At 35.7% G+C, this 72,089-nt stretch overlaps 2 protein-coding genes across 2 annotated transcripts; one reads left to right on the top strand and one right to left on the bottom strand.

The window, feature by feature from the left end:
- The first annotated feature begins 26,750 nt into the window (after positions 1 to 26,750).
- On the top strand, positions 26,751 to 27,409 carry LOC120277979. The gene has a single exon (XM_039284853.1). The coding sequence runs from the start codon at positions 27,001 to 27,003 to the stop codon at positions 27,226 to 27,228; it is 228 nt and encodes a 75-aa protein (XP_039140787.1). The 5' UTR covers positions 26,751 to 27,000; the 3' UTR covers positions 27,229 to 27,409.
- Positions 27,410 to 36,055: 8,646 nt separating this feature from the next.
- On the bottom strand, positions 36,056 to 65,730 carry LOC120277452 (anaphase-promoting complex subunit 5). Its single transcript, XM_039284306.1, has 20 exons — positions 65,392 to 65,730; positions 64,332 to 64,491; positions 64,125 to 64,246; positions 60,698 to 60,950; positions 59,694 to 59,865; positions 59,535 to 59,613; positions 59,336 to 59,421; positions 56,195 to 56,327; positions 56,061 to 56,093; positions 53,216 to 53,470; positions 52,111 to 52,188; positions 51,737 to 52,011; positions 51,514 to 51,573; positions 51,320 to 51,387; positions 48,296 to 48,401; positions 48,050 to 48,191; positions 36,917 to 37,015; positions 36,549 to 36,813; positions 36,392 to 36,459; positions 36,056 to 36,306 (listed from the first exon to the last, which is right to left on the bottom strand). The coding sequence occupies exons 1-20, from the start codon at positions 65,623 to 65,625 to the stop codon at positions 36,154 to 36,156; spliced, it is 2,841 nt and encodes a 946-aa protein (XP_039140240.1). The 5' UTR covers positions 65,626 to 65,730; the 3' UTR covers positions 36,056 to 36,153.
- Between the last annotated feature and the right edge of the window lie 6,359 nt (positions 65,731 to 72,089).

The following is a 72,089-nucleotide window of genomic DNA, read 5'->3' as shown; positions in this document are numbered from 1 at the left end:
CACGTGCCACATGCCAACAATTCGGATCAAGCGAAAAAGATCACCGTTTCTGCAGAGACTTTGAGAATTTACCGTTTATGAATAGTTATACATGTAAAGATAATGTTAAGCGGAGATGGGAAGTATTAAAGCGGATATGACAATTATTAAACATATTAGTAAAATATTTAAACGGATAATAGCAAATAGTTAAACATTATTTAAAAATATACAAATAGATAACCATAAAGCGAGGAAGAACTTTACAACGAAATGAACTCGTCAGTAATTCTTGTTCTTCTAGTCGTAATACAACTTTACAACCATAAAGCGAGAAGGCGACAATGGCACATGCTCGCCTCGACAATAAAAATCGACTACGACTCATTTGAAGATGAAGTGCACTTGACCCAGATCCGATGGAAATCAATTTCATTTTTACGTTCAGAAACCGATTTATATATTTCGGGTATGATAATGAGGAGAACAACAAGATGTAATGCAACTCCTTGGCATTGTCTATCGAAACCAAGCGAAAAGCCCTTGAAAAGGTTGAACATGATGTGATTTGGCGCTTTCCTTTCCCACCATTTTCGAGGGGCCAAAAATGGGATTTCACAACATGGACCCATTTGAAGTGAGCGGTAGGGGGTAAAAGGGAAGTTAAACACTAACGGAAGGGTCAGTCCGTGGTGTGTAAAAGTAGGAGGGGGTTTTTGGGAAGTTTTGAAAATTACGAGGGGTGAACAGTAATTTTCCCTTATTTAAATTAAGTAAAGATATTTTTGTCTTAAAAAATATTCAACCCTCCAAAACCCTCCGATTTGGAGGGATGAAAAATATTCAGCAAGTCCATGCAAACATGTGATGAAGCCACCATGTTCTTGTTGCTTCTGCCATCCTCTTGCTCAGCCCTCGCCTTGCTGTGGGAGCCAATAACAATCCCTTTTCTTCGCCCCATTTTTCTTAGAGAGCGTCAGGATTCTGGAATCCAAAACCTTCAAACCTGTTGCGAAGCACCTTGTAATCGCAGCAGCAGCAAAGGCTTCTTATCATCTTTCCCGAACTCTTCCAAGTAATATTCTGGCTTTTTGATTTGAGCTTTAAATGTTGTTGCTGTTATCAATATTTGGTAGGAATGCTATCCTTGATGCTTGAGAGCTCTAATTCGTATATTAATTAGTTAATGAGCCTAGTTGTAGTTTTGACACTTGTTTACCTTTCATTTCATGACCTCGTTCCTTGGAAGCATGTATTCGTTTAAACCACAACTTAGATGTGATTATCTTTCTAACCTCCTTTGCTGCTTGTTGATTTTTATTCCTATTATTATTCTTCAGTTTGATGGTGTTTGAAGACTCACACATGTTGCCTTATGGTTTGTTGTATGCCTAAGTTAGATCATAGGCATGCTTAATTTAAGATTAATACCTTGGTGCGAAGATAACTTCCAGCCTTCACGCTTTCCATGGCTACTGTCACAGTCCTCCCGATCGCGCCAACGATCACCGTGTGGCTCTCGGTATCACCCTGCCGACGCGCTCCAGATTGCCGGTAGCGCCTGCTTGTCAGCCCAAGGGTGCCGATGCCCATTGGTAGTCAGTCTGGCACTCGGCCGTTCCTCTAGGTAAAGACACTCGATAGCGCCCACGCGCCTCGCGTCATGCTGGCCCAAAGCTGGCTAAGAGCTCCCGCTCCGCCCCCCAATCTGCTGACCGACAGTACAAGCCCATATCGACCGTACCGCAGATACTAACGCTGATCTGGCTCCTTTGGCCCATACTTAGCCAAATATCTATGATCAATTGATCATCCCGGTCCCTTGGTCGCGATCCCATCACCAAGCGCATCACGCCTGCGCGTTGCCTAGCGAGCCTCGCATGTCGCGACGACCATGCTCACGCGCACCCTCGCTCGGCACCCTCGGCGGGGATTCTTGATCATATTCGGCCGCAACCCGCATATTGGCCACCGGACGACTAACGTCTTGTTCGGACTTGGATTTTGACCTATCTTGGCTTTATCGGTCATCCTCCCTCGGCATAAAACCGTCCTCCGCCGAGCGCATAAGGTAAAACCCTTAAAGCTACCAAGGTTAACATGATGTGTCTCTATTTTGATTATTAGCCTTATATCTAAATTGTGTCATGTTTTATCTTTTTAAGTATGGCTTTCTTGTGTGGCTTTCTAAGAGTATTAGTAATTATTGTAATCAAGTGCTTGTGCATGAGCATGGGTTGAGCTACATATAGAATTGTGGGGTCAAATGACCCCACAAAAATTTTAAAAATATTTATCATATATATATATATATATATATTTGGAAAAATTGTTAATGTGCCCCCATTACATTAAACAATTAGGGGTCAATATGTAATATTGAAAAATTTATTTATAAAAAACATGTGAGTTATTATATAAATATAAAAAATTTAAAAGCACATGTATTTTAAGGTTTTTTTTAAAATATTGCAAATTTTTTATTTAATTACTGAAATAGGTAAATAAAAAAAAAATACATATTTAGGTAAAACGGTACTCTAATTACCGTTTCTTGTGTGTTTAAATGGAAAACGGTAACATGGTTACCGTTTTCAATGTTTTTACACTGAAAACGGTAATCATGTTACCGTTTTCAGTTTATTATTATTATTATTATTTTTTATTAAGTACGTAGGGTTTCTTAATTTTGCTATATGCTTCAAGGTGGTGGCCATGGCTGATGAAGGAGAAGAGAAGGCTCATGTTAATCATCATCATCATCAGATGGTTTTATGTAATGAACATATGGCTCAAGAAATGTCTATAATGGTGTCAACTTCAAGTCATGTTGTTGCTAGACAAAGAGCATGGACTTCTTCTTCTTCATCATCTTTTACTTCTGTTGGACTTAAGAGAGTTAGAGAAGAAGAGTAATCAAAAGAGATGGCTTTTAGATATCAGATAGCTTTCATCGAGTTTGGGACTTGTCTTGGTGAACCTTCTTCTTCTTCTTCTTTTTCTCCAACCCTACGTACTTAATAAAAAAAAAATAATAAAAAAAAAAACTAAAAACGGTAACATGGTTACCGTTTTCAGTGTAAAAACATTGAAAAAGGTAACCATGTTACCATTTTCCATTTAAACACACAAGAAACGGTAATTAGAGTACCGTTTTACCTAAATATGTAATTTTTTTAAAATTTATCTATTTCAGTAATTAAATAAAAAATTTGCAATATTTTTTTTAAAAAAAACGTATTTTAAGACCTATAGTTTTGTTTGTGTTTTTTTTTTTTTATAATAACTTTAGAAATTGTAAAACTAAAATCACTTTTTATCATCTTCATTTTCAATATTTTTTAGCTATTTTTTAATATTTTGTCTAATATGATGAAAACACCATCAGAACCTTTAGTCTTTTTTAAAAAAAAAATTAAGAAAATTAAACTCTTAAGAAAGCAATGTTTTTTCCTCTTCATCTTTCAAGGTACATTAAAGAATTTGATTAAGTTCTAAAGATCAGTTTCAATTTTCAATTATTTGAAAAAAATTTTTAAATATAAATTTTTAAAGAAATTTCTTATGTTTTATTATGTTATTTGAATTTTTATTTTTTTTAACTATAATTGTATATGTATATATGATTTTTTTTTTATTATAGGTAAAAAAATTATATTTATATGTTGACCCACATAATAAATTAGCTGGCTCTGTCACTGTGCATGAGTGGTCAGAATCTTTTCATCCACATATGCACACCAAACATATTAGCCTGTTGTCACTTGTCCGGTAAAGTGCATGCTTGTAATCTTTTAATTGTGTAGTTATTATGTGTTTTAGATGTTTAAATTGTTTACTGTATTAGTGCTCACTTGAGTTAATGAGTTTAGTATGGGTTTAATTAGTGATTTTTAAGAGTTAGTGTTTTGCTAATTTTATTTAAGTTGAGAACTTATAAGACCTTCCCAGAAGGCCAAGTTTTAGTGTTGGGTGGAGTTTTAGAGCTCAAAGATTTTCAGATAAATAATCTATTGTATTTTAACGTATGCTTTTTAAATATTAATGTCATGTTGGATTGAGGTCTTAGAGGGAAAGTAAAGGAAAGAGAGGGCTACAAAGGGTCAAAACGAGCCCTCTCCTTGTTTAGATATATATATATATTTTAATTTAATAGAGGGAAAAAAAGGGTTAACTCTGACTTTCCAAATCCTCCAAAATCTCAGCCCCTAGATTTGAGGTGCCAGGGGAGTGAAAACCTTCTAAAAATTTTATTATTTAAAAAAAAACTAAATACTCTTATTTTTTTTTTAATTAGTTACATGACATAACTTTATAATGTTCTTCTTCCACTTTTTTCAATATAATTTTATTGTAATAAAGAGTTCATATGGCACCAATTATCTTGTATAAAATGTAAAAGTTTTACACCTTATTTTCAACTCTTGATTCGATCCTTAATGTTAATTCCACATATCTTGCATCAATTTAATGTTGTGTTTTTGATTTTCTCTCTCTCTAATTATTGATGTAGATCACACATCTATACTGATAATGCATGTGTTTACATAGAAATAAGTAATTTTTTAATTTAATAATAAGGGTATAATTAGTAAGTCATCTTATTATATATCTTTTTTTTCTTTTCAATTCTTTAATCAAACGAGGTTTATCAAACAACTCTCATTTTCTTTCTCTCCATAAAATTTGACTATCCAAGATTCCAAATAAGTGTTTAACTATTCTTTTCCTTTCCCTTCCCTTTCTTTACTTTACTTTTTTACTTTTGGATTTAAACATTATGTAAAATTCTAGTTTTACTTACTCTTTTATTTATTTATTTTGTATTTTGTGTATTTTTCTGATGCTGAAAATTAAATATTAATTCATTTACTTCTAGCTTTGAGTCATTTATATTATTTAAATTATTTTTGATATATATTTTTTTGTCTATCTATTTATAAATATTTGAATTATAAATCTTGTAATGTGAGGAGCTTTGCATTATTGTTGTTTTAAATTTTGACTTGAAATTTTGAGGATATGTATAGTTTTGAATTTTACCTTTAAAGTTATCTAGTTGTGATTATTATTAGTCTCCCGATGAGCTATGCACAACCTTGCCAATGGGGGATCAAACATTGACTTATTGACAAGAATTTCTGAAAAATGAGATTATAGTTTCACACTGGGCCATCAGTGAATTAATAATGGCTTCGTTTATTCAATGTCGTGTCACCGATGATAAATAAATGACCTATGTTATTTAGTCTTGGGTTACCAAAGTTAAATAAATGACCTATGGTATTCTAGCTCGGGTCACCGAGAATAAATAAATTACTTCTGACATATGGAGTGAATTTGGAGATATATACCCTTATTTGGAAATTTGTTGCATTTTACATTACATTTTGAAACTTAGTATTTCTCTGGTTACAATATTTTTGATTAATGGTTTTACTTTAGAACTATATCTATGATGCGTTATTTGATTCTTCATTATATTTAAGTTTCATAAAATATATGTTTGGGTTATGATTATTCTCGATATTTAAAATTAAGTTTTGCAAATTTTGTTGATTCCAAGTTTGTTTTTTCTTTGGACTACTTACTGGGTTGTCAAGTTTATAAAGTTGTTTAAAATCCTTTTCATATCAATGGTAGTAGATTGACATGTTGATTAGCAGGTTGTTAGCAGTTCGTGTTCCCTTAGTGTCATAGTTGGATTATTATTGTATTTGATTGTTTTGAACCCTAAATCCTGTATTTGGACATTGATGTACTTTTTCCTATGTTGTATCCTTAAAGTTTGTGTCCGTGTTTATGTGAGTTTGTTATATCTTTCTACTTAAGACAGATTCCAAGGACTTACAGGCTCACCAAGTTCTGGCCTTGTCAGTTTGTGGTCATTTGTTCACGCATCAAGTTTGGCTTACCGGGGTCTGGGATGTCATAAATTTTCAAACTTCTATGTACGTCATTGCATGTTTCACACACTTCCTTAGAACCTTTGACTTGGTGAAGATTCTTTCTCTTATTTAATAATGATTGTAATTATCGGTTGATGGAGGTGCATATGAGGAATTTGCACTCACTTGTCTATGTTTTCATGGGATATTAAAAATTTGTTCATAAACCTTTCATTTTTGATGTTGTAGTTGTCATCATGACAAGCTTTTGCAGAAAGGCACCGACAACAATTTAGATAAGATTGAGTAGCGCTTTTGGGGAGCTAATTGAGGAGCAGCGCTTTTGGGGTCTTTAATCACCTACATTGTGAGTGCGTTACATGATTGTATAATTCTATCGGAATATTATTTGAATATCCGAATCGCTTAACTTAAAGTATTTAATGCTTTTATTATATTGAATCGATACTTTGATCGATTTGGAAAGGAATTTCTATGATATTGATTTAGATAAGAAGCTCTTGATATTTGAATGAAAATGTTTATGAATATGCTTGTATATTAGAGTTAAAATGATTTATGAAACTTTGTATACCTATTAACATGCTTTTGGCATCGACATTTGTGAAAATGGCTTTCACACCTGTTATAGAGATGTGGTCTTGGATCTGGACTTATGATGTGATATGCATGAATTGTATTATTTGGACACCTACAGATCTTGAACATATCCACAGAAGTGGTGGGCTACGGTCCTAATATTCTTGACAGGGTGGTTTTGTCGGTGACTAGGGCTTTAGTCCAAACCAATGGCAGTGAGGGGGAACACTCATGACCAGCCTGTGTAGGGGGTGTGAGAGGTTCCATTTATGTTCTCTCTTTCGGAAGATGCCTATAAGCCCAAAGAAATATTTCATCGAGAACCCAGGGTCACCACACGACGTCCCAGTGGGTCAACATTAGGGGAATGAGTACCTTGATGGCTCTGAACTTAGTTGCGGTCACGGCTAGAGTTTAGAGAGGTTTTCTAGACCACTGATCATTTGATTGAGTTCTAAACTTTGTATTTGAGAAATTTGTGTTTTTATGCAAATGGAATCTTTGTAATGTGATATATGTGGGATCGAAAATACGCGCCCTTGCGTCGTGTTGGTTAAGAGACACCAGGCGATATATCAAATCACAAATGTTATTTTATTTTATTTATTTTTGTCTTTGTAGGCTCTTCCATTCCTAATAGAGGCAAGCCTCCATTATTAATTACCCCAGACTGAAATCTTAGGAACCTCCGATTAAGGGCTTGAGTACAAGTAAAGGCAAGAAAATGTGCGAATTATAAATTTTGTTATTTATTATATATGTATATATATATATATATATATATATATATATATATATATTCATTACATCATTTATATGTCAACATATAATTATATATATATATATATATATCATATCATATATCGCTACCACTGCCTGTGTCTTGTCACCGAGTTACATGCCTCATTGCCACTTTGAGATAAAGATCAATTTGTCATTGTCTCGAGATGAACATTTTTTTTTTTTGCCGGAAAATCCTTCATGGGATAAGATGGGTGATGATTGCCATTGCTATTTATTGATTCTGCTGGTATTTGAGAAGAAGAAAATAGTTGAAGTTGAGAGAAAGGATAAGTGTGTGTGGGCTCCTTTCTTTCCACCCGGCCTTTAATTAAGATTATGACCGGTTGGAAAGCATGGATCACAAATCAAAATTTAATTTTTTTTATATTTCAGATGATTATGGGTTCATGACTCCTATTAGGGGCAAGCCCCTAATATTAATTACCCCAGACAATGTCATGGGAACCTCCGATTAAGAAACAAGTGCGAATGAGAAGTAACTAAGTAAACATAATAATTTTTTTTGGTCAAAATATCAAAATGGTCCCTCTATTTTGAGTTTTCGGCCCTTTTAGTCCCTCTAATATAAAATCCGCCTTTTTAGTCCTCGTATTTTCACATTTCTATCTTTTTGGTCCCTCTAATTGACAGATCTGCCCTTTTGGTCCTTCCAGCTGATGAATTAGAGTGACTAAAAAGGATGAAAATATGTAAATATAAGGACCAAAAGGGCAGATTTTACAACTAAGGACAAAAATGTGCAAATATGAGGACTAAAAGGGCGAAAAACGCAAAATAGAGGGACCATTTTGATATTTATACCATTTTTTTAATATTCAATTTCAAAGATGCATGCGAATACATGATCATAAACAAGAATACAAAAGTAAGAGAGCTATTCTCTAAGAGAGCTTAACAAGAGATATTTTTAGAAAGAACTATTTCTATCATGCTCTTCAAAATTTTTTTTTAGCTGGCGCTCTTAGCTCCTATACTGAAAGTATGTCAGAAGATCCTTTTAGCTTTATGGATGTAGCTCTCCTCAATTTCTTTTTTTATGTGGGTTTGTGTCTTGACACATAGCTTAGTCCAAGTTGCGTCCACTCTACATTTACAAGTTACCTACTTGGTCACATTTGCTTCTTTTATCGCTGTAGACTTTGGCTCTTTGCGCTTGTAAAATCTCCAGCCCCTTGACTTGTGAAACTCCTCAAGCCTTTGACTTCTTGATGTCTTGAAACTTTAGAGTTGCATTTGTCGTTTATATGATATTAAGATCTTGACTCTTCGATGATTTTGAGCCTTGACCATTGGATTTTTTTTTTTTTTAAAGTCGTGACCTTTAACATGGTTAGGTCATTAACTTGATAATTTTGACTTACTTGTAAAATGGATCTCAAACTCATTTCTTTTGAAAGAGACCTCATAAGGGGTTTCAATAAATTTTTGTCAACTTAACTTTTTCAATGAATGTTGACGAGAGACATTTTTTCTCTTTTTCTTCTCTTTGTGAAAATTTTCATTCATTCATTTTTTATTCAGCATCATTTTTTAATAAAACTTTCATTTTTTTTATCCTTCCTTTCATTTCAAGAAAAGATTTTTTTTTTTTACTCCAACGAGAGTCAACTCTTCTATTTTTTTTAATGAGTGTTGATAAGAGATATTTTTGTAAACTTTTCATTTTTTTTCACATCAAAGAATTTTTTTTTTCATTTTTTCTTTTCATTTCACTTTTTTTTTTTTTTTTTTACTCCAATCAGTGTCAAAAGACCTCAAAGTGAGTTTGAAGAGAGGGTTTGATTTCTTTTATGAAAAATTTATCTTTACCCCAAGAGTGTCAAGACTTCAAGGTGGAATTAGAGAAATTATGAAAAATTTCTCGTTAACCCAAGAAAGTCAAGACTTCAAGGTGGAATGAGAGAAATTTATAGAAAATTCCTCGTTACCCCAAGAAAGTCATGACTTCAAGATGGAATGAGAGAAATTTCATAGAAAATTTCTCGTTAACCCGAGAAAGTCAAGACTTCAAGATGGAATGAGAGAAATTTCATAAAAAAATTTCTCGTTACCTCAAGAAAGTCAAACTTCAAGGTGGAATGAGAGAAATTTCATAGAAATTCTCGTTATCCCAAGAAAGTCAAGCTTCATGGTGGAATGAGAGAAATTTCATAGAATCGTTACCCCAAGAAAGTCAAAACTTTAAGGTGGAATGAGAGAAATTTCATAGAAATTCTCGTTACCCCAAGAAAGTCAAGCTTCATGGTGGAATGAGAGAAATTTCATAGGAGGCCTTGCAAAAAAAAAGTAAAATTACCAAAATACCCCCACTCAAATTCATCCTTTACTTTTTTTTTCATTTTTATTCTTCTTTTTTTTTTTAACCCATCCTTTCATTTTCCCATATTTTCCTTTCTTCTCTTATTTTACTCACCCTTCCATATCCTTTTTTCATTATTTTTTCTTCATTTTTTTCATTTTCCCCCCTCATTCTTTCTTTTTTTTTTGTCCTTCATTTCTTCATTCATTTTTTTTCATCTCCTTTTTTTTACTCATCCTTCATTTTTTAGCAACATCTGCATCACCTCACACTACACAGGGATCGGTGGCAGGCACGACCTTGATTATTCAATCATTCGCTTGTAGTCTTTCTCCTGGTTCCGGAATTACTCCAACTTTTCTTTATCGATCATGTCCGGGTCTGTCTCCAGCGCCTAACCATGCTACCGTCCAGTTGAGATGAGCGTGCCAGTGATCAGGATGGGAACTGATCACCCTCCCCATACATTTCAATATTTCTTTGATACCTCCCGTACTTTCTCAGCGGAGCGATGGTCACCAACACCAAACAAAGCATTGCCAATATGTTTCAGATCTCTATAACGAGTTGGGCAAAAGATGGCAGCTTAACGGTAATGCTTTACTGCACTGATTAGTAATCCATTGCTCTCCATTACTATGCCCAAGTTGGCATGAATTTGGAGAAGCAATGGTGACCATTGGAGAGCATCAGCCTCAGCGGCTTCCGATGTAGTGGAATAGGATCGACGAACCTCAGAGGTGCGGCCAAGAGACCACAAGGCGCTGCCTTTGCAGAGAGACAGAACTCCGACGAGCGAATGAAGCTGTGGATGGTTTTAGGTAAGAGCTTGTGGTCGTAGAGAATTCAGCCAATGGCCATATGGCCGTTGAAGGCTTCATCGGTGGTCGGAGGAAATAGACGATCTTCTGTCCATAAAGGTAGATGACAAAGGTGCAGAATAGTATGCTAATCACCCATCAACAGCAATGTCTTCAGTCTGAATCTTCTCAGGATGCATCACAACCTTGCTGCTTTCAATACCGGGCCGCAGACGTCCCCGTAGATGTCATAGGTCTTCTTGGAGTCATAATACCCTCCTGATCACAGCATCATGGAAAGAGAAACAACCCCCTCTTCTTTTTAAACTTTATCTTTTTTTTTTTTTTTTTTTTTTTTTGGATTGAAGAATTTTTTTTTTTGAGAGCTTGAAATTCCTAAAGACGAATGAGACGGCAACGACGACGGTGGCTGCTAGGATATGAATTAGATCACCGATTGAACCTCGCCGTATCTTGTTATCAATCCGTGTCCCAGCGATGCCTCCTTTCTCTTCTTCTCTCCTCTATATTTCACTGACTTTTTTTTTATATTCTATGCGCGCCTCTGCGAAGTTGAAAGGGAGAGAGAGAGCACGAATTCTCTCCAAATGGGGAAGAGAGCGAGCACGAGATAAAGAAGAACACGAAAGAGAGAAGAAAAGAACGGATGCTAAGCTTGTATCATGGTTGCATGCACGTGCATGGGCTTTTTTCTTTAAATGCATGGAAAGCAATTACATATATATATTTTTTAGAGAAAAAGATTCATGATAATGCATGTACATGCATGCATAAAAAAAGAAATTATATATATTCTTTTAGAAAGAGAAAGGAATGTGCACGTACGGGCATCTATTGCTCTTTAAATGCATGAAAATTATATATATATATATATATATATATATATATATATGCATATATTCTTCTTTAAATGCACACAGCATGTGCAAAAACGCATGCAAGGATTACACAATAATGGATCTTTTTAAAGAAACATAGTACCTCTCTCTCTTTTTTTTTTTTGCTATCTGAATCCGATCGTTTCCTTTTGTTTTGTTTGTCTAGCGTTCCTCGTCTTCTTCTTCTCTCTATCTTCTTCTCTTCTTCTCTTCCCCTCCCTTTTCTCTCTTTTTCTGTCTCTCCCCTTGTCCCCCTTTTTTTGTTCCAAAAAATCCTCAACACCCGAAGAATCTCCAACTCCCGGGAGAGATTTTTTTTTAAAAAAAATTTGAATTCAAAATTTCCGATCCCTATCCATAATCTCCTTTTTTATATATTTATTATTATTTTATTTATTTTATTTTATTTTTTTGAATTTCCCTCCCTTTTTTATTATTATTCATATGTATTTTTTTTAAATTTCAAACGAAAATATATACATATATATACATGCATATATATCTTCAAATATATATATATATATATATTCTCTTTCCTCTTCTTTTTCTTTATATCATTATTACTTTTTCATTTACACCCCTACTTTTATTTGGAATAGGATAATGCTCCTTGTCTCCTTTTTTTTTTTATTTGAAGTAGGAGAATATGATTCATTACTATGATTTTTATTTATCTCCCTTTTTTTGTTTGATATTAATTCGAAGTACAATGCTAATTTCCTAATGGGATTAGGAATGAAAATTTTCTATATAAACAGTGTGTTAAGTTGTGAAGCTTATTTAAATGTTTTAGGTGCAGTCTGTTTGTTTAATTGCAACTATAATGAAGGGGTAAGAATGTAATATGGCATGTACTTAAAGAGAGAGAATTGATGGACGGTGGATATGAGGAGCATTTGTGTAATTGATATAAATTTGAAGCAATATAGTGAATGGTTTAGGTCAAGGAAATAGGATTGGATGGCTAGAATTTCATCATCAAGCAGAAATAGTATAAGTTCGAGGCAACATATAAGATGGATGGTTCTGATTTGGTAATCAGGAGATAAGATTGGAGGGCCATGATTTCATCATCAAGAAGAAATAGTTTAAGTTGGAGGCAACATGAATGATTCAGATGTTTGTATGATTGGAAGGCCGTGATCTCATCATCAAGCAAAAATAGCTTAAGTTCGAGGCAACTTAAGATGAATGGTATAGATTGATCATCATTTGATTGAAGTAAGTTCGAGGCAATCAACCCACATCCATTCCATACAACTTATATATTTATTCATTTATTATTATTATTATTATTTAAGTCATATCTTCACGTTGGTGACCAAGGTAACCTTCAACTCTGCAAGCCCATACAGTACGTCATGAACTCTCGATCGATCTTAATTAGCACCTCCCATGGATATTTTCCATAATGTCGATGTTACTGAATTATACTCCTCCTTCTCATTAGATGTTGGAGCTCTTAATAGTGCATGATGAGTTGTTTTTGGTCACCGGAGATGGGTGTTATTGTTGGAGTTCTCAATGGTAAAATGCGTCTCCAGGTGAACGATTTCTTGTTCGATTGTTGAGTTATGAAGCTCTGAGTACAAGAGCAGAGCTCTACGATTTCCTGTTGTTTCTCCTTAAATTCCACAGGCCGACGAGAAGAAGACTCCACATCAATGCTCACATCTTTTTGTTGTTTTCAACTTCAATGTCTTCATCGCTGCTTGTTCTCTTGCCTTAGACTATTTTTTAATTTGAGCTATCTTCTTCATTCCTGCCCCTTGAAACATGATAGGGTTTAACGAGATTATCTATAGTTTTCCTCAGATGCAGGAGTTGTTGCTTCAATGCATTAGTTTTGTTGAGGTATGAAGCTCTGAGTACAAGAGCAGAGCTCTACGATTTCCTGTTGTTTCTCCTTAAATTCCACAGGCCGACCAGAAGAAGACTCCACATCAATGCTCACATCTTTTCGTTGTTTTCAACTTCAATGTCTTCATTCGCTGCTTGTTCTCTTTCCTTAGACTATTTTTTAATTTGAGCTATCTTCTTCATTCCTGCCCCTTGAAACATGATAGGGCTTAACAAGATTATCAATAGTTTTCCTCAGATGCAGGAGTTGTTGCTTCAATGCATTAGTTGGTGAACTTTAATTTAGAGGTCTTGATCTTAAGCCCATGTATTCTTGGCCCAGAGTTAGGGATTGCTTGCTTTGTAGTCTTCCAATTACCAAGAAATAAGTTCCTTTGTAGTTGTTTTGTCCATCTTCAATAGTTTAGCTTATTCAACTCTTCAGTTTTCAATTCTGTTGAAGCCTGATCATCTGTTGAAATCTTGAAGCAATTTGTTGGGTTGTGACTGAGCAAAGTTTGGTTATTGACTGAGCTCCTTAGCATCTTTATATAATCCTTCTCCTTTAATCGGGACAAGAGCATTTCTCTTGCACATGTAGTAGAGGGAAGAGAAAAATGGAAACCTTCTCTTTCTTTTTTTCTTTCTTTCAATTTTCGAATTTCTTCTCTCCTTCTCATCCTCCTCCTCATCTAGAAAGTTGTCTGGCATCGGACTGGACTTTATTAGGCCTTCATCTTGTTTTTTTATTATATATATTTTTTTATTCGATCGGGAATTGAAGTGGAGATTTGCTTGCCATCTTCTCCTTCAGAGCTATCCTTACCTTCAGGCCTCGTAACCTCTAGCACCGTGGGATCGGGAGGAGGGCTCCAATGGTAGCGTACCAGTCTTCTCATACTCCTCCTTAGGCTTCACAACCTCATGGATCAGCAATGTCGTGTAACAACAATTATCAATAATGAGATTTGGGGCACCACAGCAACCCCAGAGAAGGCATTGCTTTAGCGCACCACTAGTACTCTTGTAGAATTTCATCCTTCCAAGTGAACACAGCAGCCGAATCACTGGCAATGGCCGAGGCAGCATGGTCTTGTGTGGAGAAAATGTTGCAAGATCACCATCCGACCTCGACGGTGAGGGCAGTAAAGGTTTTGATGAGGGTGGCAGTCTGTAAAATCACATGGAGGGAGTCACCGATATAGACTCCAGCAAAGGGTTTTGGTGGGTCGACATGGTAGGGCATGAGACCCGGTATCTATATCTCGGAAAACTTGATCTCGAGTCGGCTGAAGTTGGTATGAGATATATCCTTGACCTTAAACTAGCAACCAGGGACCTTCTTCTCATTGAGCAGCACCATAGTTGGAACTTGAGGAAGGGGAGGAGCCAGAATGGAGAGTGTTGAAAGCGGAGTATTAAACGACAACCAGCAACAGCGACAGCGATGTAGAGCGGCTTCAATATATATATATATATATTTTGGTGACAATGATGAGTGCTAAAACCTCCGTCTTCAACTCCTCTTTGGGCTTCTTGATCTCTTCCATTTTCACGAGCTCCTTAGCATAAGCGGCAGCAGTCGGTGGGCATCAACATCAAGCGACGATGGCAACACCAGCGACAATGTCAGGCAGCGGAAATAAATTTTTTTTATTTATATATATCTATATGTAAGTATGGAAGGAGAGGAACACCTTCGTCTTTTCCTTTTCGTTCTTCTTCGCCTTTGTCCTCTTCGTCTTCTTTTTGTCTTTCTTCTTCTATCTTGCTCTCGCTCTTTCTTCCTTCGCCTTCGTCTTCTTTTCTCCCTTTTTAAAGATTTTCGCAAGGCGGTTGCGCGGTTGCCGATGGTGAAGCGATGCGTCGGTTATGAGGCAACGTGGAGCGGTTACGCATGAGCAGTTTGTAAATGCATGACAGCCACGACAAATTTTATTTATTTATACTCATATATATTACACATTGATTGATCGTGGGGCGACCTTGCCCCAAGTCCCCACATTTTTTATGTATTTTATTTTATTATTATTATTATTTTTTATTTTTTTATTTTTTTTATTTTATCTTCATCTGATTTATATATTATTTTATTTGATTTTTTTTTATTATGTTTATCTGATTTGGATTTTTTTTATTGTTATATTTATATTTATATATATTTATTGTTGCATTTATATTTATTTTACTTTTATCATCTTTATCTGATTTTTTTATATTATCTTTGTCTTATTTTTATTTGTATTATAAATTTTTTATATTACCTTTTAATTTAATTATATATATATCTCATTATTATTATTATTATCATTATTATTATATACTATATATATATATATATTTAATTTGCCTCATGATTTGTATTAATCGCTGATCTTGAGATTTAGATCGCTTCGAGATCGGTGTTATAGGTTGGTCTTGAAATTTGGATTGCCTCGAGATCGGTGCTCTTAGCTGATCCAGAGATTTGAGTATTTTTTTTAGATCGCCTTGTCTTGGTTGATCTGGAGATTTAAATATTTAGATCGTCTTGAAATATATGTTCTTAGCTGATCCTTGGATTTGAACATTTAGATCGCCTTGAGATCGGTGCTCTCGGCTAATATGAGATTTGAGTATTTTAGACTGCCTCAAAATCGGTGCTCTGGCATGGTCTTGAGATTTGTGTATTTTGGATATTTTGGATCGCCTTGAGATCGGTGCTCTCTGCTGATCCTGAGATTTGAGTATTTTAGACCGTCTTGAGATCGGTGCTCCTGACTAGTCCTGAGATTTGTGTATTTTGGATATTTTGGATCGCCTTCAGATCGGTGCTCTAGGCTGATCCTGAGATTTGAGTATTTTACATTGCCTCGAGATCGGTGCTCTTGGCTGATCCTGAGATTGTGCATTTTAGACCATCTTGAGATCGGTGCTCTCGACTGGTCTTGAGATTTGTGTATTTCAGACCGCCTTGAGATCGGTGCTTTTGGCTGGTCTTGAGATTTGGATATTTTGAATATTTTGTCTAAATTAGGAGATACATTTAATTTATTTATTATTATTATTTTTTATATAAACAATATATTGTTTATTCTTTAGAAAAGTGGTTTGATGAAGTGTTTTATGTATTAATGTTTTCAAAAGTCATATTATGCTAGTCATGATTCATATACGTATATGTGTTGTTACTTGTGTAAATGTTGAAATGTTTCAAGATTATATATTTTATTGCAAAAGCTTGGTTATTGAAAATTCAAATAGTTTGATTTCATATTCTTTTAGAATTGTGCTAACTTATTCACTGAGTGATTTTGGTTACTCACCCTCTCCCTCCTTTCCAAACTTTAACATTTAGTGGCATTGGGGCAGGATGGAGTGCTAAGCATCCTCCTATCTATCTTTCCTATGTTTCTACTTGAACATGTTGCATTGTATAAGGACATGGATACACTAGTGTGCTTGACACTCTATATTCATAATTTGTATGCTTGTCTATTTTTTTTGAAAATCTTGGTTGTAATTGTGACGAGCATATCTCCTTGAACTCTATTATCATGTTATGGTAATGTCGCTTCCTTTATGTTATCTTTGTGTTCCATATTTTGTACATTTTGAACTTATGAATTGTGTTCAGTACTATTTCGTCCTAGGTGTTTGTTAGCCTTATGGTGACTCGAGGGTTGTGTGGCGTGGGTGTCCCTTCTTAGGTTATCACGTGCCGGTCCCACGGGACGAGGTGTGACAGCTATAAGAACTACCAACATATCCTTCACCTAACCCTAATCCATTACCCTAGGTATTTTCCCCACAAGGTCCACTCTAAACCAGCACAAGATTCCAAAATAAAAAAAATATTCATGACCAAACACAGTACAGTAACATTCTCTATCATGAGATAAAGATGAGCAAAATAGCAAGCTTTGAACATCATACTCTCCCAAATAGCAATCAAGGTATGCAATTGAAGTTAACCCAATTCTGCATGCTTGCAAACGTACAAGTAGAGACACCATACAAGACATGGATCAAGAAAATGACTAGATCTTATCTAATGAACTATTGCCAATATCACCCTAAACATAAGAGATCTAACCGATGAAAGTATTCACAAGATCGTAGACTATACACACCTGTGATCCCTCTCCTTGGGAGCAGCTCATGGAGAAAAATCCAATGCTTTGAACAAAGAAACTCCTTTTCTCTCCATTGCAAACAAGATCAAGATACTAGAGAAAATGTGGGACGTGCTATAGATGCTTTCTTCATGTAGCATGGCTGGGATTTCAAATAAAACAAGCTAAGATTTGGAAACAGTTTAACAAAATGATAAGGATGAGAGGTAACTTGTTATTACTATTTTTAAATTGGTGGAGTCCACACACCTCTCAAATAAATCAATATATGAACAAGAAATCCAGTAAGTAGTATAAGGTGATGATTGGAGTTGATTTCTTGGCCAAAGAGGTCCAACTTGCAGACCAGCTATTTACTTAATTTGTAGGTGAAACATTTGCAGTCTTGCATTTTTATTTTGTTATCTTTGCCTTGTTAGTTGCTTGATGGATGCATCGGTGTAACATAAAATTAAAGCTGATGTAAATTTATTTTTTCAATATTTTGGATTCATGCCTTGCTCATTTGGATTTGTATGTTTACTTGTGTTTATTTCAATGCTATAATGTTCTTGTCTTTTGTTTGCACACATTTAAGATCATTAAATACAAGCCATTTTTGTTCATAGAGATTGTCTTAGTATCAACTATACTATGAGCTTTGGCATTTCTGTCATGTATAGTTGATCTTGAAGATAATTATTTTAAAGAATAAATTGAGAAATTCAGGAATGATGTTATTAACATAAATGCAGATTCCGTGTTGTGTTTTTAGGTGGTGGATGCCTACATACCTTCCTGTTTCAAGACAGTTCAGAGAGTAGCGCCCTACACAAAATATTTTGCAAGCTTCTGGAATGATCAAGATAAGCATCATTCTTATTTATATAGTTAATTAGCTGATTCCATTTAATAGATTATTCTCCTGTAGTCATAGTAAACTCATATAATAGAATTAATAGATCATTTTCCTATATATTCTTGTAATTGACATCTAGTTGTAGTAGGGCTATACTGTTAAATATTTCAATTTTGCAAATAGAATTTATTACTTGTTGTATGAGGTGTTACACTAGACATTGGACTTATTGGGTTTGATCAATGATGGAAGGTGGGATGCCTACATGCCTGAAAAGCTAGTTTTGAGTAAGAAGAGGAAGAGAAGAAAGGGGAGAAGAGAAGGGAAGAGAGAGGAGTGGAGAAGAGAAAGGAAAGATGAGGAATAGGAGAATAATTATATTCCTTATCGTGGTCCCTTTAATTTATTGAAAGCAACATGCATTTTGTAACAGTTTGCCACATGAACATAAAATTCCACGTGAACATAAGACTCCATTCATAAGCAAGATAAGACTCTATACTAATTGCTTAACATAAGATTTCATTAAATGGAGATTACCACTAACCCCTTTATGTGACAAAGTTCATGTACTTCACAGTTCGTGTCGACCTTCTATCGGTGCGCTTGCTCTTACAAATTCTGGCCATGTCGTTCACCACATTGCCATGCAATACATCAATCAACCATGATGAGGTTAGCAAAACAATTTTTTCTGTGAGATAATATGAGAGAAGTGTATCTTCATTAGGGTAAAGAAACCCATATAAATATACAAGAGTGGTGTATATTTAGAGTATATACATATAGAGTATACACAATGCATGTACATATGATAAGTGCTTGTGTATTAGTAATACGAAATATTCTTTTCTTACAATGAGCATTACTTTTCTCATATTTTATCACTCATACATGTGTATTTGTGTTACTTTTGTGCATGTAGGGTTGTAGAGACAAGTGTGGAAGAAAGAAGCCAAAGTAGATTGTGAATACACTTTGTTGAAGAAATCTTGGAGTGAACAAACGTGAAGACACAAGTTGTGCTCAAAGACATATAAGTGTGTACCAACCTTCGTTGTGCTCGAGTGAAGATGTAAATTGGAGGGGCACAAAGGCAGTTACGCTTATGTGTTCTGACTTGTGCAATGTTAGTAAGATTGTCGTCAAATGTGATTTTATTGAAGATGCAACTCGATCTACCGCATGGATGTGTGCCCATTCATGTGGCCTCGATGAAAAGTGTGAATGCGGGAGTATTTTGGCGGAGTACTGTAGTAAATTACTGTAACAGCTACTGTTTACAGGCCGCTGAAAAATCAATTCCTGTAGATTCACACGGGCAAATGGAAATTCCACACGCCCGTGTGGATGCCCGATTCCAGCCTATTTAAAGCCGCGACTTCAGCCCGTTTTGGAATCTTTTGCCCTATCTTTTTCTCATCTTTTCTCCATCTTTAGGGGTGTTCACGGGTAGGATTTGGAGAGACTTTGGCAATGGTTTTGGAGTGGTTCTACGGCCTTCAACACCGCGTTCCTTCAGAATATAGTTATTAGGGAAGCTTTTGTCGGCATCAATTCGGCGAGGTGTGCCCTAGGCTTAATGAGGGAACCCTTGGAGAAGACAAAGATGCCCCACAAGACCATCGATATGGACTACAAGGGGGTTTTACTTATGGTTTGCATGCTTTTACTTTCGATTTCATTATTGATTGTATCTTGCTCCATAGAGAGCTAAACCCCTAGTGGGTACTTGGACTTGTAAACCCTAGGATGATATTATTTCTTTGACCTTTCTATTTTGTTTCTTTAATTGATGTCTTTAATTGAGTTCTAATCTTGAATGCTTGTTGAATGGGTTTTCCCTTAGAGTGACACTAGGGTTGAGAGCCTACATTCGTAATCCTTGTGAGTGAGTGACACACCATGAGGGTTAGACAAAGCAAGATTGGAGAGGGTCGAAAGTGTGAGTTGAGAGGTAGCGGAATGTCCCCTTTCCCCTCCAGTGTGATTTATCCTACCTCCACGTTCCAAGAGTTTTTTGCGGTCACAATAGAGTAAAGTGCTAAGAGACGAACTCCGCTGGGGTTTAGTTGCGCAAGTAATAGAGTGAAGCATTGAAGTAATCCTTAGTATCTGGAGCTTAATTGTGACTAGGGGTCTTTTGCCTGGAGCAAAGGGTTAGATCTATGTTAGGGAATAGGGTTTATCACTTGGAGTCCCTAGAGCTTTAAGCAACTTTGCACAGTGTGAGGTGTTGAGACTAAGCGATTTCTCTACCGGGGTATAGTGTAGGGTTAGTCACTATTGACCTTAGGTTTGGGACCGTGTATTTTAGGATTTCCACAACTCATTAAGTATCAGTCAGGAGACATAATAGTTGGGTTTGCACTTGAAGCAATAGTCCTAGGGGGAGTAATGTCCTAGTGCCCCACTTTCTATCGATTGACTTTCCTCTCATTTTTTTATAGTGTCTCCCTTTCTTGTTCTTTTTATTTATTTTCATATTGATATTGTTCACACCACTATCGATCCATTTTCACTTTAGTTAAATAGCAGTCCTTGTGTTTCTGATCACTATCCCTTGTGGATATGACAACCCACTCACTAGGGTATTATTACTTCGGCAAACCCGTGCACTTGCGGAACATACGCATTGGCATTTGTCAACATATATATATACTATCATTCTAACACACCCCCTCAAACTCATGGTGGGTCATGAACTGAGAGTTTGGTAAGCAAAAATTGAAAGTAAGAAATAGTATAAGCCTTTATGTAGAGATCAAAAACTATTGTAAAAAGGGAATATAGGGAAGAAGAATACTGCCAGTAAGGTAATGATGATGAACAAAGTGAAGTGTAACCTCATGATGCTTGGTATGCTCATGAAACACAGGGTTAGCGACAATTTTGATGGCACTTTGGTTATCACCATAGATGGGAGTAGGAGTAGAGACTGGACACCAAATTCTATCAAAAACTGAAGCAACCAAAGAACCTCTTTGGCAATAGATGACACAGTGCCATACTCAACTTCAGCAGTAGAAAGAGTAACTGTAGATTATTATTTCTTGTTTTTCCAAGAGATAAGTGAATCACCTAGGAAAGTACAGACACCAGTAGTGGATCATCGATCATTAGAATCACTTACCCAATTACCATCAAAATAGGCGTGAAGCTCAAGAGATGACGTGGCAGAGAAAAAGAGAGATCAAGTGATAGTGCCACGTAGGTAATGTAGAACTCGTAGAAGTGCAGCATAATGAGTAGAGTAGGGTGCACTAACAAAATGGCTAAGAACATGAACAATATGCGTAATAGCTGGCCGAGTAATGGCAAATAAACAAGAGCAGCGACAAGTGCTTGATAAGAGTGCGATCAGGCAACAGTTCACCATCAAAAGATGAGAGTCAGTGATAAAGCTCAATAAGAGTAGACATAGTAGGAAGGTATGTGAAACAGGCTCAATGAAGGATATCAGAAATATACTTATGCTAGGACACCAAGTAGCCATTATGAGAATAAGCGACCTCAAGATCCAGGAAGTAATAAAGAGGACCAAGTCTTTCATCTAAAACTCAGTGTTTAATCATCATTTTAGAGAAAGAATAGTATCAGCATCATTGTCAGAAATGATCATATCATCGATATAATGAAGAAGAATGGTAAGACCAAGCGGAGTCTGATGAGTGAACATAGTGTAATCATGAGAACTCTCGGTAAACCAATATCAAGAATTACAGTGGGAAATCGCTCAAACTAGGCGTGAGGAGCCTATTTGAGCCCAAAAATAGCCCGATGAAGATGACAGACATGCCGAGAAGGATGAGAGAGACCAGGATGGGGAGTCATGTAAATGTCCTAAAAAAGATCCCCATGTAAGAAAGCATTGGTCACATCTAACTAATGAAGGGACTAGCTATAATAATGAAAAGAAAAAAAAACAGTGGTCAACTTGGCCACAGAAGCAAATGTCTCATCATAGTCAATGCCATACTCCTGAGTGAAACTGCAAGCAACAAGGTGTCTTATGGCACTCAATGCTTCCATCAGCTCGATCTTGACCCGGTAGATCCACCGACAGCTGATAGAAGAAATATCGGACGGAAGGGAAACAAGTTCTCATGTATAAATGTGTTGAAGAGCATCAAGTTCTTCTGTTATAGCATACTGCCAATGGGGATGCCTCACAGCCTCACGATAAGATTGCAGGTCGAAATGATAGTGAAAAGTAGCAAGAAAGGCCTGTAAATCAAGGAAGTAGGTACAGAAAAGAGAAAGTGCATACGGGCAGAAGGATGATGAATACGATTTGGGTAATAATGGGAGACAACAGGAGAATCTTCATGAGAAAGTGAGCCAGTTGGGAGAGGAGTCAAATCACTAGAACCATCAATGCACTCAAAAGATAGGAATGGAAGAACATAAGAAATGTTATAGGAGACTTTAGGAGAAGGTAGAGAATTGTCAGTGATGGTGGAACCAGGAAAAACTATTGAAGAGAGAGGAGATAACACACTAGAGGAAGATTGAAGAAAGGTAAGATTTGGAGAAGATGGAGAAAAATAAGGTGTGTTTTCAAGAAAGGTAACGTAACGAGAAATACGAAGATTGTGATATAGAGGATTATAATAGCAATAACCCTTGTGTTAAGAGCGATATCCTAGAAAAATACACATGGCAGAATGGGGAGAGAGTTTGCTCCGCTCAATAATGGGCAAAAGGATGAAACAAGTACAACCAAAGATATGAAGATAACCATAAGAGGGAGATTAAGAGTAAAGACGCTCAAAAGAAGTGATGTCAGAAAAAGTGAAAAAAGGAGTTCTATTGATGAGATAGACGAAAGTAAGAATAGGCTCACCCCAGAATGTTTGAGGGACAGAAGAAGTAAAGAGAAGTGCACGAGCAGTGTCCAGGATGTAACGATGCTTGTACTCAGCAATACCATTTTGAGTAGGTGTGTCAGCACATGATTACTAAGAAATAGTGTCGTGGGCTGATAGTAACATTAGAAAAGATGTAGAAAGATACTTGTGTGCCCAGTCAGAGCAAAATACCTTAATGTGTTTACTGAATTGAGTATATACTATTTTTGCAAATTGAGAATAAATGAAAAAGACCTCATATCAATAATCCATCATGGAAAGCCAAGTATATCGCGAGAAGGCATCAATAAAGCATATATAGTAGAAGAAACCACCAAGAGATGAGGGTGGGGTAGGGCCCCAAACATCGGAGTGAACAAGATCAATAGTAGATTCTAAAAGAGATTCACGTGATGAGAAGGGAAGAGCTGTGTGTTTAGCTAGCTTCAACCCAATACAAGGATGTAAAGAAGAAAAAGAAGATGAAACAGAAACAAGACTACTTGAAATTGTAAAGATTTTTAGGCGAGCACTAGATAAGTGACCAAGGCGACTGTACCAATGATCGAGAGAATACACAGAGACAGCAATGTCAAATGACTGAAGAGTGGAAGGATAAAGATGGCCTAAGTGATAAAGTCCTCCAACTCTACAATCGATCTCAATCCTGTGGCTTGTAAGATGGTCATGCACAGAACAATCAGAAGAAGAAAAGGTAACTGTGAGACTATGATCAGTGAGCTGGCTAACAGAGAGAAAATTTAGAGCTAAGCTAGGAACATGATGGACATCAGGAATGTCAAAGGAAGTGGACTGAAGATGACCACACTGCGTGACAAGATAAAGGCTACCATCAGTAGTGCGAACACTAGAGAAGGAGTGAGGAGTAGAAATAGAAACTAGGCTAGAGGCATCTGTAGTCATATGATGAGTGGCAGCGGAATCTAAAATCTAGGAGGAGGAAGACATAACAGAAGCAACAGACATAGGAGAGGAAGTACTAGAGTGCATAACACGTTACATGGCATGAATCTACTTGGTAAGCTAAGCACCTTGAGAGAGTAGATTAACAAAGGAAGAAGGAGCTAAAGCTGTAACAGAAGTGGCATCAGGGGATGAAGAGATGGCAGAAGAATGAGATGGAGAGAGGCTGCTGCTGCGGCTTCTACTGCCTTTGCTGAAGCTTAGGATACTGACTCTTCACATGTCCAGAACGCTTATAGTAACGGCACATGATAGAAGATCCTGGAGAAAGGGATAGCGAAGTAGAAGCTGATAGCACAAAAGAGATGGAAGATATCTGAGAGGAGTGTGGAGAGGTCACAGCAAAGACTGTATCAGTAGAGAGAAGTCAGAAGAGAGTACGCTTAGCCAAGTCTCCTAAGTAATGGTACTACAAACAACATCATCAAATGAAGGAAGAGGGTCCTGATTGAGTAACTAACTGTGAACAACCTCAAAGTCAGGATGAAGACGCATCAAGAACTCAAAAGTGCGTTGTATTTGGTGAAACTAAGTGTGAATTTTGCAACATTTGCATGTCAAGCAGGTAGATGGCTCCAAAGAATCAATCTGCCTCCACAGAGAACGCAACTCGGTGGCAAACTCTCTGATGGAGTGCTCACGTTGTTGTACGTGAGTAATATTTTACAAAATGATATACTATTGAGCAGGGCTAGAATACTCAAACATATGACTCAAGTGTTCCCACATCGCACAAGCAGTATGAAGATGTCTAATCTCCATACAAATGACCTCATAAGACTGACAAATAAGTGTCATGGTATGATGATCAGCGAGAGTCCATGATGGGTTAGGCTCAGAAGGCTGGGAAGAAGTACCATCAACATGTCAAGCAGTTCCAAGCCAAGTAAGATAATACAAATGATAGTAAACCATTCTTTGTAATTGGAGTCATTGAGTTTGACGTCCATAGGAGCAAGGAAATTTGGAGAAGATGAAGATGAGGTCATTTTATAAGAATTTTTATTGCTCAGTGTATAAAATATGCCAAATTTTGTGGTGCCAAAAAGCATGTTGATTATGAGAGTGGGTTTATAGCCCAATACCTTTATTTGCTGGTTAAGTGCATATAAACTAAACAATTAATTTCCGGTGGTGTGTGTCCTTACATGTGACTTGTTAATTTTGTATATATATATATGAAATTGATTAGTTTATACATATGATTTTTACACCTGTTCCTGATTTAATTTATAAATTTTAATTGAATTAGATGTATCATTAATAAACCTAGCCAAAAAGCAGTAAATAAGAGAAAAAATAAAATAAAAACTTATTCATCATTATGGAAATATATATATATATAGGAAAAAGATCATCTAGGTAAGTCCCTAGATTTAAAATCTAGGGACGTTTTAAATCTTAGCCGTTGGATCATCATCCAATGGTTGATTGTCTATATAGACAATGTACACTTTTTTACTGTTCATGATCACTGTACAACACTGTAGAACGTGGTTTCTACTGTTCATAAAGATAAGAGCCGTTAGATTACCATCCGATGGCTATTATGGACATCCCTAGATTTGAAATCTAGGGACGTCCCTAGATGATGGGTCCTCATATATATATATATATATATATATATATATATTCAGTAATTCTCTTTTAATTTTCAAAACAAATCAATACAATATAATTCATTCAATATCTTTATTCATACAAACATACAAGCAAAAATAAAATAGAAAAGGATTCGTGCTTGCATAACCCTTCAAAATGAGAAATTGCTTATATACCAATATAAAAATAATATTTGTTTATATATTTGTATAAGTTATTGTTATTTGTTTGTATACCTTTTAATTTATTTATTCATACAAACACCCAGGCAGAAGTAAAATTAAAAGCAGTTTTTTTTATTTGCATGTCCCTCCAAAAATGAGAGTTGCCTATACACCCTTATAAAAATAATATTTGTTTATATACTCCTATAAATTATAATCATTTGCTTATATATCCCTTGTATCCATTTTTTCCTTTTTTTAAAGAGCCCTTGTATCAAAAGTTAACTAGAAGATTTAAATATATATATATATATATATTTCCTCTCCTCTCTATTTATTTTTAAAAATGAAAAAAAAAAATTCACGTATATTTAGTGAAATTGCAATTTGATTTTCAATAATAAGATATATAAACAAGTAAAATATATTTTTTTAAGGACATGAAGACAAATATGATTTTAATCAATCCACTGATAGCCAGGTGGTATTGACACAAGCAACCATGGGTAAGGTCCAGAATTGATCTTTATGTAAAAATAATATATCCACACTGTAGTAGTACTGTTTATCACTATTTCAAACCCATCTCTATGATAGTGTTTAAATAGGTTTAAGAGATCTCTTGTGGCTATGAGAAGTGTTGTATCCATCTCTTCTAGAGTTGCATGACAAGGGAGTTATTAACTCGATTTAGTTTTAAAAATCTTCTAATCATGTATTGGTAAAACTTTCATTGCTTTCTATAACACCTGACTGAATTAATGAATTTTTAAGTGATTGATAAGCCACTGTAATAGATGTACCACCACTGTACATACATGTCCCTTAACAACCCCTTAATGAAGCAACATTTCTTATCTTTGTTAAAAAAAAACCAAAAATAAAATTAGAACATATAAAAATGATTTTTGATGAGAATATTATCAATTATGCTATTTATAGATGTATCCAGCCAATTCTCAAGCCATAAAAAAAAAACCAATAGAAATGAATTCTGACCGTTGTCCAACGGTCGAATTGGAAGACCTTTCATTTATTGCATATAAAACTTGTTCCTATAAGAAACATCACCATCCCATCTTTCTTCTCTCATTCTCTTCAGTTCTTCTCCATTATATTTCTTTTCCACTCGTTAAATCCCCAATTTTGCTTTTCAAAACTCTCTCTCTCTCTCTCTCTCTCTCTCTCTCTCTAGATATATATATCTTTTTTCTCATAAACTTGAGAACTTTCTTTGATTGGCTTTGTGATTATATAAATTCTATTTGCATACAAAAAGAAGTGAGTTTGTGATTATATAAATTCTATTTGCATACAAAAAGAAGTGAGTGAAAGGAAAATGGGTTTTGTTGTGGTGATATCTTTGCCACTGATCATCTTTGCAATCATACTTGGTTTTGGATGCTACTTCCTCGGAAGAGCCAAAGGCCGGCAAGACATGCGCACCGGCGTCGGCGCTCAGGTTTACGGCTCTCCAACGCCGCCGCAGGGGATCACCGGACCGGAACCTCACTCTTCTTCTACTGTCACTCAAATTCATACCAAGGAAGGTCCTGATAATGTTTGAGGCATCAACAAGAGTATTCACAATAATGTTCTTAGAGCTCTTTGTTATCTAATGTATCCAGCTGAGCTTGTGATTATTCTGTTTGTGTGATAATATTGATATTTGAGTTTGTAAATTTTCATAATTTTATTATTGTTTAATATTGTTTGTGATAAATATAAATTTTATAATTTGGGTTCAATTATTGGAAATTTGATTGCAAAGTTTATTTTTATTAAAATAAATAATAAATCACTTGAGGGGAAGAAGAACCAAAAATTCAGGTTGATTGCAAAGTTTGGAATGCTTAGATTTTAAGTTAAAGCAAAAGGTTCTCTGTGTCTTCATTGTTCCAGAAGTTTTTAGGCTGTTGGAGTCTTCTTCTTTATAAAATATAATTCTTTTCTAACATACTACTAAATGGAGTAAATTTTTTGGGAGGTACCCAAACTTTGACCTTGTATCTTTTCGGTATCCCAACTTTGATTTAAATCAAAACGGTTACCAAGCTATGATTCTCTTTCACCGGCAGGCCACCCAAACAATTCCGGCCCAAATGTGCTGATGTGGAGGCCGGTTTTTACACACTCAGCCTTTGAAATCCAAGTGTCTGCCACGTCAATCTACCACATTAGACCACATCACCCAAATTGCCAGTTCAGCACAAATTAAATCTAAATGCTTTTCTCTATTTCTCTTCCTCTTCGTCATTGTCACAGAGATAGGGTGAGAAGAGTGGCCGGAGATGGTGGACAACCACGACAAGGGAAAGAGCGACGCGCTAGCGTTGTCACTGTTATGTAGGGTGAGCAAGGTTGCGATCTCCTTCCTGATGAGCAAGAGTGGTCGCAACAAGATGGATTTGTCCTTAAAGTCACCGACGAGGGATTGCTGGCAGAGGAGACAAAGGGATTAGTTGGTGGATTTGTTATTTGTTCATTATGTTGTTTTTGGTGCCTTGAGGGATTATATTTTTGTATTTATTGTGTAATTTTTGATGATGGGTTTGCGGGGATGTGCATCAAGGATTATTTGTTCGATTGTTGATGTTGTAGATGTGGTTGTTGTCTTGCGAGTTTTTTCTTTTTTCGGCTATATTATCTTGATGTTTAGAGTTTGTGAAACATCTGCAGTTCTACTTTGATTAAATTGAAACACTCAAATTGGAGTTTCACAAAGTATTGAATTTAAATCAATACATCTATTGAATGTTATCTGGTAAAGCAATGAGTCAAATTTTGTGAAAGATGCTCCATATATATATTTAATGGAGTGAAACTGCAAAAGCAATGAGACACTTAGTGAAACTGCAAACTCAGTGGAAAAAAGATGGTTCATAAAACATGTGTAAAAATTGCAAAAAGGAAGTTTATATAATCTGCAGAGAGTGTATTACTAAGATAAACAAGTGAAACTTCCCTTTTTGCAAAAGTAGAATTGCAAAAAGGAAGTTTATATAATCTGAGTTTATATAATGCGTAGATGTGGTTGTTGTCTTGCGAGTTTTTTCTTTTTTTGGCTATATTATCTTGATGTTTAGAGTTTGTGAAACATCTGCGAGTTCTACTTTGATTAAATTGAAACACTCAAATTGGAGTTTCACAAAGTATTGAATTTAAATCAATACATCTATTGAATGTTTTTCCGGTAAAAGCAATGAGTAAAATTTTGTGAAAGATGCTCCACATATATATTTAATGGAGTGAAAGCGCAAAAAGCAATGAGACACTTAGTGAAACTGCAAACTCAGTGGAAAAAAGATGGTTCATAAAACCTGTGTAAAAATTGCAAAAAGGAAGTTTATATACCCAACTTTGTTGAAATTGATACTACAATCACTACTTCACTAGAATTTCTGTAAGTTAATACACTGATGGTCAATGCGTTACAAAAATAGGCACTGGATGTTAGTGCTTTACAAAAAGACAGTGTCATGTATACATAGGCATTGCATGACAATGCTTTACAAAAAATGATGACATTGAAATTTCATCTTGAAGTTATACTTCAGGAAACAAAAAAAAATAAAAATAAAAGGAGTCGCAAGCTTCTATGTTACTCAAAGGCCTTTCTTGTAAACATCTGATGCACCAGCAGGGGTTGCAGCTCCTGGTGGCACCCAAACTTTCCTCTTTTTGTCAGCATTACCTGGTCTTTTGCCATCCCTGTATTTCACTTGAGACTTCCCCACAGGAACATTGCCTGGTCCAGTGGATGATGATTTCGCAGGATTTGTAATAGCAATGAAAGTCTAAAATACAAGTAAATTCAGTCATTTTGTTTTGCTTATCTAACATAATTGAAGACCTTTGACTACACAAGTGAATTCAATATGTGTTATGATTATCCAACAGAATTTTGTTAAAGGGAATGATGCAATCACTAAAAATTTATTAGTATCAATCCTCACCTGCTGAGATGACATCCTTAAGTCATTTGACTGAGAGAAATTCATATCACTTTGTTCAGGAATGGTCTGTATATTTTGGTAAGGAAAGAAGTCAGAATAAGTTATTGACATGAACAGCCTAAACTAAAAATCAGAATGTGTGAAGTAAATACCTGTGCCACCTGATGGTGTGATGGTTGTTTGTTTGCTGCAGTCCCTTCAACAAGTGGGTAGAGTGCTGGGCTACCTTTGTTTCCCTAGTAGGCATGAGCATATAATTAAATTAAATTCACCATGAACTATTACCAGACATATATAGCTAACACCAAAAACCAAATGTGCATACCTTCTGCATTCCATGGAATCTTTTGTTATGCCCCACTGCACCACATATGCCACATCTCATCTTCACCCCTTTTTTGCTTACCTTTCCATTGTTGAACCCACTAGTTTCACCCAGATCTTTCCTCCTCGTCCTGGTTTTCCTGCCCTTCCTATTGTTTACTGCCTGTGGTGGGATGATTGGACCTTGGTCACTCTTAGGCCATGAATCTCTATCGTGGGTGGGACTCAAGATGTGACTATATGTTTCCATGAAAGTGCTTACTAAATAACATGAGTCAAGGTAATTTTCGGGCTTTTCCTTATTATAGTACATGGCTGACACTGAATGGCTACAAGGGATACCACTAAGCTGCCATTTCCTGCAGGAGCATGTGCATTCAATCTTATTCACAACAAATTGTCCATCTGGGCCTACCACTTGGTATTTATCTCCACCTGACCATGTAGTGCTGTAGAACCAGCTTAATTCTTTGGATTTCTCAAGTTTCTTTACAATTCTGGGGCAGTGTAGGGTTGTCACTTTTTGCATTGCATCTCTCATTTTCTGAATTCTCTTCATCAATTGTGTCCTCATTGTCTCATTCATTGTTATAATTCCCTTGGTCCTAGCTTCTAAGATGCAACTATTAAAAACTTCACACAAGTTGTTCAACAGAATATCACATTTGAACCTACTCTGGAATTGTGATCTACTCCAATGCTTTGCTTCAATTTTTTCCATGTACTCAAATGCTCCCAAATTCATTTGTTTTAGACCCTCTAGTGCTCTGTTAAATGCAGAGGTGTAAGTTGCCCTAGCACATGACCAAAGCTGGTCCTTAAGTGCTTTGCCTCTAAATGTCTTCTTGAAGTTGGTGTGGATGTGCCTAACACAATATCTATGCTCACACATAGGAAATAATTCAGCTATTGCAGGTATCAACCCCTATTGTTTGGCCAAGATAAGTGATGTAAGGTCATTCAATCACCCACATACAGGACAACAATGGGAAAAAATAAAAATAAAAAATCAGAAGATGCAAACACACATATAGAACAAGTTAAATGTAGTTGTAGTGAAAAAAAAAATAAGACACTTCAAGCACACATAACAAGTTAAATATGCACAGAAGGGCAGAGCATCCATAAAAAAAAAAGAACTTGGAAACAGAACTTGCAAGTTTTTGAGATACATTTAAATAGAAACAAAACCACAAGATACAACATGACATATATAACAAGTTAGAAATCAGAACTTGCAAACACACATGTAGATAAGACAAAGCATCAATTCCATAGAAGATTGAGAGTTTTTGAGATACCTTTAAATAAAAAAATAAAAAAAACACAAGATCTGATGGATAAGACAAAGCATACATATATATCTAAAACCAGGACAAAGCATACATATATATCTAAAACCAGGACAAAGCATATATATCTTAAACCAAAACCAGGACAAAGCATATATATCTTAAAACAAAACCAGGACAAAGCATATATATCTTAAACCAAAACCAGGACAAAGCATATATATCTTAAAACAAAACCAGGACAAAGCATATATATCTTAAACCAAAACCAGGGACAAAAGCATCCAATTCTCCATATATATAGTTTAAAAATCATTAAATTGCAAGTTGACATATAAAAAGAATTTACCTTTTGCCTATCAGTCATGAAGGCCCATTGGTGGTAGTTATTGATCATGAGGTCTTGAGCAAGAATTTGTAGAAACCATGTCCAATTTTTCCTTGTTCTCCTTGTCGACAACTGACCCATGCAATGGGTAGATGCGATCATTTGCATCTATCCCAGCTCGGCAGACAATAGCTGCCCCCATACAAACCTTTTAGGAAGCATCCATCCAATGACACCAATTTCCCCGCAACTTTGATAAGAAACACCGCTCTCAAAGGAGCTAGGCGGGACATACATACTTTCAAAGACCTCTTCATTGCATTTAATTATTCTCGTTGATCCACGGGTGTGTCCTCACTAATTCCACTGTAGTCATACAACACTGGCCATTTGTGATTCCTCATCACCATCTATGATCCTTACATCATTTTTAGAAAACATGGTAGAAGTTTAGATTTAGTTCATCCGACTTGTATGCGAAATATAAAAATTACTACAATTTCGATTTAGAGCACCTTTGAGCAATACACTTGGCTCAGTAGGGCTTTCAATCGGTCGATGTCTACTTCTTGATTAGTTTTCACGACTGCACAATGCCGACAGACTCTCCAAGCGGGAGTCCGCCCTAAATTGTTCAAGGTAATTCTTTTTGCTATCCACTGCACTAACATGTACATTATGATGATCTCTAGCACATTCATGCTCTAGCACTCCGGACTTTATTTGCAGCGTGCTTTGAGTACATGTCACCATTGGTGAGGCCCATAAGTAGAAAGGACACCCTTTCTTGCAAAAAGCTTTGCATTTTCTTCTTGGTGTTAGGCACCCGAAATTCATCACATACCTATTCTTAATCCCATAGGTTTTCACAGCCTCTTTAAACTGTTTAAAATCTCTAAATTTCATTCCAATTTTGAAGTGTGGGTTCTTCATGTCAACTTCTCCATTAAATTCAGAATACCTAGGTCTGGGTGGGAGTTGTCCCTCTTCATCCGTGGAAGAACGAGATTGTAACTCCTCCGAACCAACATAGTCGATTACGCATCATCATCATTTCCATCATGTGTAGCTTTTACCATCTAAATCACCATCCGCATTACATTTACCAGGATTGACTTTGACTTCATCCTCTGATTCCTCACTAAAACTATAGTCTGAATCTTGGAAATCACCATCCTCATCAACCTTTCTCCCCATTCCAGTACCCATGACTACAATTTCTTCCAAGTCTGCATCATCTACAGCCTCCTCTTCTTCCTCTGCTCCATATTGTAATAGTGCAGGCCCAATATTTTCACCTACTCCCACATCTTCATCATTGCAAACATCCACACCACTACCATGATCTGATGGCCTACTGGGAAGATTAATGCAAACATACACCTCTTTACTACACCCAATGGACATTGACATTGTTAGGGCATCTAAATCGAGTTTTGATCTCCTTATACCCTTTCTCACCACTTCTTGTATCTAACCACCAAAAATGTAGACCCTTCAATGTCTAAAGAAAAAAAATTCCTTGGCCATACTTATTAACTCTAGTTTGGAAATTTGGTCGAACAACAATAGTCTATGTATCCGAAAGAATGCCCTCTATTTCATCCAACTTGTAATGCAACCTTATCTTTGAATAACTCGAGCATCCGCACTATTAATAAATCACATACAGATTAACTTGTATAATTACTTCAATCAATTAATTAAAACAGATAGCAATAATTACAGTCACATAGCAAACCCAAATCAAAAGTCTTACAAGAGAAAGAACACTCCTTACATGATTAATTAAGAGAGGTTAAAGCTGATAGACAAAATCTTATTTTTGCACATATTTTTAACTCTAGATCTAAGTATTGAAGGGGTTTTTGTTGTCATCGAACTTTGGTTCGTGTTCTCGAGTCAAGTGCAATGTTCTCCGTACTAAGGAGAAGAGTTACTCGAACCGAGGCCAGGCCTCTATCTCAATAGCAAGTCGAGCAAGTGACTCTTATTTGAACTATAAACCTTAGTTCAAAAATATCAAAGCGGTACTAGTGCCTGCCTCATAGAAAAAACAAATCAATGGGGAAGAACATCCACATAAAATAACTTCTCCATCCATAAGAATAAAAAGCTGGAAAATTGACATTGGTGGCAGGACATATATATATTTAACAAGATAAAGACATTCAATCTATATTATGACAAATTAAAAACTGCCATTACAAATCAAATTCAATTAAATCAAGTTCAATCAATATATTCAAACCAAGCAAATAGTACAACCTATATTGGTGATGCAGAGATCTGTACATGTATAATTAAAATCACATACTAGTGCCTGCCTCATAGACAAAACAAAGCAATGGGCAAGAACATCCACACTAACTTGCCCATCCATAAGAATAAAAAATAGCAGACTAACATTGGTGGCAGGACATATATATTTAACAAAATAAACTCATGTAATCTATATTACTGGCAAATTAATCATGCAGTTACAAATTAAGTTTAACTAAATCAAGTTCATTCAATATAAATAAAATCATTCAATCCACACATATGTCTAAAAGTCTACCATCAGTGATACAATTTACTTCAATCAATTAAAACAGATAGCAATAATTAAAAACACATGCCAAACCCAAATCCAAAGACCTACAGCAGAAAGAACACTGCTTGCATGATTAATTAACTCTAGATCTAAGTATTGAAGGGGTTTTCTTGTACTGAACTTTGGTTCGTGTTCTCCAGAGTCAAGTGCAATGCTCTCTGTACTAAGGAGAAAAAGTTACTGAACCAGGCCAGGCCTCTATCTCAATAGCAAGTCGAACCGTGACTCTTGTTTGAACTATAAACCTTGGTTCAAAATATCAAGAAAGATACATATGTACTCCATCAGGTTTTCTTCAAGCCAATATTCAAACCAAACAAACAAGTTCCTTAACATTCATGGCAGGATATAAAAATTACACAATAAATAAAACCATCCAAATCAGTTCAGTTAATAAGTACACAAGGAAATTACATATCAAGCAAGTTAACCAGTTAACTGAGTTATCTCGAATAACATTGCAAATTAAGCATCTATTGATTTAATAAGAATGATAAGAGCTATCAGTGAACTCACAAATTAAATGGGAGACACTACACATGAGATAGAAGCAAAAATATTTTAAGAAAGATACAAGTGCATTCAAACAAGGGCAATATCTACTAATTTAATAAGAATGATAAGAGCTATTAGTTGCATGTGAACTGACAAATTAAATGGGGGACCAAATTAAATGGGAGACACTGCACAAGAGTAAAAAAATAGAAGCAGAATATTTTATGAAAGATACAAGTGCAATCAAACAAGTGCAATATCTACTGATTTAATAAGAATAATGATAAGAGAAATTAGAAACACATTAACTTAAATATTAAATGGAGACTCATAGGGTCCCAGGCAAACACTACTCATGTGAAAAAAAGCAAGCCCTGCAAACACTACTCATAATAAAGCTGCTACAATTGCATCCAAACAAGTTATAATTAATTACTAAAACTATAATATCTACCAGCCATGCAACAAACGAGTAAAGACTAAAACCCTGGAAACCCTACAAACCCTACAAAACCCTACAAACCCTACCTTCGATTCATCTTCCATTTCAAACTTCACACAGCCAAATAGTTGCAGAATGACTTCGATTTCAAAGAAGAGCACTTACGGTAAGCTGGGGCTTCTTCTCCTTCGGGCCGTACCTCCCAGTTAACAGACATCTTCACCAGCGAGCTTTCTTCCGTTCAACTGGCGACCACAAGCTTCTCTTCCTCGCTTACGACTAAGGCGAACACCATCACCTCTTCTTCAGCACTCTTCTTGTTTTCGAAACCAAGCAATGAGGACTGTCTCCTTCTTTCTTTCTCAAGACTGTCTGTTTCTTTCTTTCTCAAGACGAAAGAGGAGAAAGGGGCTTTGCTGACGCGTGACGAGCATTGTTCGACCCGTGACTCTCTCCATCGGCTGACGTGGAATTACAGTGTCCTGACGTGGCATACACTTGGATTTCATAGGCTGAGTGTGTAAAAACCGGCCTCCACATCAGCACATTTGGGCCGGAATTGTTTGGGTGGCCTGCCGGTGAAAGAGAATCATAGCTTGGTAACCGTTTTGATCTAAATCAAAGTTGGGATACCAAAAAGATGCAAAGTCAAAGTTTGGATACCTCCCAAAAAATTTACTCCTACTAAATGATAATTTGCAATTTGTTGTCTTCATTGTTCTTTTATTTTATTTTATTTCCTTTTTTTTTTCTTGCTTTTGAATAAAAAAAACAAACACTCAACTTTTAAAAAGGTTTATGAATTTGCTATTTATTTTCTTTACTCAAATAAAATCTTAAAAATATTCTCTCAACTTTCAAAAAGGTTTAGGAACTGATAAATTTGTTCTCTCTTTTAGAAAGGTTTTATGAATTGATAAAATTATATTAAAAAAGAAAAAGAAAAAAAAAAGCTGCTAAGGACAGAGAAATAAATACTAAAATAAAAAGTTACAAGGCCATCTCCACAAGTATTTTAAGTTATCAGCAGTGAAATGAAATGTTCTCTAAATTCCACAGCTATCGATTAAGATCATCACCATCTTCAGGGTTTTCAAGAGCAATCAGATGCTTCATGAAAGCAGCTGCAGCATCCTCTCTATTTTCCAGTTGCCCGAGTTTGTCGTAAACAATAGCCATCAAATAAAATGCTTCGGCCGATAATTTGTGATACTGCATCATATAAATGATATACCTCAAAAACAATGCTTCGGATGATACAAATGATAAAACATGTTATTACTGAAGGAAATCTCACCTCCAAAATTTCAAGCTCCTCTGCAGCTTGACTCAGGGGATCCAACACAACAGAAGGATCTTCGGAAACTGAAATTTGAAGATAGTAACAACAGTTTGCAAGAAACACAATGAATAATTTCAAAAACAGGCTTAAGAAAAGAATGTAAAAGAATTACTTGAAAAAGTTGGGTCGGATAAATGGCATTTCGCAAAGGCTATGTGTGCTCGTGCGCGTAGCTCTAGTCCTCCATGACCAAGAATCATTGGAAGAGTTCGACATACAAGACTTAATGCTCTCTTCGCATGAATTGAGCCCAGAGAGAGCCAGAGTTCAGCAATAGTCAGAGTAGCCGATGATTCGAGCAGATCCAAGTTAAATGACTGACAAAACGAAAGACTTGCTAATGCATAGGGGAGCCCCAGAACAGCATTTCCTGATTTCTGACAAAAAGGAAGAATGGAAGGAAAAATAACACCAGCTTTGTTGTGTCGATCCGAATGAACAAAATGAGGACATAATAAACGCCGAAAATGCAAGTGTTACCTTGTGTATTTCAGCAAGTAATAGAAGCACAGTAGCATTCTCAACTTGCATTTTGAATTTATAGCATTCGCAGAAAAGAGTGTGCGCTACAGCAGCTGCCTGGAAGGTTTAAAATTATAAGATGACAGTCAGGAAAAGCAGAAATCAATCCCTTGCAATGGTAATCAACAAAAACATCCAATCTTCGTAATGGTATTAACTCAAATTTCCAATAGTGCTGTAAAAAGAGCATGTCAAGCGTTGAGGATGTTTCTTTTGCAACAAATATTAATTCGGTCCTCATCAAATTAGGGAATCAAGGACGAAATTCAGACTGAATGGAACAACTGGATAAGCAATTTATATTTCCCAAGATGTCTGTAGTTGTCAGAAAGACTCAAGCACAAGATGAACCATTCTACAGTTACTGGCCAACGCTGATCTTCACAAGGAAAGCTCCAAAGGCAAGATGCAAAACATGGTCTCCAAAGGAATTATCACCTAGGATCTCTCATATTAAGGTAGTATTGACATGAGCAGCAACAGAACCAAGGAAACACAAAATGAAAAAAGAAATTTGGTGTCCAAGTTACGAAAATAAGCTAAAAGAAACAAAACCCAGTATTAAGGTTGTACAGACACCACATCTCAGCAGGACACACAACCTAAGTATTTTAGAGCATTGAATCTTCAGTTTGATCTTGCTTATATATACAGTGAATTTAGGGCTCAAGGCTTTCAAAGAAAACAGAACATCAAAGCTAAAGTCAAGAGAGAAAATCACAGAAGATAAAAAACTGACTTGCAATTCACCAAAAATGTTATAAAAGTATCCTAGTGCATCTTGAAGCCAAGACAGGTTTCAGAGTTTGAATGGACCAAAGGAATTTATTTAATCATATTGTAATAAAAAACAAAGAACTTGACAAACACGATAGCATTCAGACGGCCAAAGATCTGCATCATTAGTAGCAACCGGATTTGTGTTCTTATGATTTTACTCAAAGTTATAAAAAACAAAAACAAAAACAAAAACAAAACAAAAAAAAAAAAAAAGACATTGTTCCAAGAGGGAAAATGGTGGAATGGTAATACTAAAAACTACTCACAATAAAATAAAATAAAATAAAGAAAAATGAACTTATGATTGCAATATCTCACTGAACAAATTAATCTATTTACACGATAAATATATATATATAAAAAAAAAAGTGATTTTAGCATTTTAAAAAGTAAAAGTTAAAGTTAAAATATAAACCTGCGTTGCAATATTAATCTATTTATACAAAATTAGCTAGAGTCATGCAATTCAAAGCAATGAATTTGAGTTCTTAACATTGAGATCAAACCAGTGCGTCATCACATAGGAAGCAGGAATTAAGTTTATTTGGTTAATTCCAACCTTAGAGGCACAATATGAAAGAATCCAAATCAAGTATAATGATCATCTCATGCTTCCTCCCATTATTTTTCACTTGAGAATTCCAGTAATATGATGGATATTCATGGCAGATGAGACAATTTGATGGCAACTAGACATTGAAGTGCACGAGAAACTGTTCAGTTTACAAGCGACAAACAACTTAAAACATGTGGAACATATGCTGATGCAGAGCGATGCAAGATCTTTACTTTTATAGCCTTTTAATTAATTTTATTTTCGTTTTTATTTTATTTCTTTTAAATCTTTAATTTTTAAGGACCCTTATGCACCAAAAAAAAAACCTCAAAACTTTTATTTTCAACCGAGTCAGGTGGTATGAGCTAGGATGTCAACTGGTGGCGAGGGTGATGGTCTTCGTGATGATGATTAAGAGGCTAGAGCCTCTTTGCAAGGGGATGAAGTATTGCAACAATTGAAGCAACATTTGGAGAAACGGATGGATCTCACATTCCTGCGTTTTCAGGAGCACTTTAAATTAATGCACACAGGAGACACAATGACATGGAGTTGGCTCGTCGTGACCCAATTGATAGACGTGTTCCTGTCCCTATTTGTAGACAATTTATCTATGATGATTCGGAGGAAGAAGATTTTGAATCAAATCGGTTCGGTTGACATCAACAATATGAGGGCCAAAAGGCGAGAAATAATTATGGAGGTGTTGAATGGGATGCTGGATAATTCCGCTTGAAAGTGGGCATTCAATCTTTTAGAAGCATGAGTATATAAGAATTTTGAAACTGATTGCGGAAATTGACAAATTCTTTGACTACATGGAGAACCTTCCAAAAAAGCGAGTTCGATTGGTAGCATGCCGTTTGAAAAGGAGAATATCTGCATAGTGAGAACGGATTTAAGCCAAAAGAGAACAAGAAGGTAAAGATCTTGTACGAACTTGGTATAGGATGAAATATTTACAAAAGAGGGAGTTTATAACCCCAAATTACGAGCGGATCCTATTCCAGCAGCATCAACGTTATCAACAAGACAGTTGGTCAGTCCATGAATATACCGCAAAATTCATGACTGGCTGAGAGAAACAACCTTCTTAAGTCAAAAAGGCAACAAGTTGCTAGGTATTTGGAGAGATTGAGGCTAGCACTCAGAGACAGAATTAGGGTGCAAGTTATCTGAACTTTATCTAAGACAAAAAACATGGTTTTAAAGGCAAAGCTAATACTGCAAGAGCAACGCAGGAGGAATTATGAGGTTACAAGGCTGTAAGGTCTAATGAAAGGCTAAAGACGACTCAAGAATATACTGCTCGAGGCAACAATCATTACCAAAGAAATAAGGAGCCAGTCTATGCCAAACCTACCGTGGGGAAGTGTTTTAAGTGTAACCAACCTAGACACAAATCAAATGAGTATGATAGGCCTTTTCAGAAGCACTTATTGGTCTATTCTAGAAGAAATAAGATAAGTGAAGGGCAGAATGGTAAATTGGCGCCTACATAGCTAGTTACAAAAGGAGTCACAGGGGAACAGAAGAAGAGAGAAAAATTTGGGAAAGTAATCAGCTAAGGCTGGGCCTCTATCTTCCAGGGTTTGTTCTCTAACATTGGTGCGGTGAGCGTGGACCTGATGCCGCCGTCGAAAATGGAGAAAAGGGTTGATGCTGTGGAGAAAAACTTGGAATCGATGAGAGAGGAAATCAAGGATCTCAAGCTTCAAGGCTCGGATTCGAGAGCAAAAAGATGTCGGGAATGATGGATGAAATACTTCATTCTAGGCAACAATTAGATGAAATCCAATCCTTATTGGCGTCTTTGGTAAAGGGAAAGACACCACAAGAGGTTGAGCGACCATCACCACCGCCGATCGCTGAAGCCGAAGCTTGTTCTACCAGACCGGGAAGTTCCAAGTCGATTCCTCCACCGCCCGACAACCCGAAATAGAAGCCCGGATCCGAGGTTCCAAGTTGATTCCCCTCAAGCATTCTCCTCGGATGATGTCCGGATTGCCGCAAAGAAGGTCGAACTCCCTAATTTCAAGGGGATGACCCTTTGGGATGGGTTAAGCGAGCGTAGCAAGATTTCGAGCATACAGATGCACTCGAGGATCTCAAGGTAACGCTTGCCTTAATTTGTATAGAAGGTCATGCCCTCCATTGGATGACGTGGCTGCAAGAACGCCGAGCGATCCAGACGTGGAGTGATGTTCGCCGTGAAGTGCTTGCGCGATTTAGGGGAGCTTTAGCTGCTAACGCGTATGAAGCTTTGGCTGCGGTAAAACAAAATGGCTCAGTCGATCTGTACATCCGTGACTTCGTCGAGAAGTCTGCGCAAAAATACAAAAGCTGGCGGAAGAAGCTTTCACGTGTCAATTTCTCAATGGCCTTCGAGAGGAGACTAGAGCACACATCCGTTCCCATGAGACTAAGGATCCAGATGCGACAATGACTGCAGACGGGAAATCGAGCATGAGCTCGAATTGGTTACGAAGAAGATGAGATTGCACAATGCGAGCTCGACAACTTTTGGGCTCGGGTCGCGGGCTGGTGTGGCAAGTGCAATGGGACGATCTTTAGTTCACTCTTTCGGGCCACCTACACAGCAGAGTGTGGCGTCGAGCTGGGCCACAAATGGGTCGTCGCATGGGCAAGGCAATTCCTCACCATTGTCGAGAGGTGATGATGGAATTCGATCCAAGGTCAACTCGGAGACCAGTAGTGTGGGAAGCAACATCAATTCTCCTTCACGTCTGGCCACGTCAACACCAATTCGGCGTGTCCGTCAATATACTCAAAAAGAGTTCCAAGACCTCCGCTCAAAGGGGCTTTGTTTCCGTTGTCATCGACCATATAATCCCTCTCCACCGGTGTCCTAACAAATCTCTACGAACCTTGATTTTAGGTGACGAAGAAATTGACGGGGAAAGCACTGGTGCACTTGAGTTTAATGAACAGTCTCAAAACTCTCCTAGTGAAGATGCTTCGCAACTACTCCAGTTGGAGTTACCATATTTCTCTATGGCTTCCACCCAAAGAACCCAGAGACTATGAAGTTTCTTGGCAAAATTAGGGCGGTTTTTACATCATCGTTATGGTGGACAATGGCGCTGATCATTGCTTTTATATCAAATAAGATGGCTGCTAAGCTCCAGATTCCTATCTCTTCAACACCAAAATTTGGGGTCCGTTTAGGAGATGGCTATCGAACAGAGGCGCAGGGAATTTGTCAAAATGTTCAAATTCAGTTGGCATCTATCTCCATTAAGGTGGATTGCTATGTTTTTCCTCTTGGTGGTGTAGATATAATATTGGGAGTATCGTGGCTCCAAACACTTGGTGATGTCAAGGTTAACTGGCTACCATGGTGATGCATTTCGCAGTAGATGGGAACCATGTGCAAATCACAGGTGATCCTTCTTTGAGCAGCACCCCAATTTCGTCACAAGCTTTACTTCGACTTCAAGATGTGGAATTTGGCTTATTATTGTGGAACGTCTCTACGATTGAGGACAATACCATTGTTGGAAATTCTAACATACTGCCGCCAGAGTTACAACAGCTCTTAAATGAATTTTCTCTTGTTTTTGCCGAACCCTCTGGGTTGCCTCCACAACGCACAACAGACCACCACATTCCCTTGAAAGAAGGGGTTACAGCTATTAGTTGCCGCCCTTACCGCTATAGTCATCTTCAGAAGGATGAAATTGAAAGATTAGTTGCGGATATGCTCGCCACCGGGGTTATTCAGCCAAGCAACAGTCTTTTCTCAAATCCTGTCCTCTTAGTTCGAAAAAAAGATGTTTGGTGGCGCTTTTGCGTCGATTATCCGGAACTCAACAAGGCTACCATACCTGATAAATATCCCATTCCAGTCATTCAAGAATTATTAGATGAATTGCATGGTTCTAAGTTCTTCTCTAAAGTCGACCTCAAGTCAGGTTACCACCAAATACGCGTGAAAGAAGAAGACGTTCCCAAAACAACATTTCGCACTCATACAGACCATTATGAGTTTAAGGTGATGCCTTTTGGCCTTATGAACGCACCAGCCACCTTCCAAGCTACGATGAATGATCTCTTCAGGCCTTTTCTACGCAGGTTTGTCTTAGTATTTTTTGATGATATACTAATCTATAACAAGTCGTGGATGGAGCATCTACACCACTTGCATCTTGTTTTGAGTAAATTGTTAGCGCAGCACTTCGTAGCCAACAAAAAGAAAAGTTGTTTTGGCCAACAATCCATCGACTATCTCGGTGATATTGTGTCCCAAAGAGGGGTCTCTATGGATTCTCTCAAGGTATCGAGCGTGTTGAATTGGCCAACTCCAAAATCTGTTAAAGCTGTCAGATCTTTCTTGGGGCTCACGGGATACTATAGGAGATTCATTAAAGGCTATGGAGACATTGCTCGACCTCTTACGGAGTTGCTTAAGAAAGATCAAGCCACCAAATTCACTTGAAGCACGGATGCAAATCTCGCCTTCCAAAAATTAAAGCAAGCAATCACAACAGCTCCTACCCTTGCCATGCCTGATTTTTCTCAAACATTTGTGGTGGAGTGTGACGCTTCCGGTACTGGTGTTGGGGCGGTTTTGATGCAGAATGACAGACCATTAACTTTTTTTAGCAAGCAACTGGCCCCTCGGCACCTTGCTAAACCAGCTTATGAAAAAGAACTCATGGCTCTAGTACTAGCCATCCGACAATGGCGACCTTATTTGATGGGCCTACACTTCGTGGTCAAAACAGATCACAGCAGTCTTCAACACATCTTGCAACATGTCAACACACCAGCCCAACAAAATTGGATTGTCAAACTTTTGGGGTACGAATTTGATGTTCAATACCGACCAGGTTCCACAAACAAGGCAGCTGATGCCTTATCTCGAGCCTATGGGGACTTGGAGTTGACAGCTGTTTCCATTCCTTATTGGGCTCACTGGGAGCACCTGCATCAAGAAATCCAGCAAGACTCCTCCTTACGGTCCCTTCATGATCAAATCTCTCAGAAACCATCAGCTTTTCCAAATCATCAGCTCATCCATGGCAGATTATTCTATAAAGGAAGATTGGTGATTCCCTCCAGTTCTTCGTGGATTCCCAGATTGTTAGAAGAATTTCATTGCTCCCCACAAGGGGGTCATTCTGGGGCCTTGCGCACTTACAAACGACTTGCAGGCAGCGTGTATTGGCGAGGTATGATGGCTTCTGTCCAGAAATATGTAGCTGATTGCTTAGTTTGCCAAAAGAATAAGTATGATACACTCTCTCCCAAGGGTCTTCTTCATCCCTTGCCTATCCATACTCAAGTTTGGACTGATATATCACTGGATTTCTTGTCGGGCTTACCTAACTCTAATGGTTGAGACTGCATCTTAGTTGTGGTGGACCGGCTCTCTAAGTATGCCCATTTTATTGGGTTAAAGCATCCTTTCACTGCCAGGATGGTGGCTAAGTTATTTGCCAAAGAGATAGTCCGCCTGCATGGGGTTCCTCATTCTATTGTAAGTGATCGAGATCCTATCTTTATAAGTTGTTTTTGGCAAGAATTCTTCTCTAAGTGGAGTACGAAACTTAGAATGAGCTCGGCTTATCATCCAGAAACAGATGGTCAAACCGAAGTCCTCAATCGTTGCCTTGAGTCCTATCTCCGTTGTTTCACTTTAGAGTATCCTAAGCATTGGAGTCGCTGGCTACCTTGGGCTGAATATTGGTATAATACTACTTTTCATGGGGCTACCAACACTACACCGTTCCAAATTGTATATAGACGTCCTCCTACATCTCTCCTTCAATTCATGCCCGGGGAATTTCAAGTTGCTGCAGTAGCCCAGGCACACCAAGACAGGTCTGCTATGCTCAAAGAATTACAACACCATTTATCTAAGGCCCAGCAACAAATGATTCGGTCAGCAAATCAGCATAGACGACATGTGGAATATGAAGTTGGAGATCCGATTTTTGTCAAGCTTCGACCCTATCGACAACAATCAGTACAACAACGCTCTTCTCAGAAGCTGCCATCTTGCTATTTTGGGCCTTACAAAATCACTCACAAGTTTAGCCCAGTTGCTTACAAATTAGATCTTCCTCACGGGTCAAAAATTCACCCCATCTTTCATATATCTCAGCTGAAAAAGATGGCAGGTTCCCACCCTGTTTCTCAAGCATTGCCCCATGAATTATCCTTCGAAGAAGAATCTTATACCCCATCAGCTATACTCAAGGTTCAAGACCGAGGTTCTGGTTCTTTTCCTTGACATCAGGTACTTGTTCAATGGCAAACTCGACCGCCAGAAGAGTCCTCATAGATGACTTGTTCCGATTTTCGGGGACAATTTCCCACATCCAACCTTGTGGACAAGGTTTGCTCTATCCAAGGGAGTACTGATAGGCCTTTTTAGAAGCACTTATTGGTCTATTCTAGAAGAAATAAGATAAGTGAAGGGCAGAATGGTAAATTGGCGCCTACATAGCTGGTTACAAAAGGAGTCACAGGGGAACAGAAGAAGGGAGGAAAATTTGGGAAAGTAATCAGCTAAGGCTGGGCCTCTATCTTCCAGGGTTTGTTCTCTAACAAAGTACCCCTTAAGAAAAACTGTGAATATTGTAGAAAGGGATGAAGAAGATAGGGGATCTATTATGAACCAAATGGTGATGAAGATGAAGATTATGAAGCAGATGAAAGATAGAACTATGCGGTAAGGTAACTGACATCGTCTCCAAAACATGAAGATCAGACTCGATGCCACCAGTTGTTTCGAACCACATGCATTATTAATAAGGTTTTTGGCGTTATTATTGATAGTGGTAGTTGTGAAAACATTACTGAGAAGGAGATTGTGAAGAAGTTGGAGTTACCAGTAGAAAAACATCCTAATCCCTACACATTATGATAGATTAAAATAGTAGCAGAGAAAATTAAAGTGACAAAATGCGGCAATGTGCATTTCTCAATTGGTGAGAACCATGATAAGGTATATTGCGACGTTGTTGATATGAATGTGTGCCATTTGTTATTTGGTAGACCACGGCAATATGACGCAAATGCTCGCCATTCTGGTAGAAATGTGTATAAATTGGAGAAAGACGGTGTTAAATACACATTATTGTCAACAAACAACCAAGTTCCTTCTAAGAGGAGAATTTTTCTGACTATCACCAGGGAATCAAAGGCAGAGGTTTAAGAAACAAGGTAGCCGACATTAATAACTGCTGAAGCTCAGGAGGAAACATAACCAAAAGTGATGCATCCCTATCTTCAAGAATTTAAGGAGTTGATGCCAAAGGAGATACCTGATGGATTACCACCTATGCGAGATATATAGCACCACATAGAGTTGATTCCAGATGCCAGCTTACCAAATAAAAAGACTTATGAACATGATGAGGATTTTGTTGAAATGTTGAATAAGGTTTCCAACAAGGAGACTATTGACGTTTTCCATATATATGATGGATTTTGGATGCATGAAAACCAGTTTTGTTTACCTAGAACTTCCATACGAGAGAAGGTTATCCAAGATTTGCATGAAGGAGGTTTGGCAGAACATTCCATACACGATAAAGCAATTGCAGCCAAGGTAGTCAAATCGAGATTCGAATCGTGAATCGAAATTCTAAACTTGTGAATCTAGAATCATGAATTGAATCAAATCGTAAGATTTGGTTCAACATTTCAAAATCATATATATATATATATATATATATATATATATATATATATAACATGATTATATAAAAAAATAAAAAAATAAAAATAAAAATTCTAAGTCATGCATTAAACATAACTTAGTTTGGAAGACATTTTCTTAGTTTGAGATCTTGTTTTAAGCTTAGAAGACATTTTCAAGTATTAAGCAAATCTATATATATTTAAAAAAAACATTAGTTATTTCAAAAATAGTTCAGATTTAAAAATTAATAGAATAATCACAAAAAGATTAAATTATGTTAAAAATTAGTTTTTAAATTAAGAAGATTTCTTTCCATAACAAGGTTTTGAAGATAACAAATCAATTTGACATTAAAATTTTAAAAAAAGCATTATCTTTTAATTAATCTTTTTAAAAACTTTTATAATAATTAAAATAGTTGATTATAATAAAGAATTTAAAAGAAAAAGAGCATACATTATAATAAAGAATTTAAAAGAAAAGGAAAAGAACGTCAAGATAGATGAAGAGATGGTGTAAAATACCTTTGTTGAGGATGTTGGAATAAAACAACAAAATTTCTCCTTCCTCCTATGTTTCTTACTTTTTTTATTCTTCCTTTTGCTTTGATTTTCTTTTTAAAAATTTTGGTATTTGTATCATCAGGCTCTTCTTTTCCTACAAGGACTGGTTTTCTTTTTCTTTTCTTTTTTTTAAATTCAAAACTTGTATTAACTAGGAATCGTTGATCTTCTCGATTCATATCGATTCGAACGATTCATTCACGATTCTAGATCAATTTCGATTCTTTAAGATTCGAACCGTTATGGATGAAAAATGACAATTCATATCGAGAATCGTACGATTCTAACTACACTGATTGCAGCAATTAAGGAAAGATTTTATTGGCCTCAACTTCGAAGAGATGTGATCTAATTTGTTGACAAATGATTTATTTGACAGAAAACAAAGGGATGATCCAAAAATACTAGATTATACATGCCTCTACCAATACCTGAAAATATCATCGAAGACCTACATATGGATTTTGTTTTGGGGCTACCTAAAACTTAGAGGTCTTAATTCAATAGTAGTTGATAGATTTTCAAAAATGACACATTTCATTCCCGGTAAGAAAACTTCAGATGTAGTTGGAGCGGCCAAATTGTTTTCAGAGAAGTTATCTGTTTGCATGGTGTTCCCATGACCATCACTCCCAATAGAATAGTAAATTAATTGGGCATTTTTGGCGTACTTTGAGAAAAAAATTTTACTAGTCTTTGAATTTTAGTAGCACTGCTCACCCACAAATAGACGGTCAGACTGAAGTTGTCGATAAAATGTTCGGCAATCTTATTCAAAGTATTTGTGGAGATACCGAAGATCTGGAATTTGGCATTACCACAAGTAGAGTTTGCTTATAACAATGCAGTTCATAGTTTTGCTGACAAGTCTCCATTTTCGATTGTGTACACTAAACCACTGCAACACATTCTAGACTTGATCAAACGTCCCAAGAGTGGTGTATCCAGCACTACAGCTAAACATATGCCAGAACAAGTTGTCAAAGTACACAAGGAAGTCAAACAGAAGTTGGAAGATGCAAATAAGAGATATAAGCAAGCAGCTGACCAGCATAGGAAACATGAAAGCTTTTAAGTTGGGATCAAGTTCTGGTGTCCTGCATAAAGAGAGGTTTCCAATTGGAACTTACAACAAACTACAACCTTAAAAGTATGGTCCATATGCTACTTTAAGAAAATTAATGAAAATGCTTATGTGGTTTTCCTGATATCATAAAAATTTCCAAAATATTCAATGTTGCAAATTTATCCATGTTTTGTGATTCTCAAGCTTCTTTGTATCCTAATTTTCACTCGAGGACGAGTTCTTCCCAAGTGGATAAGACTAATAACTGATGCAAGATCTTTGCTTATAGCCTATTAGTTAATCTTATTTATGTTTTTATCTTATTTCTTTTTATTCTTTTAATTTTTAAGGACCTTTTTGCAGAAAAAAAAAAATCCCAAAAACTTAACCGCTGCATCACCTGCGTACACACACTACTAAGAAACAAAAATCTGAATAAACAGTGTGATACCTGACTAAACTGGTCAGCAGCAAGTAGAGTATGGGCATGCCGAAGCCTTGCCTCAATTTTAAGCTCCATGTCAACTCCAATGACTGGCGAGGCCAGCATCTCAAACTCATCACACAATTGTTGAGCCACTTTGAGTTGTCCTCTGAATCAAGATCACACCATTCAGGGGAACATAATGATTTTCGAACGAACTATGCTTATTTTATTCAAGAATACCAAGAAAAAGAATAAGTTTAGCTCACATACCTATGTAGAGCACGCTCATGCAACAAGTGTAGCTTTAGCATTTGTAGCCGAGAGTTTGACAAACATGAGAACTTCTCTTCAGCAAGTTTAAGAGCACCCAAAGCTTCTGAAGAAAACAGTCTTGTTAATGAAATATATCAAAAACAAAGTGAGACCACCTTGAAGGTAAACAAAAGGAAAAGGTCATTTTCTTAAAAAAATAGGTCAAGGCATTTTCCCAGTTTAGGAATTCCACTGTGCTATTCTAGATGTGCAGGAACATTTATCCAAGAAAAAGTAAATTGAGAAAATGAAACACTTCTTTTTCCAACTTGCATGATGACAAACCCATTTTAATTACCTTATGAAAATGCTTTTTATGAAAGTTCGGTAGAAGAACTTTTTTTAGAAGTGCTTTTATGTGTAAGTACTCAACTAGGCCTGAGAAGCACTACATAGCTAAATAATGGCTTTCAATTAGCATGAACTATTTTGATGTTTGGAAATGTTAATTCATAAGTGATTTCATAATTGAGAAGTCATTTATATTTTTCCAATAAGTAATTGCTGAAATAGGCATCAGAAGTGCTGCATAGCTTAACAACAACAACAATAATAATATGAATTGGTATTAAGATTAGTATTTATATAATTATTAATATTAAGGACTGGAAGGTAATTTTGAAAATGTTCAAGAGCATTTTTGTACGACAAATTCTAAAACTGTTTCATTAGAAGTGATTACCATAAACTACTTTCAATAGCTTCCCAAAAATATGCTGCTTCTTAGCCTTTTTTTCAGAGCTTTCGCATTTTTATCAAAAGCCTGTTCAAAGAACTGAAGTGGCCCTACAAGTGCTTATCTTAAAAGCACTTCTGGAGCCAAAAAAAACCCATCCAAATGGGCGGAAATGTAATACTTAAAAATTAACTAAGCTTTCACAATATTGAAATTTGGAAAGCTTCCTTTGCCTGAGGAAATAAGCTTTGCTCCGTATTTAATTGGCTAGATAAAGAAACTTATAGTTTAAATTTTGTTCATACTTCATACATCTTAGACACCACCCTTACTTCTATGAGATGATCTGTCTTTTCTCTTTATTTTCCACAAACTTCACTATCCACTATATCTAGACAACTAAGCCATCAAATTACTCTTTTACTTTATATCAACTCAATCCTATTAATCGAATTTAATCAAAAAACATTACAATAACAATATCAGAAATAACGTTTCAAGATCGCAACTGTTGAATCCAATTCGAAAAGAGGTACTTGGCTAAATTTTCAACTCCTTTGTCATGGCCCAATGAGCTGCTAAACTTGTTCTCAGCCTTTGATTCGCACCGAATTTTAGAGCAGACAAAAGAGACACCAGAAAATATACAGGAAACACATATTTCTCACACTACACCAAAGGCATTGAGTCTCTATACAAGAAAACTATTACCACCACCCAAATCAACTCACATATCTCCATAGTGTAACTTTGGAAAACCTGCCAACTTGGACTAGGTTTACACCCTTTCAAGAGCCTTAACCAAATGTGTGATAACCAATTGCACGCACACATATCCTAGTTTGGAATGCTCTACACAATGCACTTCTCAGGTTGTCTTGGCATCAGGCTCATGACCTGAAGACTGCAGGTTCGAATCCTGTCCCCGCCTAATCATAATCATATCAGATGCTGGGGGAGGTTCATTCTGTCTGATCTTGAATCACTCTGGGCTCCAGCAGTGTCTTCCGGGCTCAATCACTCCTGGAAAGCAGGCAACAGGCTATATGTGGTCTCTTGATCACAGTCCGACCTGCTCTTGTCTTGGTCAGCCTTTCACCACTTCTGGGCCAAACCTCGACCAAGTCTTCACTGTGCCATGCACAAGTGCCCAGCAGAGCCTTGTGCAAGACCTTTAACAGTGCCTCGATAGCACCTAGCATAACACCTCAACAATGTCTCGAGTCTCGACCACACCTCGCAGAGTGCCTCACACAGTGACCAACAGTACCTCACAACATTTCAGCGAGTGCCTCAGCATTACATTTCTTTTTACTTCTTGTACGTTGTCCAGCTATAATCATGATCATAATAATTTTATTCCCATTTACATAATTCACTTCCGTTAAAGGATAAAAACATCAAATATAAAGAATAAAGATCCTTAATCCAATCCTTCCTCTCAATCTTCTCCCAAACATTTTTGTATTCCCCCACTCTTCTCGCTTCAAACACCATAAACAACCTTCCCCTAATCCTCTTATTTATTCAAACACCATAAGGAGAGCCTCAATTGGAATTAATGCCTTAATCCAATCCCCCTTACTCCCTATCCAGACACCCTTTTAAAATTAGAACCTGTAAACACAAATTAACTATATGCATCATCTTCAGGCTATTTAGGCAATGACATTCTGCAACAAATGCCAAAAAGTCAGCTTTACACATACCAATTTTTTGCCAGTTGAGAGTCGTAAAGACAATTACAAGGTTTGCTGGGGCTTATACACAACAGAAATGAATAAATGAAAATAAATGCCAGAAGTACGAATGTATTCAATTAGTACCTTTGAAGGAATTAAAACCACAATTCCATAAATATCTCTTTGACTGGCAATACATAAATACTAGAACTATCACAAACATTCAGTTCTTCCTAACCATTTTATCAGCTAACCAAGAAATTTTCTATAACATGTGTCATTACTAGAACTATCACAAACATTCAGTTCTTCCTAACCATTTTATCAGCTAACCAAGAAATTTTCTATAACATGTCTCATTACCTAGTTTAAGAAAACTATGATGACTTGTTAATTATGTATTGACTAAGGTGCACAACACCCTAAAATCATTTTTGGATAAGTTATGGAACTTTTTGTGTATGCTGAATCCAAATATAGAAGATTATTATGATCATAACCAAACACAACATTTACAATGTCATGAAGAGTTAACACTATAATTTAAACAATCAGGCAAGATAAAACCAAATATAGGTATATAGGTACTTTCGAGAGTTCAAAGGTTGAGACAGATTAACTTACCTTTATATCCCTTATATACTGCAAGATGCTGGATAAGCTTCACAAATGCTAGAGACATCTCTGCTGAGCTAAAAACATTAAACTAAATCAATCTCACACTGGCTAACCCAAAGTCTTTGAGTTACCATCCTTCCAATTGGATAAAAAGAAATAGAACATCATAAATATCACTGTACTAACTATAATCCACTCACCTGGCTGCATCAGCAAAGCAGGTTGCATAGACCAATGCATTTATCCGTACAAGTGGAGAACTGATACAAAGAAACAAATATCATGTTATCTCGAGCCCTAATGCAATGAAAATCTTAAATAATTGGTAAGTTATCAGATTATACAAAGTAAATTTTGAATACAAAAGCTTTCAAATAATTTGAGAGCAAGGTAAATTTAAAAAGGATATAGAGAAGGAGATACCTGCCGTACAGCTCCCAGGAAGTAGCTCTAAGCAAATATGATGCACCAGCCAATTGTAGAAAACTTCCAGGAATTGGATTTGGCTGTGCATTGTAATGGAATACATCATAATCATTCGTGTAGGTGATATTTGATTTCCTGGAACTCTTCAACCATGGTGCAGTGACAGCAGCAAGGTTTTTCAGCCATGACGTGCTAAAAGCAACATCATCAAATGGCTGCTGAACTCCTTCTGACCCAAATTGACTCAGGACGTGAGAACTTAATCTAAGCTCCTGAATAAGTACATAAGAGAGTAAATCAATGCAATACACAATAAAGCAGCACCCATGGCAAAGAAAAAACTATGAGTGGCAAACATTCAATCCTTTTACCTTGCAGACATTTACTGGACATGTTCTTAGCTTTGTAGAAGTCTTGGGACCAAAGGATAGCAATGGTCTCTTCACGTGCTGAAAAAGGACAACAGTTTTTTTAGCACAACCCCAGTAAGTGGAGCTTGACAAGGTGAATAAACAAGGAAACAACTTCCATTGGCTACAGACAGAAACTACAGAAGCATTAAAGCACCAAAGCTTAATCAGAATTCAAAATGAACTTGCTTTAAATTATATAACCACATTAATGGTTATAGGGCTAACCATGTCTTTGCGTATATGTGAAAAGATGTTTCATAAGTTTCTGTATTTCCTCTGAGCAATTATTTCAGCAAACAAATAGGTCAAAGTAGAAAAAAGGCAAAAGATCATAAACAAACATAAATAGTATCACATTGTATAGATTTTTTAAACAAATTTTTATTAAAGTTTCTGGGCAAGCTGCAATAGTTGGACTAAATTAAGCCTTTTTATAATAGCAAACATCACATATAACATCCTTTGTGTGGAAGACCTACTGCTAAAGTTTGGTTTCTTACAATAGACCATTGTCTTCTCTCTTCCTAAAAACCCAAAATACAAAAACCTCCCAACTAATCATACCACTAAACACAGACTCACCACGTATTGGAATACTTAATGTATTCCAACATTGTAGACCTTGGAAACCATAAATTCTTCGACATCATTACTTATAGCAAAGTTACCTGGAGAAGTACAAGAATCAGCGTTTTGATGTACAAGTACAACCACCCACCAAGTGGCTTGCCTGTTCCTAGCATGATTAGAAGCGATACAAATTTGTTTTCTCAACTAACCTTCCCGTGATCAAACTTCAAGCGCAAAGACCAACATTTATCATGCATATGTTAAATTTGCTAAAGGAGTTATATGGAAACCAATTTTTTTCTTGTTTAGCAAGTTCAGATGGTGGTATTACAATCGTTCTAAGTCATAAATTCTTTGCCATAATAAGTTGCAACAAAATTATCTGGAGAATTTACATAAGCCACATGGTTGATAAAAGCAAAAGATCAAATCTGTATATGCAAAACTCTGTATATGCAAAACTTGTTTAAAGTCTAATCTCGAATGCTGTTACCTTAATATCAAATTTTGCAAGTGCAAGTCTGTTAAAAGCCACAAGACCAAGAAGCCTCAAACTGTCTGCCCTCTTTAAAGACCTTTTCAAGAGTACAAGTAATTGCTGCTGAATTGACATTGGAGTACCAAAGCCTGTAGAAGACCCAAGTGAATACGGAGATCCAATTATCCCCGTCGTATTTGAAAGGCCTATTTCAGATAAAAGATTGCAAATAGCTGCTAACGTGTAAGCCAGGCAGGAATCATCAGTATTCTGCATATAGGTTACACAGTCAAAAGAAGGAAAATACTGTGCAACAAAATATAATGACAAAGTCGTGCGACTTGACAATGAATTTCTCATAACAAATATATCAGAGATGCCCAACCATACAAAATAAATGAACAAGACAAAGCAAGTCCAAAGATAATGCAAGTTCTATAGTGGCATGACAATTCCTGAACAAAACTCGAACAATTTGAACAGGCCAAAAAAAGAAAAGTTATTAATGTCAAACCTAATGACAGCTATCCTTAGTAACATGAACTTAATACTTTGACATTCAATCAGAAAAAAACCACACTAAACGTATTAAGTATGAACAATAATTACAGAAATATTTAGTTTAATATGTAAATAATGAATGCCCAACACAATCAACAATAACAAGGGTACCTAAATAATACTACCAGTCTCAATGAGAACGTAAGCGTCATAGTAATAGTAACAGTGATAGCAGTCTTGTTTTGTCAAATGAACTTAGATATAAGCTGTCATAAATGAAGAAGTATACAGGAGTATAAAATCAGGCAGAGAACTCAATTGAGCCATATGGGGTTCAGAAAAGAATTGAAATTTCTAAGCATATCAAAACTAAAGCAAAACCCTTTCATCCTAGAAAAATAAAACCACTTAATATGGACATATAGTTGGTGGTAATAAGTCTTCTCATGGCCTCTTACCACACACACCATATAACCAAACATATATCAGAGCATTTTAATAATAATCATAAAAAAAATTTAAGTTTGAAACAGTCATATTTCAATCTGAGATGATCAATCTCTGTGAAAATATAAAGTCACAAGTGATACTAATTAAAGTCCATTGCACTGACATAACCAAAAGTCAGAATCAAACATTTAGTAAAAAATTTTGAAATAAATATTTAAAGCATTATGATGTCATAAAGAACTTGCTTAAAAGTTATAAAACATTCATAAACCCTACAATTTTACGAAAAATTCCAACTTGTTTCAAAACAAGTTTTCAGAAAACACCAAATACATCTATTGCACCAGAAAAGCATACACAATTCAACACAAAAACCAGGCATATGCATTCAGATTTAGGCAGCAGAAATTGCCCAAATCAAGATAAGTCCCATATCAATTCTATATCAGAGCAAATCTAGGCATATTTCCCAATTGTTTCGGAGCATGTTTTCATCAGAAAACAATTTATTTTAAATAAAAAATTAAGAGGAAGTATGAGTAAATCAAAGGATGGACCATTATAATTTCAGAAATTATGTAAAATAAAATAGCAAATCTATCATCAAACATTGAATACAACATATTAAGAAAAGATTTCTTAAGAAACACTGCAAGAACCATGGAAAACAAGGTATAAGGAAGCTAGCATTAGAAACAAAGATATTTAATTCTTGGTTTAGACACATATAATTGACTACTCAAAAGTTTTCTAGCATCCATGTTTCTTATGTCATATAACCTTTGAATGCAACAAAGGTTTGTCATCTTCATAGAATGTGGAACAATTTTGCAAAAGAAAGCATAAGGAGATTGCAATTCAAATTTTGTCCCTATAATATTTCAAAACTAAAATTGGGCTAACGTTCGACCATAATGGCATCAAATTTAAGTTAGATGCTGCCATCTGTAGCAGAATTCAAGCTCCAAGGTACATGCTATTGCCTTGATAGCCGAGTACTGACAATGTACCTTAATCTATTACCATTTTGTAGAATCACTCCATCAGTGCAATCCCTTCTTGGCCAAGTCATGCATCAACTACAATTAATCTGAAATGCATATGACCATGCATGCATTAGAGGTACTAAGCTTGTCCGCTACTAAAATTTTCGAATTGCACATTAACACTGACCACGCATGCATTAGAGGTACTAAGCTTGTCAACTATTAAAATTTTCAAACCGCACATTAACACTGCCCATCATCAAAATAAGCAAATTCTTGGAGAAGCATGCAAACGAGGATTCACTGAAACTCAGGATTGCAAGCTATCAAGTTTCCTATTAAGGAAGTCACTTCTATTGCTACAGAAAGTGTAAAATTGATACTGAAAGATATAAGCTTTGAAATGGTTGAGAAAATAACACCAAATTCTTTGCCATTAGGAGAAGCCCATTCGAAACATACACTAGCATACTGACTTGATTCCAGAAATCAGCACTTTCATGTGATAGAGAGTTAATCGTAAAGTGAGTTTCGAATTCAAATAAGAGCTCCTCCCACTTAGAACCCTTCCAAAAAGCAATGATTTTTTCAGGGCATATGTTTCTCGTAGCTGTTTAGTCTAGCTAATCTGTCTAGTTTAGAAAGATAATTTAGATAGATAAAAGTTTATCAAAATCAAAAAGCATTTACCATGGTAATAGTCTCCAAAAAAGATCTAACAAAACAATTGTTCAATGCAATTCCCAACAATAAGTAGAATAGTACCTTGGACTTTATATCAAATGAAACAAAATAGATTTATATATATATATATACTTTCCAGCAGTCATTGAACAGAACTAGACTACAAACTATGCATCAATTCTAGACAGAATGGGTGTTCAAGAAAAATGACAAAAAATGAGTTGTCTTTGACAAATTACCTGCTGAGAAATCCTCACTGCTTCAGTTAGAGCCTGAAAAGGAACAGTGCAACCTAATTATAAATAATAGACACATATGAAATAGGAACATAACATAACAGGGGACATGGCAATTTGTTCAAAAATTTGATTACCTCCAGAGCTTTCTTAGAATGCCCAAGATGACAATGCATAGTGCCGAGGCACAACAAAGCAGTCTCATACCTACCAACATTAATATCAAGCTGTGAAGAAGATGAGCGGCTAAAAAGTCCTTCCATCCCTGCACTTCATAATTCCAAGTAACAAAGAAGATCAGCACATCAACTGGAACTAGGATACCATGAGTATATAAAATCTACTACCATTAGGTCAAGCTTTGAAATAAAGCGTCAAATCTAGTGATAATGCATAATAGCATAAGAAGAACAAAATCCAAACTTCTCCAGAAGCAAGGCGAAGTAATAAAAAGATACCAAAGACTTATAAAGACAATTATCGTTAGCTGATTGGAGTTCAATAATATATGTGCTTTATGATCAAAATATTTGATAAATATAGTGTTTTCTGCATAGGTAAACTGTGCTCCAAAGGAGTCCAGCATTATAACGAAAAAACCACTAATTCTCCAGTTATTCAAAGAAGGCAAAAAGTCCATGCATCCTAGCTTTTATTCCTTAAGATGAGCATATGATTTCTCAAGGTATTAGGAAAAAAAATCAAGAAGATACTCCAAGAAGAAGAAGAAGAAGAAGAAAAAAAACAACAACAACAACTGCTACAACTTGATGTTATAAATAGGGAAAATAAGTTACAGGTCCTTGGTAACTTTCAAAAGGGCCTCAAACTCCCTAGAACTTTCTTTTATTCAATAACTCCCTATTATTTCAAATTTCTACCTCAAACACCACTCTTTGAATAAAATTACCACTTTGCTCTTTTTAATTTTATATCTTCAACTTGCCTGGCAAGTTTATCTGGACTAACCTAGTCACGTGCAAGCTTCCAGTAAGCTTGTATCTAAGACTAAGTAAGTTTGCTCCGCTAGGCTTAGCAAGTTCGCATTGGAGCAGCAAGCTCACTCAGCCACGGAAGCTCCGCAGGCCAGGCTAAGCTTGATAAGGCTGGCACAATCTCGATTCCCACGCCAGGAAGCTCCTCAAGACAAACTACCAAGGGCGAGGTAGCCTGCTCCCACCCCCAGCCCCAAGGAACTGTTGGTCCTAACCCCGGGGAGCTTCATAGGGCATAGCAGGCTCACCCCAGCCCTGGGAACTCACTAGGCTAGCATGGGTTTGGCCCCACCCCCAGCAGCTCCCCAAGATTGGGCTAAGCTTGCCACAAGTCTTGGTGAGCCATGGGCAAGCTCGCCTGAGCCCAAGGCAAGCTCACTACATCCCTGGGCTGACCATCCTCCTACGAGCTCGCCAGTCAACAAGAAAGGGGGATGAAGCAAGAGAATGGGTAAAGAATAATTTTAATAAATATAATTAAATTTAAAAAAATAAAAAGTGAAGTAAATTAAAACCTATGACTTTTGAATGAAAAGAAAATTTAATCAAGTGAAACGTAGGGAAAGACCTGATTTTCTTTTCCTATTATAAATATAAACTACTAAGAGAATATAAATACAACAGAAAAATGCATGCACATCAAAAATCATGCAAATTTCTTTGCAGTGTTTGAAAATCATTCGTTCGACAGTAAAATAAATTTCATCATTATTAACAGAGGCATCCTACTTAACTGCAATTATGAATAGTGTAATATGTATTCTAATCTATTTTTATTTATGATTCTTTATCCTCTCTAATTCACATGCATAATAAATTTTCTTGGAAGTTCTATTATTTTAACCACGCTAATTACCTAGTTTTCGCTCTTGAGCATGTGGTTAATATGAATTCTCATGAGTAGAGAAAGACTTAAGGGGGCGTTTGATTCATAAAATATGACATTTCACCATGAGTTTAGATGCCTAGGAATGTATAAGATGGGATTCCCTTTGATAGGCATGTTATATTAACTTGTTCGATTCACATTGGGATATTGATAGGTATGCTATAGTGGCTTGCTTGGATTGTTATGACTTATGAGAATTACTGTGAAGATGATATAATTAAATTTTGAATTACTTAAATATCATTATATGCAATGACCAGACTACCCTTGCTTATAGTTATAATATCCAAATTTCTTCTTCTTACTCTCATTAATAAAATGATAGACTACTCCATATATTTTCCTAAAACTAAAAAGATAAAATAAAAACAAAAGTCATTTTGGTCAGTTTAATATGTAATGACATTTTTGTTACTTCGATATAAAATCAGAAGTAGGGATATAATAGTAAAAAAACATGAACTAATGAAATAAAATCTAAAGCAAGGGTATAATTGTAACTTCTTTTGTTGTACGTTTTCTCATGAGATGAAGGTAACAATACCATCCACCTGGGAGGGTTTCAGATTCTCATTTTTCATGGGATCTAAAACCCATGGGAATCAAATTTGTCTAGGACTTTAATGAAAAATTATGAACCAAACATGGCCACCTTCCATGCCCATCAAACTTTCTTGGGGATCCAAAAAGGTTCCACAAATCAAACACCCCCTGAAAGAAAACATATTTCAATCACATGTTCAACAGATGGCATGTACTTGGTGGGTTTCAAGAAAAAAGGGATTCACTACTGGTTGTAACTAAAATTTGCCAGTGGTATGAGCCATCAATGAACCAAGAACATGTATAAATTAATTTCTCAAGAAAAAAAAAAGTCAGGACTAACACCTCATCTGATCTTAGTTGACAAGCATTCATTCATGGAGAGAAATTACAAGTGCAAATCTGATGACATAGAAAAGGATAACAAAATATTTGTTTATCATTTAATCAAAAGAGTTTATAGGAGCTGAGAGAAATGGTTAGATGCCTTATGTGCAACTTAATTTGGCCAGACAATAATGCTATATGTGCATCAAACTTGTACTGAAATTAAGGATACCTCTCCTTCCTGATTATACACCACAAAAGTATTTGGAGAATGACATTATAGTATACCTAAATTCTTTCATCTTCCAAGATTATTTAAATAAACCATCACAGGTAAACATGATTGGGCTATTGTATTCACATATGGAAAAATGTCATCATGCCAACGATAATATATAATGAAGTATAGAGGGAGTTATCACAAATTGCTACTGAATGATTTACATAAAATGAAGTTCCTAGAGCATCTTAAGAGCCTCCAATAAAAATAAAAAATAAAAACACTCCAAAGAAATTATTGTTACCTATAATCAAAATAACAGTGAAGGTTATCCATAGCTGTAAGGTAATCTTTATGATGAACACCATTCAAGTACTGCAAATATTTTACCTGCACAAGAATCAAAGAAGAAACTATCAGAGGGCAGTGGCATGCATGAACTGTCCTGAAGACTAATAATACATTTAACATGAGAAAGCTCCTAGATTCAAGCTATAACTTACACGATGCAACTCTGGAGCCAACTTTCTAAGCTGCTTCAAAATTGCATTGAAATAATTTAAAGGAAACAATCCAGCATCTCTGCCAATATCCAGCACATTTCATCAATGAAACTACAACATCATCTTCTTGAGCAGATAGGCACAAAGTAAGTCATTTACCTCTCCAGAAAATCAGCTTGCATATTCAGATACCCCTCTATTTGACACTTAGAGCGTAAAAAACCTTGATGATCATCATTTCTCATTGCATTTTCTCGCAAGGAAACAAACTCACTGGTCTCAGCACCAACAAAGCTTGTTTTGAGCTTAGGATTAGCTGAAGCCTGGATATCTGAAGACCAAAATTGACATAATTATTGTTCTCTATATGCTGTCCCCAAAATCAGAATCAAAGATAAGTATCATAATAAGCCAAAACTGACATCATGTAAACAAATGGCAGCAGTAAATCAAACCACCCCCATATTATGAATACATAAATGTGCTGCATAGTAATCTGTCAAACATAGTTAGTACTCTCTAAGGTAAAAATCAAATCAAAACTTAAACAGTTAAACCATTTACTCTGGTCAAGCATTTAGCATAAATCAACAGTCAGGGCTCTAAAGGTATTCCCTAGCATTGGATACATGATATAGCTTCCATGTGAAACACCAAAATGGTTGTCCAAGTTGTTAAGAACTTTGGAAAAAAAGGGGGATTATACATTAATAAGTTCAAGAAGAGATCCAAGTCAGATTGATCAACAATAAAATCAATTACAACAAAAAATCTTTAAAAAAAATGTATGCCTTTTGATCAAATATATACAGACAGAAAAATCCCACATAAACTGTTACAATTGATTTCTCTTAATTCTTTTTATATATGATAGTACAGCTTCTACAAAGATTCTACTATGACTTTCTTACTAATAGTAAAATTTTATCCAAAGCAAGGCAGCCTCAACCATAAGAACAATAACAACAATGTATTATAGTAAATGAAACAAGTATAAAATTAAAGGCATGATAAAAGCTACAGAAAACCCAAATGTTCATTGAGCAAGTTAAACCCCATCTAGCTATCACAATTTCCATGGATTCAAATTTTAATTGTAAAAGAATATATCCATCTGCCTTTAAGTTGAACAACATCAATGCAAGTAAACACCAAAAACATACCTTCTAGAAAACCATACATAGGTCTCTGTGGAGAAAGATGCAGAACAGAGCTTTCTCCAACATGTGCTTCAACTCCAGATTCATGCCTATATTTCTGATAAAGAGCGGTAGTAGTATCAAGGTCCATGTCCGCATCACCTAGCAGATCATGAAATTCTTGCTCATCGTTGTAATCATCTTCCTCAGGCAACTCATACGTAGAGTCATTTAGGTTGCAATACACCGCTATATTGGTTAATAGATGACAAACTCCCTGCATTTATTTTCAATAAAAATCTGAATTTGAATCCTTTTAATTCATAAAACAACTGTTAAAAGATGTTAGACAAAAATAACCATAGAAGGTTCCTCGCATCAAATAAGTAGGCAAGATCAACAAAGATAATTAAACAACATACTACAAGGTAAAAGTTACCAAGCAGTGTTTCTAGGACAAGACACTTACCCAATCATCAAAAGAATCTCTGACACTTGAATTTAACGAAAAACATGGACACAATATAAATATATGCATATAGACATATGTGTATACACGTGTGCATATACATAGACATGAAAATCACATTGTTTCTAAAAATGTGGAGAAAATATTAACAAAACAAGTTGTTTTTAGGGGTGTGTGTGTGTGTGTGTGTGTGTGTGTGTGGATATATATACTTAGACATTGTAAACTACATTGTTTTCAAAAGCATGGAAAGCATTGTAGTAAACCAAGTTCTTTTTAAAGAAATATAACCTAGAACAAGGGATTTAAATCATATTAAAATATACATTAAAGTAAAACAGAATTCTTAAAATCAATAAAAATCATTATTAAAAGAATTAAAATAGAAGGATCAATTTATAAAGATAATAAAGATAATAAAAATATATAAGAAAAAAAGTGGAGCTAAAAAAAAGGAAAAAGGTAAGATCATTAAAAAAAATAGAAAATGGAGCTTGGATATCAAAAAGAAAAAATTAAGATGCAAAATAAATTAGAAAAAAGACTAGTAAAACCAAAACTATAAGTAAGACATCTGTTACATCAAGTGAAATTTTAAACAAATTTTGCTATTATAGGCTTCCAGTATGTGTTTGGTTTGAGGGAAAAATGAATAAAACATTACAAAGAAGCAGTCAATGGAAACATTTTCTTTAAGCCTATATAAATATAGGTTTATAATACGTCTAGAATGGAATAAGATTTCAGTTTTTTCTACATGGTAATGTGGAAGTTAGTATTTACTTCTCGGCAATGATTTCCTAGATGATTATTTCTAGACACTTCCCAACCTTAGCCAGACTATTTCCAAGTACACTCCACAACCCTGATGTGATTACCTCCAGGCATTTTCCTGACCTCAACAGAACTACTAAGGGACTCTCCCAACTATTTCTAGACACTTTCCGTAGCCTTAATAGTTCTTCACTATTGATATTGCCAATCCAAATGTTAAGCATTATCCACGTAATTGACTTTGGCATTACAACGCCTGAGGTAGGGTTGGCAAGTGCTTATAGAAGCTTCATTGACTTATCCTAGATTCAATTGATTTCAAATTATCCCTATCTAGTTAATTTAATTATTGATCTTATTAGTTAGTATTATACATATATACATACATATATATATATGTGTGTGTGTGTGTGTGTGTGTGTATATATAATGTAACTATAGGTTGATGATGGAATAAGAATTTAGTTCTCTACAACTTTATACATTCAAAAAGGAAGAAAACAAATTTCATTGTTATTTTTTATCCTTTTCCTCCATACCCTTAATCAAGAGACACCTTTTGAGTACAAACTCACCTTCAAAGTTCAAACATTAATCAGCCTTCTTCTTAAATCATGTCAAAAATACAAAAATTACACCAGCCATTGTTAGGAAAATAAGCACCAACTACAAGGCTACAACTAAAATTGGATGTGTAGGGACCAATTAAGAATCAGATTCCTTCCTAATAAGCTATAAAGAGGTCTGCAAAGGAATAATTTAGAGTAGAAACCAGCAAATGCTTCTTAGAAACAACACCAAGAAGAACAATACAACAATGAAATCTACTACGTCATTCATCCTCGCACATAAGTAGTTTAAAAGTTTTGGGGGACTTAATTTTAGATTTATGACAATACTGTAAGATGAGCATGCCCCTAAGTAATTATCCACAATCGTCTAAGCAGTAAGACTTTAAGCAATAAAATAGAAAGCACTTCACCCAAATATAGGAGGTTCAAAAGATACTTAGCCAGCAAAGAACACTGTCAGGCATCTAATCACTAGTAAGCACGTGTACCTTCATCATGAGCTCCATTCACTAACAGTAAGCTTACAAAGTAACTTTGGGTCTCATCATCATAGCAGGATTACTAAATCTTCAGAAACCAGAAATTTACTCATTTCTCATTTTGTTTGCTACAAGGCTTACAGTGCACAGTTATTCCTCATGCTCATAATTGAGTTCAAATGAGTCATTTCTTGATCCCTTTTCACATTAATCTATTACTTCACGAAACTTCCTCATGCATACTTAATAGACTAAGGCAGTGATCTATTGAATATCTCATAAAGTCTTCCCGTTAAAGTTGGCTTTCTTAATATAGAAGGTCACTACAAGTATTTTATGAAGGGGAGAACAGTAGCCATCAGCATAAGTGTCCCCTTTATTATTAGTAACGTAGAACTGAATCAGGCTTTAAACACATTTATCTCACTCTACATCTTTTAACCATAAGCACATTCAGATGTCAGTTGACTATTGAAAGAGGAAGTTGCAAAAGAGGGGAATAAATGACAGAGATAGAGCAACTGCATCAGATTCCAAAAATTTCTACAATAAAAATCTGATTCAAAATAAATTACAACCAAATGAGAAGAGAAGAGCTTCATCAGGAAGAACACTCTTCAACAATCACTTGGATTCATGAAGAAAAGGAAACAAAATATTCAGAAACACAGAAATGAAACCCTTGACAATGAACTAAAAACTAAAGGAAATGCATTCACACCAAAGATGTCTTCCTGAGAAATGTTGTCCATCTGAAAAAAGTTGTCATAAAGAAAAATTTCCCTACAACTGAATTATCTAGGGACACAAGAAGGCTTTTTCAAGCAAAGAATAATTCTTAGTCACATCTAGAACATGCTAAATGGTCCCAAAAAAAAAAAAACTATAAATATTAAGTTTAAAACATAAGATCAGCATTGCTCATCCAGCTTAGCAAAGCAGAAATTCTTAAAGCACAAGACAGCATTTAAATTATTTAAGTATGGTTCCTACTCTAGGTAACATACTTATTGATTATTACATGCATGAATTTGATTCATGTCCATTGCTACTCAATACTCCTTGTCAAAACAAAAAATATTAATAGACAGCAGTCCATATTCTCAACAAAGTCTTAGACAAAGTCAAACAAAAACAACAATAAAATCATAAGTTACCTCAAATGATAAAAGATTAAATGCCAACATACAACAGCGTAAATAGACACCCAAGTGGCTGTTAGGATCCAAAAATATTTGATCATCCTCCACATTAGCACCTTCAGGTGGTGCAAGCACTCCTAATTGATAACTCAAATAGTGAGTAATCTAGATATAGATCTGAAACAGATATAGGATTACATATTTAACTAACTTCCACTTTACCTCGCAGCTTATCAAAGAAATTGAACAAATCATCTGGAGAAGATAGTGCCGCCATACTGCTAATCAGCTGATCACTCAACCAATCATCAACTGAGCCACCCACTGTCTTAAGTTGATTTAAAAGTTCTTCCAAAGGAGGCTCCAAGAAATCATCACAAGACTACAAAATTAAAAGGACCCATTAAAGCAAGTACAACAAAAAAGAATAACGACAGTTATATAAGAGCAATTGTTGATGACCAAAATATTGAGAAACCCGATAGTTTTCAAATATATTTAGCAAAATCTATAACAGAGAACAAGGAAATCTTAGCCCTGACATAAATTGCAATAAAATCGCATAAAAAATAAAATACAAGTTGCTACAGGTGACATCAGGACGAAAAATCTTAAACAGCACATCAAAATCAAAGGGGCAGCCATGCTCAAATACCAAAATGTGACTAAAATAGCAATTTATCATATGAAGATTTTACATAATTGAAAGGCTTCAAATAAATTGCAGGTGACCTTCAGTGTCTTGTTCAAGGACTTAATTTTGTCAACCAGTAATAAACAATTTGCCCTTAATGATCTATGCACAAATAAAATAACAACAAAACTGGACTTTATTTCCCTGGAAACCAAAGACACTGAACATCATCGTGATATCTAGCCTCTTTCACATTTCCCCCACATCCACATGATTAACAGATTTATTGAACCCATTCAACTAAAAGCAAGCAACAGAACAATTTGATCAAGAATTGCAGCAGGAAAACAGCACACTATTGAATTCTTCAAGATGATTACTAAAAGAGGAATTATTTCTCCACATTCCACATCAAGGCCTTCACATGGATTTCTAAAAGAGACAAATAGAACAAGAATGCTCCACAATGCATATTATAAAATGGGATTAACATCATAGCATAAAGACCATGTATTGCAGAGGATGGAATCAAATAACAGAAACACCGGAAACAAAGCTTATAGCTCGATCACAAGACATGAAAACAAGATTATAGCCATAACGAATACCACAATCGCAAAGAAAACCTAAGGAAGAGATCGAACCAACCCTTGTGAGGGAGAAGAGGAAGAGGCCGAGGCGGTTGTGGTGGGGGACGGACTGGAAGGGGAAAGGAACGGAGTGCTGCGCGGGCGGGGCGAAGACCTGGATCAACTGGCACACTGCGATCTTATGCGGCGTTATGTCGAACACCCCGTGCGCGCTGCTTCCGCCTCCTCTGGCCGCCGTGTTTCCTCCGCCTCCGGTGCTTGCACCGCCGGCGGGCGCCATGGAACGGCTCATTCTCGCGCGGCGGACGCCGGTGATCGGAGAACGAGGCTGCGAGGGGGTTTAACGGAGAGGGTTTCAAGGAATGGGACGAGGGTTTAGGACAGAATGAATTTGGAATTTTTGTGACCGTTATTGGGATATAATTACCAAAACTAAATATAAACACATTTTAGAATAATGTTGAAGGGGAAAAAGAAATTAAAAAATAAATTTGTCAAAAATAAATAAATAAAATATTATAAAATTGGTTTTAGTTGAACAATATTAAACAAGCACCGCCAAGTAGGGTGGATTATTAGTTGAATCTTGAATGAGAAGACCTAAAATGAATCTTTAGGTCAATAGTACTGTGCAAATACGGTAGAATATTGTAGCAGCATGGCAGAAAGATTTATTAGCTTAGTTTAATTTTTGAAATTTTTTTGAATCTATAAGTAAAAGACTCTAATCACCCAATTTCACGTCGGGCCGATTAAATGAATCTTAGGGCTTTGTTATGCACTTTTGGCTTTGTCCAAAAAAAAAAGTTTTAAAAATATTGAGAAATGTGTTATATATCATATAACAAAAATTATTTTCATATTATATATATATAGAGAGAGTAATGATATTTTTACCGAATAGATTTCCCGAATTATGTGGATGTCAAGTTAACATCTATGTCAGCATCCACGTCATTCTTTCTTTATTATTTTTTAAAAAAATAATAATTTTTTTTATTATCTAAATCCTAAATTTAAACATTTAATTGTAAAAGATAACATGTAAATGATAAACCGAAAACCCCTCCCTAAACCCTAAACTAGAAATCACAAACCCCCGGGGGTTTGTGATTTCTAGTTTAGGGTTTAGGGCATAGGATTTAGGGCTTAGGATTTAAGATTTAGGGTTTAGGGTTTAATATTTATTATTTAGGTTTTAAATTTTTAAATTTTTAAGGTATAGATTTTGTAGTATTTAGGTTTATGATTTTAGATATAGTTTTATAATTTTTTTAAAAAAATTTTAGAATTTAAAAATTTTTAAGGTTCAAATTTGAAATTTATATAAAAAAATAATGATGTGGATGAGGATATGGATGACAAGTTGGGCATCCACGTCATTCGGGAAACCTATTAGGTAAAAATAGCATCGCTTATATATATATATATATATATATATATATATATATATATATATATATATATACATAAGGGGATAAATATAAAGGGAAAAGAACAAAAAAAAAAACCTTGTAGTTTTTTACTTTTACAAAATAAAGAAAAAGGTTTATTTTTTCCAATTCTATATCTTGTGTTTTTCATATTTGTAAAAAGAGGAAACACCAGCAACGGTGTCAACTTTTTTCTGTTTTTACAAAGGTAAAATTGTCCATTTATGTAAAAAATCACCATATGGCATAAAAAAAATATATGATTTTATTTGATTTTTGCAATTTAAGTTTTTTTGGTTTACTGGAATTTTGGAAGAAATTAATTAATTTTTAAAAAATACTTATTTTTATTTCATATAAATTAATTTTAAATGAAATGAAGACTTTACATATAAGTTCACGTCGTTAATGACTTAATTATGGTTATTTCTCTTTTTTCAAATCTTGGAAACCACACATCATACAATAAAAAAAAAAACTTGTCCTTATTTTGCAAAAATCAAAACCAAAAAGTTTTTTTTTACTTTATTCTATTTTAAAAAAAAAATACTTTGTAAAAGTGTGATAACCGGTGATCATTTAGTAGAACATTATTTTAATAATGAAGTTGGTTATTCTTCTTTAAAAAATGTTTTTTTATCATCTTTAAACATGAAAGTCTGTTTTTATTATTTTTTACTATTAAGTTGGCTTTGGTCAAGAGGCAAAATTAAATTACATCAATCTTATTTCTTATGTAAGCATTGTATTTTGAGTTAGTATTTCCTAAAAGCAACAGTATTTTAATGATTTCCCCATTTTAAGTAATTCTTTATATCTTATTTTATCCATTTTTAAAATTTATGATAGTAAGAAATGTTTTTAAACCATGAAATTACTAGTAATAATATTTGAGAATAAAACCAAACTTTTTTTATATTAATTTAATATAAACTAATACCCAAGTAACCTATTTAAATGGTTTTATATTTTTATTATTTCACTAAAGTAACCTAATTTATGTACTACCTGCTTCTTATAAAAATAATAGGGAAAATTACTGTTTACCCCTCGTGAATTCAAATATTCCTAAATAGTTCCTCCAACTTTGGCAAACCCCGGACAACCCTTCCGTTATTGTTTAAGTTCCCTTTTACCTCCTACCGTTCACTTCAAATGGGTCCATGTTATGAAATTTCATTTTTGCCCTTGAAAATGGTGGGAAAAAAACCGCCCAATCACATCATGTCTGACTTTTATACATACAATTTTGCATATTTTTTTTTTGCCTTTCTGTTTGTTTTTTTGTTAAACAAAGTTTAGAAGGCTCATATCATCTTCTTTTTCTTTTTCAAGTTCTTCTCCTCATTTAGTTTGTTCAATTTGAATTATGTCGGTTTCTTGATAAGGTGAGAATTTCTTCGATTCAAGTGCTAATGTTCACGGCGCCGACTTCTTGGGGATCGGTGTTAGCTGAGATATGTGAGCGATGGGGTCTCGATGTTTCCCTTGTCAGGGTGAAGTTTATCACACCCGATGGATATAAAACGGTTTGTCCAATAAAAAACGATGTTGACTTCCAGCGGATGTGTCACGTGTACTTCATCTTCAAATGCGTTGTACTCGATCTTATTGTCGAGACAGACGATGTGTACTTCACGTGTACTTTATCACACCCGATGGATATAAAACGGTTTGTCCAATAAAAAACGAGTTCTTTTCATTGTAAAGTTCTTCTCTTTTATGTTTATCTGGTTGTATAAGTTAATTATTGTTTAACTGTGCAAGTATATGTTTAAATATATTACGTTTAAATTTAAACATTGTCTTCTCCATTTAATTTCTTTTGTCTATATTTAAATATTTGTGTTAACGTTTAAGTTTTTACTTTATCATTTAAACACTTCACGTATCTGCTTAAAATATTGATCTTTTTCATTTAAACTGAAGTGTTGGCAGGTAGCAGATGGTGCGTTTATGGTATCCCGTACACAAGAATTAATGACACCATTAAATTTTCTAAAATTTAACATAAATATTGGAAGACCCCTTCCTCGTTATTAGTCAAGCTCTGTCCCCCGTGCGTTTCCTTTTTTTTCTCGGATCTTAAGCGTCAACCGGCTTATGGACTTCACACTATAAATGAGAAGGAAGACCCCTTCCCTTGGACACCCCTCCTCCTCTGTTTCTTTTCGAATGAGTTTCTTCTTCATGTGTCCAGGATATTCGCTTCACACTATAAAAGGATGTCTCATGATCATCCTCTTCTGGAGAATCAATCAGCCGCAATCACGCAACGAATTAAACTATCTTTTCTTGCCCAAGTCAGAATGCCCGCGCAATTGCCTGAATACGGAGGATTCTCCAGCGGAGGATGACGGGCAAGCAATTAAGCGGGCATTTCAACTTAAGCATGAAAGAAAGTTTTCACTTATTGCTTGATTGAGGAGGATTCTCCAGAGGAGGATGACCATGAGTCATCCTTTAAGACGGAGTTGATGTTGATCACTTGAGAATTGTTCTTATCCTTTAAAAGCTTTTCTTTACTATGCAAACATCATTGTCTATGTTTAACTGTCACACTCTTCGTTTAACTTCTAATATTATAGTTTAAATATAATTTTTTCTATTTAAATATCATTGTCTTTGTTTAACCTTGTTTAATTGTTCGTGTTCTACGTTGTACAAATTCAAGTTGATGCGCATGTTATGCAACCGCCGTGAGCAAGCGAACAAATGAGAGACCTACTTATGCCCGGACAAACATTCGAAGGTAGAGATACTTGTTGAGAAAAGCCGAAATCTTCATGTTTGTCATTTTTAATAGACGAAAGAGGATCAAGTCACAAGTGTCCGACATCCGAGTAGGCATTGTAAATGTTTAAATATTTTAAATGAAACAAACTTATTTGAGTACTTTTGATATTTAAACAGAGACATTCTCTCTTAACGTTGTACTTAAACATTTTGAGAAACAAAAACGACATTATAAATAAACAAAAAGTTAAACAAAAACACTTATTATTTAAACAATGACAACGGTATTTAAACCAAAACAATGATATTTAAACTGTGAGACAATTTTGTTTGAATAGGTAAACTTAGAAATCAAACAATGAAAATGATATTTAAACAACATCAGTTATAATTTAATGAGATACAATGTTATTTACACGGTATCAGTGTCGTGAATAAAGGGGATGTTGTCGTCGGGGGAAGGGGTGTCATTCGGCGTCGAGGGCGGATTCAATTTAAATAATAACATATATTTTTAAACAGTTAAATCAAAATATTTAAATGGTTTACATATGTTTTTAAACGATAGGCAAAATATTTAAACAGTGAACTGATAGTTTAAACACTAAATCACATGTTTTAAACATAAAAGCTTGAAGTTTAAATAGAGAGGTTCATGATTTATTGCCTCATTTCCTTCGAGCAATGACAATATGGCTTCTATCGTCGCTTGCATTGTTCCCTGCGCATCTCGCTTGCAGTCGAGAGGCCGCTTGTGGGACGTCCTCCATCAGCCACTTGTGACTAGCTTGCGCCCATTCATATCAAACTTAGAAATCAAAAAATGAAAATGATATTTAAACAACTTCAGTTATAGTTAAATGAGATACAATATTATTTACACGGTATCGGTGTCGTGAATAAAGGGGATGTTGCCGTCGGGGGGAGGGGGTGTCATTAGGTGAACGGCGTAGAGGGTGCATTCAATTTAAATAACAACATATATTTTTAAATAGTTAAATAAAAAAAATTAAATGGTTTACATATGTGTTTAAACTATAGACAAAATAGTTAAACAGTGAACTGATGCTTTAAACACTAAATGACATATTTTAAACATAAAAGTTTGAAGTTTAAACAGAGACTCATGATTTATTGCCTCCTTTCCTTCGAGCGATGACAATATAGCTTCTATCGTCGCTTGCTTTCTTCCCAGCGCATCTCGCTTGCAGTCGAGCTGCCGCTTGTGGGACGTCCTCCATCAGCCACTTGTACGTCATTTGCAGTCGAGCGGCCGCATATCGTTCCATCAGTTTGAAAAAAAAAACTATAAACACACTACAAACAGATGAAATGCATAATACTTTTTCAAGACAAATGGTGGAAAGCGAAGAAGAACTTCGAGACAAGGATGCCCAGCCGAAAAGAAAACCTGAAGAGGCGAAAAGAGAAAAAAAAGTATAACCAGCGCTAATAATGATTGTCTCTCAAGATTACCCCTTGTCGATCACTTCAAGTGGGTTCATGTTATAAAATTCCTTTTTTGCCCTTGCGATAGAGGAAAAATACCGCCCAATCACATCATGTCTGACCTTTATGCATACGATTGTGCATTTTTTTTGTTTGCCTTTCTGCATGCTTTTTGTGAAACAAAGTTTAGAAGGCTCTTTACATCTTCTTCTTCTTCTTCTTCTTCTTCTTCTTCTTCTTCTTCTCCTCATTTGGTTTGTTCAATTCGAGTTCTGCCTTTATATTATAGAGAGTTTTTGTGGTATTGCTAGATACAACGGGGAGGAAAGAGTGCTAATGTTCACGACGCTGACTTCTTGGGAGTTGGTGTTAACTAAGATATGTGAGCGATGAGGTCTCGATGTTTCCCGTGTCAGGGTGAAGTTTATCACACCGGATGGATATAAAATAGTTTGTTCAATAGAAAATGATGTTGACTTCCAGCGGATGTGTCACGTGCACACCATCTTCAAATGCGCTGTCATCGATCTTGTTGTCGAAACAGACGATGACCCATTGTCGAATCCTACTGAAAACGAGTTTTTCTCATTGTAAGATTCTTCTCTTTTATGTTTATCTAGTTATATAAGTTCATTAGTGTTTAACTTTGACAGTCTCTGTGTAAATATATTGTGTTTACATTTAAACTTTATCTTCTCATTTAATTTATTTGTCAGTATTTAAATATTTGAATTAACGTTTAAATTTTGAAGTTATCATTTAAACATATTATGTCTCTGCTTAAAATATTCATCTTTTTCATTTAAACTGAAGTGTTGGCAGGAATTCGGCTTCTGCGAGCACTCTCGGTCAACCCCATAGCGACCCTGACAGTGTGGGATGCCTTGCTTCCTTGTTAGATCATTCTGAAGTGTTGTCGTTGGATATCGGACAACGTTTTGAAGGCGTTGAACATTTAAGGGACGCACTTCGAAATTTTGCAATCAAACAGAATTTTGACTTCAAATTCATAAAGAAAGAAAAACACCGGGTGACTGTGAAATGCGCTACCGTTGGTTGTCAATGGTGCCTTCATGCATCAAAAAAATATAATAAAAATACTTTTAGAATCAAGACAATTAACCCGTCACACACTTGC

This window comes from Dioscorea cayenensis, chromosome 15 (genome assembly GCF_009730915.1).
Source record: "Dioscorea cayenensis subsp. rotundata cultivar TDr96_F1 chromosome 15, TDr96_F1_v2_PseudoChromosome.rev07_lg8_w22 25.fasta, whole genome shotgun sequence".
NCBI classification, from domain to species: Eukaryota; Viridiplantae; Streptophyta; class Magnoliopsida; order Dioscoreales; family Dioscoreaceae; genus Dioscorea; species Dioscorea cayenensis.
The sequence above is the reverse complement of the archived record's forward strand: the minus strand, read 5'-3'. Positions and strand labels throughout refer to the sequence as shown.

Bases quoted from the DNA above. Each gene is read 5' to 3' on its own strand.
- LOC120277452 (XM_039284306.1), bottom strand. From the start codon at position 65,625: ATGAGCCGTTCCATGGCGCCCGCCGGCGGTGCAAGCACCGGAGGCGGA. The intron at 52,012-52,110 runs GTAAAAGGATTG...GTACTTATTCAG, and splicing joins GTCCAGTAAATGTCTGCAAG to GAGCTTAGATTAAGTTCTCA. The intron at 36,460-36,548 runs GTAATTCTTTTA...TTCAAATTTCAG, and splicing joins ATCCGACCCAACTTTTTCAA to TTTCCGAAGATCCTTCTGTT.
- LOC120277979 (XM_039284853.1), top strand. From the start codon at position 27,001: ATGGGTTTTGTTGTGGTGATATCTTTGCCACTGATCATCTTTGCAATC.